Source organism: Nelumbo lutea, chromosome 5, assembly GCF_056320005.1.
Source record: "Nelumbo lutea isolate HS-2025 chromosome 5, American lotus-T2T, whole genome shotgun sequence".
NCBI lineage: Eukaryota > Viridiplantae > Streptophyta > Magnoliopsida > Proteales > Nelumbonaceae > Nelumbo > Nelumbo lutea.
In genome coordinates, this window is record NC_142688.1 from 83452290 (window position 1) to 83512036 (window position 59747).

Below are 59747 nucleotides of genomic sequence, written 5' to 3' on the forward strand. Positions count from 1 at the left end.
TTTGGTTTGGTTTTGGATATATATTATATATATAATATATTTCATATGTATATATATTTGACATATTTCAATTTTACTATATATATTTCAGTTTTAATCCATCAAATCATTTTTAATTTCTAGGCATCCAGCCTTTACTTTCTTAGACTTGAATCCTTTACCGTTCATACCAAGAGAATCATTCACAAAACCGACCCAAACCGATTCAAACCGACTAGGTCGGTTTTACTTAGTACTGGGTCGGTTTCAGTTTCATTTCTAGGTAAACCGACCAGGTTAGGTCGGTTGGAAAAACACCAATAAACCGACCCAACCCAACCCGTGAACAACCCTAATTCTACTCCTAGTATAGTGCGACAAGTGGTTATTGAAAACAGATTACCAATTAGTTCAAATAAGTCGATGATGTTCTGCCCATCCCGTTCCATGGGTAAAAGTCATAAGTTGCCTTTTGTTTCTAGTGGTTCTTCTATATCTTCTCATTTACAGTTAGTATTTGTTGATCTTTGGGGAATACCAAATGGCTTGGATCCGAGCTACGTACGCCATTCCCGCGGAATACCAAATGAGGTGTCCGCTTCCTGGGGAGATGGCCACTAATGCTCAGCTCGGTGAAATATGCATTTATGAGCACAACTTAGAGGCTTGGCTGAGATTCCCGTTGAGCGAGGGGTTCACCGATGTGCTAAACTAGTACAGGGTGTTGCTGGTGCAGCTTATGCCAAACTCCTTTAGGTTCTTGCTCGGCCTTATGTCCTACTGTGTTGCCCACAATGTCGAGCTAACCCTGGGGATGGTGAACTTTATGCTCCTGCTGAAACACCACCAATAGAAGTACTATTACTTCTCCACTCGGCGGAATATTCGGTCATTGGTCGTAGCCCCTTCCTCCATGAAACACTGGAAGGAGTCGTTTTTCTTCGTGCACATTCCTAGGGGTTCCCCTTTTCTTGCAAATTTGCGGGAGCCGAGGAAAACTCCACCGCAGCCCCAATGGTCGGCGGCCACATGGAAGGAGAGGTCAGCCCTGAGCATGATCCATGAAAATGACGTTATCGCGTACACATGCTCGGAGATGCTGATGCTTGTCGAGTTGATAGAGAGGGTGGCTAGTCTATTTCCTTTACCATTCATTCATTGAATTAAATTTATCTTGCTTGCCTTTTACTTACCTTGGGTATCCTGTATTGCAATTATAAGTATAGCCAACGAGGAATAGATTGTTCACCGGATGAAGGCACTTCAACAAAGGCAGGAGCGAGCTGGTGTGCAACCGAAAGCTCGTCCTAAAACAGGAGAGCGGCCACGTTCCGCAGATAGGGCGGCTCATCGACAGAGGAGAGTCCAGCAGCGGGAGGCTGAGGAGGACGACGTTGTCGTGGTCGACCCTAAAGGGGATCATCATCCCGTATGTGCATTGATAACTGAGGCAGGCAACAGCTCGGGTCTATACGTGCCGAGGTGGTCAGTTCGTGTGGATGATAATCTAGAGACGCCTGGGGTTCCCGAGCATTTACTGCAGGGAATCATGATAATGTCAATAGCTCGGGAATCAATCAGGGTCGACAACAGAGCCCTGGAGTGTGCGCTGCTACGGTTTGCAGCACGGGTAAGTCCCCTCTTCTTATTCCTTGTGTTCCGTTCTCTTTCTTAGTATACTTATCAGGTTCATCTGCAGAATGCTTTTGCGGCAGTCGCGTTGATTGATCATCTTTGAAATCTCCGATCGTCGTACGAACGGGAACACTCCAAGTATCTATGGCTAAAGGCCCAATTGGCTGAACTGCAGGCTGTTGAGGAGAGATTGGTCGCTCTTTAGAGGGAGGTGGCCGAGATAAATGTACAACTAGCCGAGTAGGCCAGCCTTGTCTAGGAATGAGAGATTGTCGAGCTTAAGCGAGAGATTGCCGAGGAGGCAGTCAACCAGTACAAGGCGTCGGAGGAGATGCAGTTGCAAATGGACGAATTCGTCGAAGCTTCCTTTGCAGTTGGATTCAACCACTTTCGTCAAAGGGTCCTTCGCCGCCATCTAGAGTTGGCCGATGTGTCATAGGGCTGGGGTGCTTTCAATCTGGATTCTCCGCAAGGATCCGCTGAGGGAGCTGATTTTGAGGTCGAAGTCGTTGCTAGTGCTGTTGACATTGCCGCCGAGGATTGAGCGGTTGCCTTCTCTCTTTTTTTATGTTTTTTTTTTCTCTCTTGGGCTCGGTATGCCAAGCCTTAAGTGATGTAATGGTACAATAAAGCTAACATAAAATTGTACAATAAGATGTCGAGGCATAGCCCAGCCCGACAAAAACAATAGCCCAGCCAGACATGCCTCGGATGGGAAAAGGAAAAGGCACTAGGATAGCAACACATGGGAAGACAAAAGAAACACTAAATATTCAACTCAAAATCATTCATTACATCACTAAAGGCTCGACAACATATGGGAAGACAAATGAAACACTAAATAGTTCCTTGACCGAGGCATAGCCGACCGGGCTACACCTCGGCGTCCCCAGTCTTTTGCTGATCGAGGTGTAGTCGGCCGAGGCATAGCCGATCGGGTTATGCCTTGGCATCCCCGGTCTTGTGCTGACCAAGGTGTAGTTTCCCAAGATCTTTCAATTCCGAGTTCTTAGCCTTTGGGGCCCTTCTACGGCAAGCCGTTTCCTAGCTAGCTCATCCGTTAAGCTGACGGTTGTGCAGAGTTCCTCGACCGGCCTCAAGCCTTGGTGAGCGGGGGTGTTCTTCCTCTACGTTTAGGCTCAGCTGTTGTCTGTTGAGTCAGGTAGCTTAGTCGGCGATATGCTTCCGAGCTGGGCATAAAGGGCTCAGCCGTTCGGGGATCGGTGAAGTCAACTCAGTTGGTAGTGCGGCTCAACATATGTTTGTGCGGTGTGTGCGGTGGGCGTGTGCGCACCTTGGGGTCAGAGCTATAGCTTAAAAGAAAGGAAACTTTTATTGATTGCAAGTCTACTAGTAGTCCATCTTGAGATTTCCCGAGTTCCCAACTCCTCAATATTAGTTGTCCATATAGGTCTTCGAGCCTATAGGTGCCTAGGCCAAGGACCTTGGTGACTCTATACGGCCCTTCCCAGTTCGGTCTGAGCTTTTCTTCTTCCGATGCGGGTACTATGACTTTGCGAAGGACGGGGTTCCCAGTCTTGAATTCACGTCTTCTGACTTTAATATCATAGTACTTCGCCATCCTCTGTTGTTGTTCTACCATCCTAACATATTCTCGGTCCCGAGCTTCCTCGACCAGGTCTAACTCTGCGCGGAGGTCCTCGTCATTCTGATCCTCATCGAAGAGCTCATTCCAAAGGGTTGGGGAGCCAATCTCTACAAGAACCATAGCCTCAACTCCGTAGTTCAAGCTAAAGGGGGTCTCACCAGTGGCTGCTCGTAGAGTAGTTCTGTATGCCCAAAGTATACTCGGAAATTCCTCGGCCCACCTCCCCTTGGCCTAGTCCAGCCAAGTCTTCAAGTCGTGCAACAAGGTTCGGTTGGTCACCTTGGTCTGCCTATTGCCTTGGGGTTGGTGTACCACTATGGTCCGGTGGTCGATCTTTAGGTCGGAGTAGAGGGCTTCGAACCATCATCTAGTGAACCGTGTCCCGTTATTTGTGATGAGGATGCGTGGAATACCGAATTGACAGATAATACTTTGCACAGTAATGTGTGCTAGAGCTTCGACTTCTGCCCATTTGGTGAAGTAATCCACCGCTACCAGGAGAAACTTCTTCTAAGAAACCGCATTGGGAAAGGGGTTGAGGATGTCCATCCCCCATTGCGCGAACAACCATGGGCTAGTGATTGGCTTCAGGGGGACTGCAGGTTGTTGGTGGAGATTGGAGTATCATTATCAACTGTCGTATCTTCGAACCAACTGGGCCGCATCCAGTTTCATCGTCAAACAAAAATAACCTTGCCAGAGTGCCTTGTGTGCCAGCATGCGTGCACCAAGATGGTCTCCGCAAATGCTTCTGTGGATCTCCCTGAGGACGTAGTCTGCCTTGGATGGGGAAAGGCATTTCAGGTAGGGGAGAGTATGTGAATGGCGGTAGAGTTGACCTTGTATAAGGCAATACCGGGCTGATCTATGCAGAATCTTCTTTTTCTGTCCGATCTTCTAGAAGAGTGCCTTTGCAGAGGTACTTTGTTATAGGGTCCATCCAGGATGGGTCGTGTTGTACCAGGAGAACAATGAGAGTTGTTTGTGTGATTCACGGCTGGGCCAAGGTGTCCATCCGTGCTGTTTTGCCAATGTCGGTTCTCGGGGACCGAGGTGAGCCTAAAACTATGGTCAGCTTTTTGGCCGAGGTGACCAAAGCCAAAGCCATTTTCTCCAAGTTAGAGTATCGGGTTTCTACGCCGCCAAGGACTTTACTGGTATAGTAAATCAGCCTTTGTACCCAATCTTCCTCCTTGACTTGTACCAAGCTGACGACCTCATCCCCGGCTGAGAGGTAAAGCAGTAGCTCATCCCCTAGGCTCGACTTGGTGAGTAGAGGCGAAGAACTTAGGTACCGCTTTAGTTCTTGAAAGGACCGTTCACATTCCTCGATCCATTGGAAGTCATTCGGTCGTTTGAGGGCTTTGAAGAAGGGCAGACATCGGTCTGTGGATTTGGACATAAACCTGCTAAGGGCGGTTGTTCTACCGGTGAGTCGTTGTACATTTTTGTGGGTTCAGGGGGATTGCATGTCGAGCATGGCCTGTATTTTCTTTGGGTTTGCCTCAATCCCCATTTATGTCACCATGAACCCTAGGAATTTAACCGAGCCAACCCCGAAAGCACATTTGGTCTGGTTTAGCTTCATCTTATACTTCCTGACGGTATTGAAGACTTCCTTTAGGTCGATAAGGTGTTGCTCAATCTTCCTGCTCTTCACTAGCATGTCATCGATGTATGCATCTACGTTTCGGCCGAGCTGATCTTTGAACACCTCATTACCAGCCGTTGGTAAGTGACACCGGCGTTCTTGAGGCCAAAGGGCATGACCTTGTAACAATACAAGCCGCGGTCGATGATGACGGTTGTTTTCTCCTGGACATCGGGATGCATTCGGATCTGATTGTAACCTGAAATGGCATCCATAAAGCTCAGGAGTTCATGGCCCATTGTTGCATCAAAAGTTGGTTGATCCTTGGTAGAGGAAAGCAGTCTTTGGGGCAGGCCTTATTTAGGTCGGTGAAGTCGATGCATATTCTCCACTTCCTGTTGGCTTTCTTCACCATTACTACATTGGTCAGCCAGTCGGGATACTTGATCTCTCGAATGAAGCCAGCGTCGAGTAGCTTTTGTACTCCGTCTGCAACCTCCTGCCACCGTTCTATTATGAAACTCCACTTCCTCTGCTTGATAGGTTCGTAACGGGGGTCGGAATTCAAACGATGCGTGATGACTTCAGGGTCAATCCTCGGCATATCTATTGCCAACCAGGCAAATACATTAGCGTGGTCTCTCAATAGTTGTACAAGCTCTTCCTGAAGGTGGTCATTTGAGAAAGAGCCGACCTGGACTGTCCTCTTGGGGTCTCCTTCGTTAAGTGGTACCTGAATGAGGTCTTCAACAAGTTAGTTGCGTTGTGTCCTCACCTCATTTCAGAAGTCATAAGCATCTGTCATTAGTGTTTTTGTGGTCAACCGTGGTCCTCAGTAGGAGAGCAGGTAGCACTGCCGCATAGTTCTTTGATCTCCACGTGCTACCCCTATACCATATTCGGTGGGGAACTTCATAGCGAGATGAAATGTGGAGACTACAGCTTGCAGAGCATTAAGGATCGGCCTACCAAGGATGGCATTATACGAAGAGGGGCAACGAACCACAATGAAATCCACCTTGGTCGTCGTAGTAATGTCACCATCTCCAATCAGTAGGGGAAGAGTTATTCTCCTAGTGGGCGGGAGGGACTCTCTAGAGAAGCCCATTAGGGGAGTGTTGACGGGGGTGAGGCGCTCTTTGTCAATGCCGAGCTTTTCAAACGCGTCCTTGAAGAGTGCATCGATGGAGCTACCCGTGTCAACCAGGATCCATCTTATCTCAAGGTTGGACACCTCGGTCGTGATGACCAAGGCGTCGTCTTGCGGGGTTTCAACCCCCTGGAGGTCATTGTCAGTGAATGTGATGGTTTGGTTGCGTTTCTTCTTGTGCCCCTGGTTGTCGATCTCACACAGTTATGCATACTTCTTGCGCACCGAGCTACTCTCCCCTCCTGTAGCGATTTGACCTAATATGATGTGGATCACACCAGCAGGGGGAGCTCGGGGCGGCGGTCAAGCATCCTCCATGCGTTGTTCTTCTTGTGTCGGCTTCTCACTCTTGATGAATCTACTGAGGTATCCGTGCCTAATTAGGTCTTCAATGTAGTTGCGCAAATGGAAGCAGTTCTCCGTGTTGTGGCAATGATCTCTATGAAACTTGCAATATTTGTCGTGATTCCTCTTGTTGCTTTGCGTTTTCATCTTGTCAGGCCAATGAATGTATTATGGTCGTAGGTTTGCATCAGGACTTTAGACCGCAGAATATTGAGCGGCGTGAAGTTCTAATAGGTCGGCGGGGGTGTTCGTGGTCTGTGGTTAGGTCGGCGATTTTGCCTCTTATGGTCTGGGTCTGATCTTTTTGACTTTCGCTCCTCAGTATCTTTCCTCCTCTTGTCGGGCCTCTCTTCCTCATCCCATAGTTGTATTTGTGCTTCTTCTACATTGATATACTTCTGTGCATGGCTCATCAGCGCAGCCAGGGTTTGCGGAGGATTTTCTGTGATGGAAAATTTGAATGGGGATGGGCGGAGGCCATGCTGGATAGCGGTGACAACCACAGATTGGTTCAGGTTCCTGACATGTAGTGCTTCCTTGTTGAATCTGGCCAGGTAGTCCCTGAGGGATTCATTTTTCCTTTGTCGCACCTGCATGAGGCTGGCCGAGTTCTTCCAATGCTTTTGACTCGCTATGAATTGAGCACAAAACTGGGTTTCCAACCACTCCCACGACGCTATTGAGTATGGAGGCAGGAAGGAATACCAGGTTAGGCTGGACCTGCAAGAGTGGCCACTAAGGTTTTGCACATCAGGCCCTCGGAGGATCCATGCAACATTAACTGAGCCTTTAGTGCTTCGATATGGTCGGTGGGATCAATGTTTCCACCGTACTTGTCAAGATGGGGTTCCCGCCATCCTGTGGGAGGTACCTCGTCCACAATTTCTTGGGTGAAGGGTGGCTCCTTGGCCATAGGCATGAGTGGCGGTGCGGGCTGATCTTCTATTGACGTCGTGCTTCTCTAGGTGAGCTCTAACTCCTCTAAGCATTGGCGAAGTTCTCGAATCTCAACATCCCTTTGGTCCAGAGCTGTAGTGTGCGTCACCCTTTCCTTCTTGGGTTGCACTGCACTATCCTTTACAGAGCTGGACTCGACAATGGAGACCACGTGAGGTGGCATCCATCTGTTGAGCCTCTCGTAGGCAATATGGGAAGATTCATCGGCCATTCCCCATATTGCCCTGTTCTCAAGATAGCGATAGTCATCGAGAAACACCAAAAGGGCCAATTGCCCATCCAAACATCATCTTCAAGTTCTTCATCCAAATAACAAAATTGACTACTTCATTCCTCGACTTTAGAGCTGGGGGAGTGGTGTTCCGGTCATGGCTGAGCTGGTCTTGCGAGACATGTGGCCGCCCAACTATCACCCTGCCACATAATCCTAGCTCGGCCAAGCTATACTATTACTGTGCCCCCCCCCCCCCCCGTCTTATCCTTCTAGCCACGCAACAACACGTCATGTGGATGAGCACAACTACAGATAAGGAGGAGTAAGAAAAGATGACTTCGTTGGGGAATATGACTCTATCCCGAGTACCTCGACGGCTAACCTCATCTCAACAACCCCGGAAGCCCAACCCGACTAGGACACGGATCTTTGGCTATAAAAAGGCGCTCCATGCTCGATGTAAGGGATCCAACTTCTGAAAGCAGTACTACTACTTAGCTCGGACCAGCGTCCTCATAGATCGGACGACCACCCACCACCTCTTACTGACTTGAGCGTCAAAGTACTTTCCTAAGGATAATTCATCGGGCCTCTGACCTCTTTCATGATCATAGGTCTTGAAGCGTGGCTTCGTCCTTGTAGCTCGGCCTCACCCTGTTAGCAAGGACTATCCGGTTGCTCTCCTCAGTTCGTGCACCACCTTGGATTAAGCAACATCAGTTTTGTTGATGGCTTCACCGAATATTTATGGATTTTTCCCTTAAAGCAAAAATAAGATGTTCCCAATGTTTTCTTGAATTTCAAGACTAATGTTGAGAATATTCTTGGCACCAAAATAAAAGAATTGCAAACTGATGGTGGTAGTGAATTTCACAAGATTTGGCCCATCTTAGACTAATATGGAATAATACATCGTCTTACTTGTCCTCATGCATCTTAGCAAAATGGTTGTGTTGAACGCCATCATCGTCTTACTTCTATTCCAATGATTCATTGGTGGGATGTTTTCTCTAGTGCTGCTTATCTTTACAATCGGATGCCTACACGAATTCTTGGCTACAAGTCTCCATATCATAAGTTATTTCATGAAAAACCAAATTACAGCTTTCTCAAGGTGTTTGGTTGCCAATGCTTTCCTTATTTAAGGCCCTAAAACAAACATAAATTGGATTTTAGATCTACACCCTGCATCTTCTTGGGCTACAGCATAAATCATCATGGCTACAAGTGTTATGATCCTTCTAGTGGACGTTGGTATGTATCTCGTCATGTGCTATTCAATGAACATCACTTTCCTTTCAAAGATAGGGCTTCACAAAGTACTGAACCCTCTGCTCCTACTATTACCCCTTCCCTTCCCATTCAACCAATCATTTTTCCCAAACCACTTGTACTCGTGTCCTCACCTTCTATAGAACCTTTTTCAACAACTTCCCCAACCCAATCAATCCCCTCTGTTGTCGTTGAACCTGTAACCTCACCACCACATCTAAGCCCGTCTCCTTCTCATTAACCTCTCACTGAAATGTCCACCTCTCATCATCAACCATCTTCCTCTTCAACCATTCATACTGAGACACCACCAACCAATGTTTATCCTATGACCACTAGAGCTAAAAGTGGTATCTTCAAGCCTAAACTATATCTTGCTCCCAAACACCCACCTATTGAACTCATTTTTGAACCGTTCACCATCAAACAAGCCCTCCAAGATGGAAATTGGTGCTTAGCCATGAAATAAGAATTTGAAACTTTACAATGTAACCACACTTGGATTCTTGTACCTCGCCCCACTAATTATAATGTCATTGGATCAAATTGGGTTTTCCATTTGAAACGTGGCCCTGATGGAAGCATACAACAGTACAAAGTTCGTCTGTTGCCAAGGGGTTTTCACAAAAAGGAGTAGATTATCATGAGACATTCAATCCCATTGTTAAGCCCACCACCATCAGACTCTTGCTTTCTATTGTTGTTTCCAAAGGTTGGCCCATCCATCAAGTTGATATGCAAAATAAATTCTTACATGGAGATCTAGTTGAAACTGTCTATATGGAGCAACCTTTAGGCTTTAAAGATGCTACAAAGCCCAACCATGTTTGCCTCTTAAAGCATTCTCTCTATGGATTGAAACAAGCATGTTCTAGAGCTGATCACTCATTATTTTATAAACATGTTGATAGCAACTCTCTTTTCATACTTGTTTACGTTGATGATATTCTCATTATAGAGACTAACATTGATCTTGTCTCATCTTTTATCTCCTCCTTGAGCTCTCAGTTTGCTATCAAAGATCTTGGTGGGATTCATTATTTTCTGGGTGTAGAAGCAATTCATCTTCCAAGTGGTCTTTTTCTTACACAGTATAAGTATATTATTGATTTGCTCACAAGTGTTGGTATGCTTAATGCCAAACCAGCTCATACACTATTCTCATCCACTTCTATGTTGTGTACTAAAACAAATGACTCATTTTCTGATGTCACTCAATACCGACGTATTGTGGGAGTTCTTCAGTATCTCTCATTGACTAGGCCATACATAGCTTACTCTGTCAACAAGGCCTGTCAACATATGCATAACCCCACCATTGCTCACTAGACTGATGTGAAACGCCTCCTTCGCTATCTAAAGGCCACCATGCATTATGGGCTCTGTATAACTCCATCATCCACTGATGCTCTATTCACTTTTTTGGATGTTGATTGGGCAAGAGATTCAATAGATCACAAGTCCCAAAGTGAGTTTTGTATCTACCAAGGTAACAATCTGGTTTCTTGCTCCTCTAAGAAGCAAACAGTTGTTGCTAGGTCCAACACTGAGAGTGAATATAGGAGCCTCGCTTCTGCTGCTGCTAAAACTATATGGATTCACTCTTTGCTACATAAGATTGGATTCCCTTTTCAATCAACTCCAATGTTATTTTGTGACAACATTAGTGCTACCGTTTTGACTACGAATCCAGTCCTTCATACCAAGTCAAAGCACATTGAAGTCGACGTACATTTTGTGCATGATTATGTTGCTGAAAAGCAGCTCCTTGTTCAACACATTCCATCCTCCGATCAGATTGCATATTGCCTTGCCAAGCTCTTACCTTCAATCGCTTCTCCTTACTTCGGTCCATGTTAAACGTGCATGATTTTTTTGAGATTACCATGTTTTACCTTTAAGAGAGTTTCATTTGATTCCCTCCTCTTTTGGAGTGTTGCTTTTCTCACTAGATTGTTTTTGTTTTACCGTCGGATTCAAATCTTTTTTCCTAGGTACTGTACAAGAGACGCAATCTCTGGCCTCTGGCTCTGGGGTCTCCTCTTCGGTCCTCACCATTGCTCATCAGTATTAAACTCCAATAGAAATGCTTTTGGCTTAAGGAGAATGAAATACTCGATTCTCTTCTTATGTGTGGTTGTGTAACTCAATACAAAGATCAACTCTATTTTGATACAGATCAGCATTTGTGGCTTACTTAAATTTGGTTTTCATTTTTTTTCCTAAGAAGGCTCAGGTCATGATCTCGATCCAGCAAAACCTGTAGAATGCAGATCTCGGCCCAATTATATATAGATGTACCAAATGATGTGTGACAGAACCAAATATCAGTTATACATGGGTCAGACCGCTTTTCAATCAGATAACTAGCTTAATTGTTTGGAATTTTTTTCTTTTATTTTTTTGTTCGATATATTTGAATTAGATGAGAGTCTTGATCAAATGAATCTAATTAGGTTATGTTAGTATGATAAACATAAGACAAGAAAGAGAAAGTTCTTATTTCTGTTAAACCGTACCCAACACAGCTTTCTGGTCTTTAAATGCTTTGGATCATATCCAGATTTACCATAACCATAATCCCATAGAATGTGAGTGTACCCTGATCCAATATGGGTTTGACAAAATTACAAGTTACAAGTTAACACTGTTAAGGAAGCTACGTCAGTTATACATGTTGATAACAGATGAAGAAAATTCCTATCACTTTGTTCAATACCTAAGGAGAATCATTATCTTACTGTTGTAAATTGTTTATTCTTTATGTCTTTGTAATCTTTATTAGATCAACATATATACAAAATATACTTTTTCATTCTTGTGTTACTATATTTTGGTATCAAAGCTAACATTGTGATAAACATCCATGGCTTCTGGAAATATTCAGAATACCTCTACGTCTTTAGTACAAACTTAGTTTGATTCCAACAATGGTCGAACTATCAACACCATCTCCTTAACAGGATTCATGAATGTTATCTCCGTAAAGCTCGATGACACAAATTTTTTGCTTTGGATCATGCAAACTACACCAACATTAAAGGGCCATTGACTCTATGGGTATGTGGATGAATCCTTTCCATGCCCATCAGAATATTTGGAGTTCAACCTCTGAAAGAAAGATCAATCTTGACTTCATCGCCTGGCATGAATAGGATGAATTGATTATGAGTTGGCTATTATCCTCTACAATTGAACAGATTGTGTGATACACTGCGTCCAAACTGGTATGGGATACTCTTTTTTTCTTCAACCAAGCAAAGCTCGAGTTTATTTTCTTGGACTTGAACTTGCCAACCTTAAGAAAGGAAATCCATCAACATCTGATTATATTCAAAAAATTAAAGGTCTCTCTGATTCTTTAGCTGCATCCAGTTATCTTACTTCTAAACCAAGATTGATCCATTATCTTCATGGAGGATTCCCAGCAGATGACGATACACTTGTTTTATTTGTTGCTACCATACTTGATAATTTATCCTTTTCAAATATACAAAGTTTATTGCTCACAAGAAGAAAGACCCACAATACATCAGTACCCCCCATCACAAATGACTAAGTCTCGATCAAATCATGGTGGTGATTCTCATCAAAAGACTTTTTACTCCAACACTAGGTGTTGCACCACCTCTCCCAACACCATTATCAACAACAATTCCCTCAGCTACCCTTGAACCAGCCACTTCCCCCCCGGCACCCTATTTCAAAGCCGGTCAAGGCCTCCGCTCAAGGTGGATAACCTCACCAAGGAGAGGCTTCCCGACCGCAGAACCCCCCTAACAGTCAGGCCTCATCCCCGGGCCGAAAACAAAGAAAGATCCCTCCTGCCTCGCAGCCTGCGGGTGGGTCAAGAACCTCGCCAACAAAGTCACCTCGGCGCTCCAAGCCCGAGTTCCCACTCACGGAGAACCGCTTCAGCGCCTTGGCAACACAAAGGCAAGCAGCGCCAGCACCAGGCCCACTCAAAGAAGGCGCCAACGAAGTCGTCGAACTGCTACCCGCGTGCTACCCGAGCTCAGAGGAAAGGAAGAAATGAGCTCGGGCGAGGTAAAAACCGTCCCCATTCTCTCAGTTCCTTCCCCCCTTTCAGCGGAACTGATGGCAGTCCCCTTGCCTAGAGATTTCAAACTCCCTTCTCTGGACAAGTATGATGGGTCCTTTGACCCCAACGACCACGTCGACGCGTTTCAGTCGCAAATGCACCTCGCTAGGGCAAGCGAGTCGTGCATGTGCGTAGCCTTCACCACCACCTTCAGAGGGGTGGTCCGCACCTAGTACCAGAACCTAGCTTCCGGGTCAATAAAAAGCTGGCCCCAATTCGTGCAGATCTTCACTGCGCACTTTGTCACCAACAAAAGGTGTCCCAGAACCGAGGAAAGTATCTTCGGGGTAATCCAAAGAGAGGGAGAACCCATCCGGAGTTACATCAAATGGTTCAATGAGGCATGTCTGCAGATCCCTCGGTTAGACCCCGCGGTACAGCTCGCCACGGCCGAAAGGGGTGTGACGCACAAAGAATTTAAATGGCACATGGTGGCCAACCAGCCAGCAACTGTGGCCGACTTCCTCAAGCTCGCGGACAAGTTTATGAGAACAGAGGAAGAGATCGACCAGAGAAACGAAATCGGTGTTGAAAAAAGAAAAAGAGAAAGCGAGCCCTCCAACCTCGACGACAGAAGAGGCCACAACCGAGATACGAAGTCGAGTCAGTCGTCCCGAGCTCCCCTAGCAGTTCGAACGGATTACACGCCATTGAACACAAGGCGGACCAAGATCCTGATGACGATCAAGGATGCCCCTTATGTAAAGTGGCCACCTCGCCTGAAGAACAACTCCAACGAGCGGAACAAAACTTTATATTGTATTTTCCATAAAGATCACGGTCATAGCACCGAGCAATGTAATAATCTCCGCGACGAGATAGAAGGACTCATCCGTCGCGGGTACTTAAGAAATTTTGTACATTATGACAATAGTAATAAAACAGGTCGGCAAGGGGAACACGGGAAGGATGTCCCCGAGCCGAGCAACAGACTGGCAGAAGCCTTGCAGCGACCTCCCCCAGAAGAAAGGCCAATCCGGGGAACCATCCACGTGATAGTGGGTGGTTCGGTGGTGGCAGGATGCACTTCGGCGGCAGCAAGGACGTCAGTTCGCGAAGCAACCCGAGAGGAGCAGAACCCTCCCAAGAGGCCAAAGAAGGAAGACCCGATCTTTTTTACAGAAGACGACGTGCGAGGTGTTCAATACCCCCACGACGACGCGCTCGTCATAAAGCTAAGGATCAGCGACTTTGAAGTCCGGCGCGTACTGGTAGACTCAGGCAGTTTGGCGGACATACTATTCAAATCGGCGTTCGACCAATTGTAGTTGCAGAAAAGCGATTTGAAATCCGCTCACACTCCTCTGGTAGGCTTCAGCGGAGAGGAAGTCAGGCCCTTGGGAAAAATAACAGTACCTGTGGAAGTTGGCACATGGTCGTGCGCGGTAAGACTCAACCACGATTTCCTGGTGGTCGCGACTCCCTCCCCATACAACGCCATAATAGGGCGACCAATTACGCATATTCTGCGTGCAGTGGTCTCCACCTATTATCTGGCAATGAAGTTACCCACGGACTTCGGTGTGGGGGTAGCGCGGGGCGACCAACTCGAGTCCCGCAAGTGCTATGTTGCCGCCCTAAAGGGAAAAAACAAGGCAACCGATGACCTCGAACTGGAGCGACCGGCGGAGCAGGGAGAGGAACGAGCTTCGCCCACTAAGGAAACAGTCGCAGTCCCGACCTCGGCTACAGATCCGACGTGAACTCTACAGATCGGCGCCTCCATCAAGGAGCCTTTGCAAACTGAACTGGTGAGCTTCTTACTCCAAAATATAGATATTTTTGAATGGTCCGCGGTAGATATGCCCGGTATTGACCCTGGCCTTATAACTCACAAGCTTAACACTAACCCTGTAGTTAGACCCATTAGACAGAAGAAACGCAACTTAGCCCCGGAGCGCTGGAGGGCGGTTGATGAAGAAGTCGAAAAGCTCTTCGCAGCGGGCTTCATAAGGGAAGTTCATTACCCGAGCTAGGTAGCCAACCCAGTGCTGGTGAAAAAAGCCAACGGCAAGTGGCGCATGTGCGATGACTACACCGATCTGAACCGAACTTGCCCAAAAGACAGCTTCCCCAACCCCGAATTGGCCGCCTGGTGGATGCGACCTCGGGACACGAGCTGCTAAGCTTCCTAGACGCCTACTCAGGCTACAACCAAATTAAGATGGACCAATCCGACCAAGAAAAAACCAGCTTCATTACCGAGTTTGGCCTGTACTGTTACAAGGTCATGCCCTTCGGGCTAAAGAATGCTAGCGCGACCTTTCAAAGACTTGTAAATAAACTTTTTCGGCCTTTAATTGGCATGAAAATCGAATGCTATGTAGACGACATGGTCGTCAAAACACAGTTTTCGCGAGAATTAATAAAAGACTTGGATTCTATTTTCCGAATTCTGCGTCAGTATAACATGAGACTAAACCCAAACAAGTGTGTATTCGATGTCACCTTGGGTAAGTTCCTAGGGTACATTATCAACCGGCGCGGCATTGAGGCCAACCCGGACAAAATAAAGGCCATCCTTGATATGAGACCACATCGGAAAGTAAAAGAAGTTCAAAGGCTAAACGGCCGCATAGCCGCTCTGAGCCGCTTCATGTCCAAGTCGGCAGACCGCTACCTGCCTTTCTTCAAGGCAATCAAAGGCAAAGGGTTCGAATGGACCCGAGATTGCCAGCTCGCGTTCAACGAGCTAAAGACTTACCTCGCCACCGTACCAACCTTAGCCAGACCCGAGGAGGGAGAGGTCCTAGAACTGTACCTCTCGGCGAGCGACGAAGTGGTCAGTTCGTTATTAGTAAAACAAGTGGATCGGATCCAGCGGCCCGTCTATTATGTTAGTAAAATTCTGCAGGAAGCAGAAACAAGGTACCCGCAGATTGAAAAAATTGCCTACGCACTGGTGATATCAGCTCGGAAACTCCACCCATATTTCCAAGCTCACATCGTCGTTGTCTTAACCGACAAACCCCTAAGACAAGTTTTGCTGAAGCCCGAGGTCTCCGATAGGCTGACGAAATGGGCCATCGAACTCAGCGAGTACGATCTCCAGTACAAACCCTGGACCGCAATTAAGGCCCAAGCTTTGATAGATTTTATCACCGAGTGCACTTTCAGCCACGAAGCCCTACAGGTCGAGCCCGAGGTCCCCAGTTCATGTGAACCCGGAGCTCCCGAGCCAATAGAGTCTGAACCCCGTGAAGTAGCAGCAAGTGTGGCATCTATCCTAGTCTGGCGAAACACGAACTGGGATGAGGAGCCCTGGATCCTTCACGTGGATGGTTCCTCGAACCAGCAAGGCAGCGGGGCTGGAATAGTCTTATGCGGCCCGGGCGGCACAAAATTAGAGTACGCACTACGCTTTGAGTTCATGGCATCCAACAACGAGGCAGAGTACGAAGCACTGATAGCTGGGCTGGACCTAGCGCGAAAGGTGAAGGCAAAGCACCTAGTCATCTGCAGCGATTCCCAGCTCGTGGTCAACCAAGTTACGGGCAAGTATAAAGCACGCGAGCTCTCCATGATCGCATATTTGGCGAAAGTAAAAGAGGCCCTGCACTTCCAGTCACACTTCATCAGGCAAATCCCGAGGTCAGAGAACACTGAGGCCGACGCTCTGTCCCGGTTAGCCAGCACAAGTCACAACAACATGAGAACCGTGTACATAGAGGACTTACCTCGGCCTAGTATTCTCGGGGGGGGCAGAGGAGGTCTTTCGGGTTACCTCGGGTACTAATTTCCGACAACGGCAAGCAGCTCGAGGATATCAAGTTCCAAGAGTGGTGCTAGAACATGGGGATTCGGCAAAACTTCACATCAGTAGCGCACCCGCAGGCAAATGGTCAAACGAAAGTAATGAACAGAGCCATCCTACGCGGACTGAAAGCACGTCTGGATCGAGCTAAGGGATTGTGGGCCGAAGAGCTACCAAGTGTCTTGTGGGCTCACCGAACTACAGAAAAAACCACCACGGGAGAAACCCCCTTCAACCTCACCTACGGCACTGAAGCAGTGATCTCAACGAAAATCGAAGTACCAACATTGCGACTATAAACATATGACGATCGGACAAACGAAGATGAGTTACGCACCAACCTTGACCTACTTGACGAGGTAAGGGACCTCGCGCACATCCGGACAGCGGCTTACCAGCAGCAGGTAGCTCGCTACTACAATGCCAGAGTAAAGCAACGAAGCTTTCGAGTCGGCGACCTGGTCCTTCGTAAGATTATGGTGTCCGAACCCGGCATGGGCAAATTTGGACCAAACTGGGAAGGGCCCTATAAAGTAAAGAGAGCGCTCGGGGGGGCATACGAACTTGAAACTTTGGAAGGCAAACAAGTACCTCGAGTGTGGAACATCGTGAACCTAAGGCGATACTACCTATAAACCGCCAAGCGAGGTGGACGAAACCAGGTCCTATGGGACACGGTGCAAGCCAAGAACCTCGGCGTAAACAAGCAAAGAAAAGGGTATATTATCAGCTCGGCAAAAAAAAAAACAGCTCGCTGCAAAAGCCTCCACGGCAAAACAGGTTGCGGAAGTATAATAACCCGGACAAGAAAAGTGGCATATTATCATTTGGACAAAGAATCAGTTCGGGACAAAGGAACACTTGGGCAAAAAGATTATCTATTTCGTTGCAAGAAACAGGAGTACATTGGCCATCAGAAGGCACTTGCAAAAAAAAAAAAAAGAGTATCTTTACATGCCTGGAGCTACTTCTTCTCCATCAGAAGGCACTTCAACAACACCCGAAGGCCCTGCCTCTCCTTCAGAGTCCGGCTTGCCATCAGCAGCATTGGCCATCTCCTGAGTTATGCACGAAGTGGATATGGCACTAACATCGAGGTTGGGGTACGTGTTTCGGATCATCCACCGGCTCAGTTTGAACCCCCTTCTGTAAGAATCCACCATCAGATCATCAAAACGCGGAGAGGCAATGTAGTCTTCAATGGCCTTCTTCTTGGCATCTTCAATGCCTTGGGAAAAAATCTGTGTTTTCTCCCTAATGTCCTCTTGAAGATACTCGACTTGATGCTGCAAACCCAACTTCAAGTCTTCCATGTGCTTGACAATGACCCCCATGGCCTCGGCATCCCGCTGAGACATCGCCTGCCTGGCCATTGCGACGCGAGCAGCCTCTTCGGCAGCATAAGCGGCCGCCTCAACAGCTCGGGTATTCGCCTCTACAGCACGAAAAGCCTCTTCAGCAGCATGAGTGGCAGCCTCAGCAGCTCGCGCCTGTCGCGAGCTCCTCTCCACTTGGGCTGCTAAGGCATGAATTGAAGAATTCACCTACCAAAAGAAACAAGTAAGCAATGACAGCAAAAGCGATAGAAAATGAAAAAGGCAAACGAAATCTGACTTACCACCATGGCATGTGTTACGGCACGGCAGGCGACCTGGTTCAAAGGAAGATCGGTCCACGTCGCGATCTCCTTAGAGAAAGTAGCCTCCCTACTCTTCTGAAGAGCGTAGTTCGGCGTCAACACGCTCCTGACCTCCCCTTGAGTTCCCGAACCCGAGGGCCTAGCCCGCGTATAAGCAGACCCAGAGTGAGCAGGAGCGCTTGAGTATGCCAGAGCACCCGTATAGGTGGTCTCAGCGTAAGGCGCCCCAGCAACTTCATGAATCGGGGTCACCTTGGGCTCCCTGGGCAGATCCTCTGGCGTGTTGTTTGAAACTTGAGGCTCCTCTTCCGGGGGCAGCTCGGTACGAGTTCGCTTGGCGACCCGCTTCCTCCTCTTCATACCTTGGAACAGACGCCCCCCACGAGTTCTCTCCGCATCCATCACACCTGCAGAAATGAGTTCGACATCAGAAAAAATAAAGGAACAAAGCAACAAGAAACCGCAGTACTAGAAACCTACCCGAACTCAGGCCGACCGCAATAAGATTGGCCTTCGTTAAGTAGTGATGGCACTTTAAACCTTGTCGTGCCCATTGCCAGAGGCCCTTCACCATCTCTTTGTCGAGAGTAACACCTGAATCAGGAGCGGCCTCACCCCACCCGGTCTGAAAGGGCCATCCTTGTGCACTTTGCACACCGAAGTAGTCTCGCTTCCACGCCGGGACCTTATTAGGAAGATCATGCAGAAGCTTAAAGTCCGGGCGAGGAGAAAGGTAATACGCCCGTCTTCCCCCAGGAAGAGAACCAGCCTGTCTCTTGCGCATCAAGATGGAGGAGAATATCTCTAAATCTAAAGGGAAATTCTGCTCGCAAAAAAGGGAGACTGTTCCCACCAAGAGAAGAAAGTTTTGAAGGCTCTGGAGACGGGAACAAGCCAAAGAAACCTTGGAGGCTATGTAACCAACCTAGGCGCGAGCTGAAAAAACTTGGACGCGAGCTCAATAGGAAAACCGTAGAAGTGACAAATCGACTAGGGTCCCCCACTATTTATAGCTACAGTAACCAAGAACCGATCGTACAGATCAAAGACGATCCGACGGCCCACATTTGCACTGACCGCACGTCTCCTAAGGTCGAGACGTTATTGGTGCACGTCCTTCCGAAAAAAGTGAAACATCGGCGCACGTCTTTTTGAAACCGACGTTGCGCTGACGCACGTCTTTCTGAAACTGACCGCGCCGCACGTCTCCCTAACAAATGCCAGCGCACGTCCAGCAGTGGCGCGCTTTTTTCAAGTTTGAATGACCCGCTGTCACGTCCCAGCGGCATGAATTTTTGAACGTGCGCGGTCAACCTTCAACATTTATTAGGCACGTTTCCCGCCTTCTCGGAAACCGAACCCTCGCAAAAGCAACTCGTGCATTCAAGGTTCAAAGGATGGGACAAATCCACCTACTACCTCGCAAAACTCCTCGCGCCAGGGCAAGACCCTTGCACGAGCAGTGGGGGGCAATTGATGAAGGAAGATTTGGCCCGACCTCACAGTTATGCGACACATGGCAAAAACAACAACTCGGCACAAAAGCGAGCCTAAGGTGCAAACACCAAGAGGAGACACCAGCGGACCAAACTCCCTACTGGGGGCCCGAAGTCACCCTTGGCCCCAAACTAGAAAGTAATCCGATCTGGCCTACCTTGTAACAGTTCGGGATACACTTCACCGAACTAGCCAACCTTGTAACAATTCGGGATACACTTCACCGAGCTGGCCAACCTTGCAACAGTTCGGGATTCACCTTGCCAAACTGGCCAACCTTGTAACAGTTCGGGGTACACCTCGCCAAACTGGCCAACCTTGTAACAGTTCGGGGTACACCTCGCCAAACTGGCCCGCCCTATACATACCTCCGAACTCAAGACTTCGCCTCGCTCACCACTCTGTGTCACCTTCTGAGCACCAAAACCAAACAAGTCGTACCATGCCTGACACTGAGGAAGTCCGTACCTGAGGGCGCCGCACCGGACTGACTTGGGATCTAACGCTTGATGGCTGCACTCTAAACGGCCACCTGCCACCGCCATCTCCAGTTAGAGAGACGGTTAGGCAGTGACGGTTCTGTCCCAGCAGAAAGTACGACGGCCGAATTGATAGACGCAAGGGCGATCATATCCGAACTGACAAGGGCCTCGGAGCGAGTGCACAAAGTGATTATAAGAACCCCCTGCCCCCAACAAACAAGGTATGTGAACTTTGCGCTATCTGGTCTTCAATTTCCCTTTGAGAGATTACTGACTTGAGCTTCGGAGTTATCACACCGGGTTCCCCCCGGAGCTCTCTCATCTTCCCCGTTTCAGGCCCCCCGACGCTCTAGCTCAAAGGCGAGTTCATTGACAGCTAAGACCGGCCGAATTGCGCTCCATCAAAGGGCACATTGCAGCAGCTTGCCTTCAATACTTTGAGCTAGCCGGTACTAAGTCCAACAACAAGCAAGCTCACACTACATCAGCCTTTGAGAATTGGTGTCCTTAACTCCAGGGCTACCAATCACATCTTGCGACATGTACTTGCTAATTTCAGCTTCTGTTAATTGTATTGCAGGATGAGATAAACTCCATGGAATAAGGAAGGTGATAATTAGTGATAACATTGTGTGTATTGTGTAATAGAGCTGATAAATAAAAAATAAAAATGCCAAGATCTGCTTGAAAGAGTTACTACTGTGATGCGAGTGACCCACAATCTCTCTCTGGCATGGTTTTCAAACCAATCAGGGGTCCAATTACCGGGTCGAATGATCGGGGGACCGATCATTTGATGGTCTGTTTTGACAAAAAAAATAAAAATTTTAAAAAAATTAAAAAAAAATTGTCAAAACCGTTCAAACGGTTAACCGCTCGGACCAGCAGTTTGCTTACCAAAATCAGTGATTTTTGAGAAATCTCAATTTTGGGGAAGAACAGAACTGGTCACCTAATTGGTTCCTGGTTTTTACGATCCAACCATTCGGTCCAGTCCGGTTTTGAAAACCATGCTCTCTGGAGTAGAAGCTTTCGGTGCTTCAATCATTCCTCTATACTCAACATCATGTGGATTGGTGGCCATGTATTTGTTTACTGCTGCAAAGAGGAGATCTTGTTATTAGAGCTTATAACATGGCCAAAACGAGCTTTGTTATTTGAAGCATCATAGAAACCATCAGTGAATATCTTGCAGAAACTACTACCATTCCAAATTAGATCTCCTCAAAGCTGTGAACCTGTACCATGCAGTCTTTGCTGAATCGAGTGGCCTATGGCCCTCGATATTTATCATCCTCAACGTGTAGGATTATCTGTTGGCCAACGGGAATAACTACACGATCGATGGAGTATTTGCTTTATGTGGATCAACATGTACACACAATCAACACCTCTTTTCAATTATTATTATTATTTATTATTTTCCTATAAAATAAAATTTATTTTCATTTATCTCTTTTAAACCTGGTCCACTAGAGTAGTTGTTGGATGAGAAAATGTCTCAACAACCAGAGACAAGTGTCTCATCCTAGTGGAGGCTAATCCCAACCGTTTAGAGAGATTTGTGGGTAATTCTTATCTTTTGGAACAAACCCAACAGTCATAAAAGGGTCTATAAATAGAACTCAAAATATTCAGGAGTGCACTTGACCTACTAACACTCTTTCTTAACCTCTCTTGATTATTAGCAATTCTAGTTGTGTAGAAACTTGCTTCCACTTTGGGCTGTTGAAGAAGTTTGGGCCCGTGATTCATTGGACCTTATGCATTTTGCTTACTTGGTTGAACCAAGGTTTTTAAAACCAAACCGTGCAACGGAGCAGTCAGGGGTCTGGTTTCCAGGTTGAACAGTCCAAATGTTCTAACCGAGTAGATGGCCCATTCTGACAAAAAAATAAAAATATTTAAAAATAAAATAAAAAACTGCCAAACGGTTGGACGATTTAAATGATTCAACCGCCCTGATCAATGGTTTGCTGATCAAATCAATAGCTTTTTGAAAAATAACGATTCTAAGGTAAAACAAAACCGATTAAGTAACCAATTCCCGATTTTTCCGATGCGGCCATCCAGTCTGATCCGATTTTAAAAACCATGAGTTGAACAAATAGATGCCTGGGGTGTATAATTTCATTGTTACACAGAGCCCTCCCATTAAAAGGCATATGTGAGGGGAGGGGAGGTTTTCCCACCATTAAAATTCATCTATTAACTGTTCTTTTGCTTCCTCGCTAGATGATTGCTAGCTAGCTTTTCCACAGTAGCATCATATTATGGTCTACGTATGTCTCTATGTATGTAAATAGATGGGTTTGTGTTAATGTATTGTGCGTTGTTTGTTTCAGTTTCAGGTGAGGTGAAGCATTTTTGTAACTTGTGAAAATTCCAAGACCCATCATCGATCTTGTAACAATTATGCTAGCTAATGTGTAAAGGTAGCTCCGTACATGGGCTGATTTCAGGTTTGGCTTGAGGCGGTGTACCCCTGTAATTATTTATATCAACAATCATACTAGACTAAGGAAGCAATGTAATAGTCAGACCGGAAAAACTAAGAATCGGTCACTTCCGTTTTTTTCCCTTTGGTCAATAAACCACTGAATGGGCCGGTTAATCGTTCAAACTGTTTGAACCATTTTGACCATTTTTTTAACTTTTTTTATTTTTTTTTTATTTTATTTTTGTTAGAACGGTCCGAACCATTCGAACCGGTAACCGGACCGCTAACCGGTTTGGTCACCAATACGATTTTAAAAACCAAGATCATACCTTTTACCTTGCAACAACTGTTCACTCATTTAAACCAATCGATTGATGTTGAGCCCCATCAATATATTTTTGCATCAATAAATATTTACACCAAACGTAAAAATGTTCAACCAGCAAAATATTTTACATTTTATTCATTTTAAGAAGCAAGGGAGAGAGGATTGCCCAATAACAAAAAAAAAAATAGGATGGGATAATGGGGGGGGTATCAGAATTCCTTTCAATTGAAGAGCTACGACTAAGAAAATTCTTGCCATCAGCGTTCCTTTCAATGGGCATGAAAACAAATAGATTAGCAAGAATCAAGCCGCAATTGCCGATAATCCTAGTAGTGGAGAGAGATGGTCGCTTAATTGGCGCCAATCCAAATCAAACGGTAGAAGCTTGTAAATGTAGTATTTTATATTTTTTCTTCGTGGGGCGCTACGGACAACCGGCCGAACAACCCTGGTCTTGTCTCGGAGTCACCGATATTCTTAGTCAAGTCAACTATAGCTAGGCCACCGAGATTTCCACTTATGACTTTTACCTAAGGTCGGCCGCCCTGACTTGATTTTTTGTCCACTAATAGACCCATATGGGATATCGCTTTTGCCTATTGATCAGGTCTTTGTCAAAAGTTAAACCAAGTTAGGCCACGCATGAATGCGTGTTCAAATACCATATTGTTTCTTTTTTCTATATTTTCCCTTGTCCGTGATTCCGTGTGTATTCATAACCGTATGTTTAAGAATGGTAATTTTTTTTCATTTTTTCTGTTTTTTTTTTGGGGATTCACTCCGAATAGAGCGGAGATGGGGATGATTTTCCCCTTCAATGGATGGGGATGGGAAAATTTTCATCTACGTTGACGGGATAGAGTAGGAATGGAGAGGGCACTCTCTTTCTCGCGAAAACTCAATCCCCGCTCTATGGCCTCTTCACTAATATATATATATATATTTACAAACATTTATATAAGTATCTATATATTAATATTTTTAAAAATAATATGTTTGAGTCTTTTCTAAAATGATTATAATTTTTAATTATTTATTTTTATTTTTTAAATAAAAAAAAAACTAAAAACAAAAAATAAAATGATTGACATTATAAAAAATCACAGCGAATGAAAATCCTCACAGAAATAAGAATCCCCGTAAAGATAAGGATGGGAATAACCTTATCACCGTTAACAAGGACAGGAACGGCAACGGCAACAGAAATGAAGACTTTCATAAAAACAAAAACAAAAAAAAAAAAAAAGGCTCCCCCATCTCCACCCCACCCGTTGCCATTCCTACTTGTGCCCGAATCAACTTCTTATTTCTTAACGATTGATTCGATATAATTTGGAATTAGGGATGGAAGTGAAACGGGACTGAATCATCAGGTGGGCCATTGTTCTAATCGTAAGTCGTAACAATACATGCATGTCAGTATCACACAGTGGTATATCATGATTGGCCATTCTCATCCAATTATCATTGACTCATAATAGACTTTTCAACAGGATAGATTTTCATTTTTTTTTTCTTTTTCTGTAGAAAAAATTTCTAGATCTCAGTTTAAATGGGATGTCAAAATGTCCATTAAATTACAAAGAAATATAAATAAATAATCAAAATTTCCAATTTGATGATAGTGGAACTTGGGTGGAATGAAGAGCGACCGAGTTTGAACCCTCCCTATTTGATTTTGAATTGCTGGTCAAGCCTTAAGCCTTTATTAGATGCATGCTGCACATGCACATCTCCAATAATAATAATAATAATAATAATAATAATAATAATAATAATTATTATTATTATTATTATTATTATTATTATTATTATTATTATTATTATTATGTGAACATCAGATGGAGCCGCCATGCCTCTTTATCTCTACCCCCACTATATATAAGTGGTGTGAAAATGTAATGCAAATATGCAATGATAACATACGAACACGGTCAAGCAAAGAGCACCGCGTGGTATTGCCGTTCATAATTGTTTAATTTTGGACATTATTTAATTTTTTAATTTTGGAAAATTGTTTAAAATTTACCTGAATTTTCAACATTTTTTCTTAACTTCAGCATAATTATTATTATTTTTTTTTTTGAATAAAACCAACGAGCACTATAACAAATGGGGGTAGTGTGACCCCAAAAGTCAACAAAACAAATAAAAAAAAGAGAAGGGGGAGGGGAGAAACTTCACGAGCCATCCAATCCGTGGCCAGGTTCGCTTCTTCATCCTGAGGCTGCTCTTAACGGTGGTTTTCAGATTCTAAGGCGGTTTCATCTTTTGGTTGAGATACGATATCACCAACTTTGAATCGCTTTCAATAGTGATTGAGAATTGTTGGAATTTCAAGGCTACTTTAATGGTTTCCCAGGCAGCCCACACTTCCGCTTGATTAAGTGTACAATATCTAATCTTGACAGTTTTGGCATTCCAATACACGACCAAGATGATTACGGGCAATACAAGTAGCAGTACAATGACCATCTATGATACGATAAGCATCAAAATTGATTTTTATGCTGTCCTGAGAGGGAGCAAACCATATGGTGGACTTCCAAATCTTGTGAAAAGTATCTATGGCTGCGATGAAAGATTTTTTTGCAGTAACCTGTAGTTTGGACTACATTCAGGTGGCCGATGACTCAAAGGCTGAAGTAGAGGATTTTTGCTAGATGAGGACTTTGATGTCGAGCTGACTAGGCCGAGTTGGGGGTAGATTGGGTGCCAAGCTAGGTTGATTGCCGAGTTGGGTAACTCTTCAGAGAAACCTACAAGGAATCAATGTTAGAGGACCCGAGGTGGCCAACCCAATGAGGTCACTTGGATGATTAAATTAATACTCTCGTAGTAGACCATGGGATAAAAAATCAGAAAGTATGAGAACTAGAATGTGCTTACTCGCTTCCTCCCTGTGTCATTGGGGTTGGTGCCTTTATATAGGCATTGTTCGGTGTGGGTTTCACGCACCGCATCCGATATTTCTGGGAGGTCACCTAACTGGTCCGAGATCCCCGGAGGTAACCACCATGCACGTTGACCACCCTCCGAAACATTTGGTATGTGGGCCAACTTCCGTGAAACGTGGGAGTGTCGGGATATGCATGTCGAATTTATCGGCGAGCATGTCTCACAGGTGGCCATCTAGACCTCAGATAGGCCGGCACGCCCTCGAGGGAGGTCGCTCCTCGCGTCGAGATGACTTCGGCCTGTGACAAGGTTCTACAGGTCAGCCCTGGACGAGGTTTTTCTAGCCGACCTGAGTTGTGGTCGAGGTCGCCAGGTTGGCGGTGAAGGCAGGTCGCTAGGTCCGAGCAAAAAAGAAATTGCGATCTAGGACTCGAAGTCATTGCTCAGGTGGTGTCCATGTGTCATCCAGTTGTTCCAAGATGCCATGTGTCACAATGTCTTTGGAGGGCCAAATCCGCCCTCATCAATTGCCCCCACTACCGAGCTGAAAGTACCTTGGCGAAGGGAGTAGACCGCTCCTTTTGGCCCAAAATGACTGATCTGATAAGCGTCGGTCCAATTTGCTTCTCATGTTAGAAGAGTCCAAGTGTTTGCAACCTTACACAGGACCTCGCAGTCTTGATTATCAGTGCACAAGAGCAAATTCATCCCCTCGATGAGAGGTAAAATAGGTACCATGAGGACATTTACCTTATTAGGGATGCAACCATCAAGGGGTTCTACTATATAACTAAGTACCTCAAAAGCAAAGATCATCATGTCGTCCTCAAGAAGGGGTTTTGTGTGATTGTTTTATCAGGTCGCTCCACCTAGGTAGACTTCGACATATTGTCCCTTGAGCTGGTTCTCCAGAGAGTAGCCAGCGAGTTCAATGCGGAGCCTGAAACCGAGGTGGAGGTCTACTATGAAGAGATCGGCCAAGTTTGCGTCTATCATAATGCTGAAAGCGAACTAGTCTTTCCTTTGTTTTCTCTTTCTTGTGCTGAACTAGTCTTCCTTCCTCTACTTCTTTTTCTCTTTCTTTTTTTCTATCTTCTTCTACACACTCATGAAGCTGAGGTGGAATGGTATATACCCGACCTGTCTACACACCGATGGGTCTGGACATGAATTGCTTTTTTACTCCGTCCATGCCGAAGAGGCAGCTGGGTCTTATGTTGCCCATGCCGAAGAGGCGATTGGGTCTTAAGTTGCCCATGCCGAAGAGGCGACTGGGTCTTTTTCATGTTTAGCACCAAGGTCACTATTTGTTCGGCGTCGTGGCCCTTGGACTCTGAGAGCCACTCATAGTTCACTCCCCATAATATTATTTAGCCGACGTGCAGCCTGACCTCTCTGCCTAAGTGGGTGGTCATTCTGTAGTAACTTCTCATATGGCTACTTCTACGTCATATCGTGGGATTATCTTCTTGGGTGAGTGCTTGCAAGACCACAACGCACATGTTCTACCCCCCTTGTTAGGGCTGTTGATACATAAAGCTGTTGTCAGCGTGACTCGGAAGTTCGGGGCCATGGCTGCACTGCATTAGCCTCACTGTGACGCCGGTCATCCACTCCTACAAGAAGCCACTAGGAGCTCGACCTGCGGAGGAAGCACTACTAAATTTAGGTCGCTATCTCACGCGGGAGCCTTGGAAGGCTCGACCTACAAGGGCGTCCATGCAGTTTGTTGGCTGCCGGCTCCGGCGAGAGCCACGAAGAGCTCGACTTGTAAAGGTGACCTCACAAAATGGGGATGATGAGGCCTCATCCTAGCTTATTGCTATTGAGGATGAGTTGAGGTCGTTCTGCTGTTGTCTACATCAGGCTTCTCCCATGCACAGATCTAGAAATTCATGCTTCATCTCATAGAACTACCACGCTTCAATCCCGACGGGAACCGCCGATGGCTCTACTGTGGGGAGAGGGGTGTTCACATGCAATAGCAATGTATTTATCTGGGGGACTGGGAATACTAGGTTCGGCCTGGACTTGTCTAATTGTCACAGGGGAGTTCTCAAGGTTCATCACAAATGTTCGTGCCCCCTAGTAATTGATATTCATTTTGGATGTTGGTGCTGCTCAAAAATGTTTTTTAGTTCATAAAAGATGGAAATTAGAGAGCGAGAACTTAGATGTTTAAAAGGCAAGATCTTAGCTTTCTAGAAGATGAGGACTTAGCTTTTTAGAAGGTGAGAACTTAGCTTCTTGTAGCATTTCCCACAGACGGCGCCAATTGATGAAGGGTTTTTTTGGTAGCACCCTATTGTTCGGACTACTTCTAGGTGGTCGATGACTCAGAGACCGAAGCGGAGGATTTTTGTTGGATGAGGACTTGGATGCCAAGATGACTAGGCCAAACTACGGGTAGATTGGGTGCCAAGCTAGGTTGATTGCCGAGCTTAATAGCACTTCAGAGAAATCAGCAAGGAATCAATGTTAGAGGACCCAAGGTGGCTAACCCAGTGAGGTCGCTTCGATGATTAAGTTAGTACTCTCGTAGTAGATCGCAGGCTAAAAAATCAGAAAGTATGAGAGATAGAATGTGCTTACTCGCCTTCTCCCTGTGTCATTGGGGTTGGTGCCTTTATATAGGCATTATCTGGTGTGAGTTTCATGCACTGCATCCGAGATTTTCGGAAGGTCGCCTAACCGGTCTGAGATCCCTCAAGGTAACCACCATGCACGTTGACCACCCTCCGGAACGTTTGGTACATGAACCAACTTCCATGAAATGTGAGAGTGTCGGGATATGCATGTCGAATTTGTCGACAAGCATGTCTCACAGGTGGCCATCTGAACCTCAGTTAGGCCGGCACAACTTCGAGGGAGGTTGCTCCTTGTGTCGATGTCACTTCAACCTGTGACAAGGTGCTACAGGTCGGCCCTGGACGAAGTGCTTCTAGCCGACCTGAGTTGTGGTCGAGGTCACCAGGTTGGCGGTGAAGGCAGGTCGTCAGGTCAGGGCGAAGAGAAACTGCGATCTGGAAATCCAAGTCATTGCTTAGGTGGTGTCCATGTGTCATTCAACTGTTCCAAGATGCCATGTGTCATAATGTCATTGGAGGGCCAAATTCCCCCTCATCAAGCTGCTTCTTTTTCTATTTCCAAGTTTTCCATGAAAGCATGAAAAGCTTAATCAAGAATTGTTTGAGGGGGGATCGCAATGTCATTAAAAATTTTCTGATTTCTATTTTTCTAAATAGCCCACAAAATGAATGCGATTTTTTCTTTAATTAGGAGTTTTTTGTTTTCCTTTTTTTTTTTTTTTGGAATGTCTGACCCACCAGTCAAGCAGAGTTTGATCACTATCCTTAGGGCCTTCTAACAGGTCACTAAGGATAGTCCAAATTTGACATGTGTAAGGACAAAATTTGAAAATATGGTCTCTGTCTTCCTCCTCATTGCAAAAGCTACATGATCCATCTATATCAAAACTTCTTTTCCTATGACTCGGTTTAGAAAGAATACAAATACAAATATGTACAGTGCAAATTCATACAAAGTAATACAAAAGATAAGATCTCACACTCTATATGTTTGTATTCGTATTCCTTCCAAACTGAGCTTAAGCTGCATTTTTTAAGGGAATTTATTTTGGAAGAGAAGAAAGAGAAAGGTTTTGATCTTTGGTGGGCTCTTAATGTTCCAAATGATGTTAAGCCAATTTTTAGTGTTATTAGCCCCTAAAATAGATGAACATTTCAGAAAATAAGCTGATTTAATAGTAAATATTCTAGTAGAGGTTCCCTCTCATATAATTCTATCGTCAATCTGGTTAGTAGAGATAAATATGGATTTGATTTTTTCCCATACAAAATTAGGAACAATTGCTCAAATTCTGGGTTCATGCCAGCACTCCCTCTCTAATTCAATCATATCCGAAACCATAATATTGCCAGTTTCTCCTCATTTTCATTAGAAACTATTTCTGATAAAGGTTTGTCGATTACCCATTTGTCATTCAAGAATCTAATAGTTCGGCCATTACCAACTTGCTTCCTAATGCCATTTTTTAGTAAATCTCTGAAATGGAGGATCTCTCCATGGGCAATGAGGTACCCTTTTTTAGATTAATATCCCAAGAAGAATTTTCTTTCATATATTTATTAAATTGACCATAACTTATCAAAACATTCAAGAACCCCAAGTCAGTAATTTGACATTAAATAGACTAAGCGATGTTGGTAGATTATTATTTTACCCTTTGCCTTGTTGTAAATGGAAAATAAAGCAAAATTTTGATTTAGTCCTCACACTCTTTTCACAGCTTCTTCCAGCCGTGTATTGAGAATGTCTCTGCATAAATTAAATATATATACAAGCATGGGATGTTCTTAATGCACTGTAAAGATTGTGTGAAAATGGTTTGGGGAGGATTAAATCTGAATTCATATTGGGTTAGGGATAAGACGGGCAATGTGCGTATATGTATTTGATCTAGTGATTTCATTTTTAGTAAAATTTTTAAACTTTGGGAGCTAAGGGAAATATCCACAGTTCTTAATTTACAGTCAGATTAATTATTTTATTTTCGGATGAATCTACAACAAGAACACACGGCGAGCTCGTTTCTAGTCAAGAATCTCCCTTCAATCTTTCTCATGTGAAGAATAATTCAATGACTCCTTTGATCGATCCTGCAAATACTGTGCTGCTGGAAATTTCTAGACTTGACCCAACTAGCAAACCCATTGACAAGAATGAAGAATCTGTGCTTTTTTGCTTCGTAAAACACTATTTTCCCTTCAGCTCAATTCTCTGTGGTATAAAATGGGGACCACGTCATGTTGTTTCGTGCCGGCTGAGAGGCTGGCTCCTAATCAAATATCTCTCTCCTCCAGTCTCCATCTTCTTTCGTTCGAAGCGGGGACCCGTTTAATTATATATCCTATATTTTACTTTTCACAAACAATAAGACAAAATCAAATGTGAAGAGAATCAAATCAGAATTCACACTAATTTGTATTCCCATGCATTTACAGTTTTACAGCAGGGCAAATGAAATTGGCACGTAGCCCAACTCGAGCCTTAAGGCAGGGCAGCCAGACAGTAGGTGCAGTCCAGTACTTGGGAAGACTTTTCAAAAGTGGCATTCCATCAGTTTTGGCATTGTGCATGATGTAAAGTGGGAAGCTAGTCAGCGGTCACAATGGAATGCACAATTGCACAGTTTGTAATTCGATTCGATGAATCACTGATGAAACATGTCTATATAAAGAAAGAGCAGGCCAGGGAGCTGTCGACTTGTCGAGCCCAGAGAGAGAGAGAGATCTAGTTACTATTCGAAATTTGTAGGAAAGATAAGATAGTCGATCCCCGGTGAATTAGCAGCTATTAACGGCGGGGGGCATGGCTAGCTACGGAGTTATGAAGTTGAGCTTGACAGTGGCGGTGTTGAGCATGATAATCAGTAGTGGTCCTGATGTACATGTGGATGCAGCTATATCATGTGGTCAGTTAGCCAGCCTTCTATCCCCCTGCGTCAACTACTTCGTCAAGGGTGGACCTTTGCCCCCGGCATGTTGCAGCGGTGTAAGAACTTTAAACTCCGCTGCTAAGACAACGGCGGACCGTCAGGCCACATGTCAATGCTTGAAATCTGCGGCAACTAGTATCCCTGGTCTCAATCTCGGTCTTGCTAACTCCATCCCCGGCAAATGTGGAGTAAACTTCCCTTACAAGATCAGTCCCTCTACTGATTGCTCCAGGTTATTAGTTTAATTGCCTTCTTCCTCCGTCTTCGTCTAATCGTCTTGGCCGGCTTGGCCACAGTTTTTAATTGGTTCTAACTACTTTTTAATTATATTGCAGGGTGAGATGAACTTAATTAGATGGAAGCAAAATCAGGAGTAGTCAGGACTGAATAAATAAATGACAAGCAGAAAGACCGAGATTGTCATAAATAAATTACAAGTGACCTAGCTTCTCATGCACGATCGAGTCAATTCCTCTAGCTAGGTTTTTTTTTTTTTCTTTTCATGTGTTGCCTTGTTTCTTTTTGTGTGGAAGCTTTTGGTGGTAGGTCATGGTTATAGCCATGATCGACCATGGAATAATCTTTCTTGTGTGTGAATAATTCTGTTAAGCCTTTCCATGGTGTTGTTTTTATATGAAATTAATTATAAATGCATAAATATAAGGTGAAATAATTGGATCGGTATCCTTATTCCATTCTTAATTCTTCTTTGCTTTTAGCCTAGGCAAATAGTCCATTGAGAACAATCGGCCATAAAATTTGGTTGTCTGGACAAGACACAGAATACATGTACACTTGTAAAAACCTTGGTAACAGAGACAGAGTCTCTCGGTCTATGATAGTCTGTGTATTTGGGGATAAAGCAATAGATATTCCCACTAGCTTCATATCCTGACGCCAAAATAAAAAATAAAGAAACAAGCTAGATTGGATGAAACTTCCCCTTCCAACGCATAATCTAATCTTTACTGCAGTAGTAGCAATGTGAACTTCTTTTATATATCTGTCAAAAAAAAAAAAAAAAACAATAACAGAACAAGGAAAACAATAGAAAATGAGGTAAATTTAGAAACTTCGTCACTTCGGGTCATTTATGAAATTTTGTAACTTCTGTCCTCAGCCTCTTGAAATTATTTAAAACAAAATTTTAATACAGCTGCCATAATGTTTATTGAACACTGACCGAATGTACTCACAATGCATGATATTAGCCAAAAGGAGAGATTAAAACGGGCATTTTCTTCCTTTTCCTATTTTTTCCCTCAAACCAAACACACCCTTAAATTTATTAATGAAACTGAACTACAAGCTACAGCCAACCCATACCAGCCCAAAAGATATTAACGAGGGAAACTAGTACCACTAACTCACACTCCAAGCACCATTGACGGGGTCTAATGTAGAGGGTCAAACATGCTTGTTTTTTTTAATAGGGCTGCTTATGAACTACCAATCTATCATATAATGCATATAAATATAGCATAGTAGTAAAAAATGAGAACTGTCCAAAGATCCTCTTGTAATGAAAAATTTACTTAATCAATGTGGGTCCATTTGATTTCATAGTTGAAACCAGAATCGGAATCCAAATGATCCATTCCCATAGTCTGTTTGGTTCAAATAAGAATAGAAATGGGATCTAAAATCAGCAAGAATAAGATCTCATTCTCAAATGAGAGGCAAGGAATGGCCATTCCTTCAAATGGAATGTCATTCCAGCAGAAATGAGAATGGAATTCTGATTCTGCCCAACCAAACAGCTTGAATCAGAATAGCCCATTTCGATTCCAATTCCAAACCCTTATTTCCATGAACCAAACGGAGTCTAGCTTTCTGAGTTCTTTTGGCAAAAAAAAAACAAAAAACGCAGAGGGTCAAAGTCAGGTCTAAGACCGTTAAGACGTCCGAGTTGTGAATTTGTGATAAAGAAATAAGCACTTTTATAGCCACTAGCCCGTCGTCACTCGTCATAGAGGGACGGAATTATGCAAGGAAAGTGAAATGGTCTCCACAAATTTAAAAAAAAAAGGGCCGGCCAATTTAATTCCGGACAATAAAGATTTAAGACGACGACGACGACTCATTTTCATCTACGAAGGCGGTGTAGCTTTGGTGTGTTTCAACACATTCTCAAACGAGCAATGGCCAAACATTTTGTTTAGGCTCAGTTTGGAAAGAGTACAAATGCAAATATATACATTATAAATACATACAACATAATATAGAATACAAAGTTTAAATTCTACATATTTGTATTTGTACTGCTTTTAAATTAAGCCTTAAGCTTAATCTGAAAGGAGTATAAATACAAATATGTACTGTATAAATACATATAAAATACAAGGTTTTACACTCTATTTGTATTCCTTTTAAATGGAGCTATACATATTTGTATTTGTACTCCTTCCAAACTAAGCCTTAGGGGTGTGGTTTGTTCTAAATTGAACTGCGGTTGGTTCTGAAATACAAAATGTTGTGCCGGTCAAGCTACACCTCTCATTTATGTTATTTTTTATTTACTGTTTCTCACGGCCCGATTATTTATACCATTTTTTATTGATCATTGTAGACTTTTGTAATTTGATTTATTTTTATTAAATGTACTGAACTTATAATTTATATATATAGTTAAAGAAAAAACAAAGAACAATTCTCAACAATGCAAGGAACTTGTATTTCATGTATATGTTGACCAAGGAGATTGGGGTACAATATATACACAAAGGAATGAACTAATAAGGGAAAGAAAGAAAAGAATAGGCAGTTGCATATGTACAATATTTCTTAAAAGGTTCTCTTCCTATTTCAGCTATTTCTAAATTTGACTGAGAATCTCCATTCGTAACTCACACTTTTGTAGAGTTACCATTTATATCCTTTCTGGGCTAGAAGCACATGATGGAGGCCTATCCCAAGGCCCATCTCACCCCTAGGGGCGATAGTTCCTAGGATAAGGTCAAGAGTCCAAGATAAGTCAAAAAATGATAATTCAAGATCCATCAAAACTTAATCCAAGACTCCAAGACTTATCAAGAATCTAAGATTATCAAGACTCTTCCAAGATTATCAAGAAATCTAGATCAGAATTCCAACAAGACTCCAAGAAGCATCAAGATTAGCAAGATAATCCAAGATTCATGCATCAAGGGAGATTAGACGGTGGAAGCTCAAACCAAGAAGAGTTTGATCCTATCAGATTAGATATTTGGATCTATCCTACTTGTTATTTCCTAGTTCTTTTACAATTTCTAAATGTATTATAAATACTGATATTCTCCCAGAATTATTCATCAATTCATACTTCATAATTTCAGAGTTTCTTCAAGTTCCCTTCTTCCAATTTTTGCCACCTTTTCTCTCTCCTAGAGAATTTGGTGTTCTTCGCTAGAAGCTAGAGATCGCTCGGTGCTTGCATAGCCAGTCCGGTTTCCATTGCTTCCACGCTATGTCAGGTGGTATCAAAGCAGGGAATTTGCCCAATCATTCCAACCCAGACGGTAGCAGTCGCAACCCACCCCGTGACGGAGATCAGGGGTTCCCAACTGTTTGGAGAGCAATTGAAGAATAGTGCACGGCCACACGTAACATCGAACAGTAGTTGGCAGAGGTGACTGAGTAACTACGAACCTTGTTACGGGAGATTGTCCCACAGAATCGGAAAAATCCACAGTAGATCGAAGGAGACAACCACGACAAACCACCCATCGCTACTGCGTCTTGATGTCCAGTTCTTGACGATGACAGTGATGATGATTTCGAATTTGGTGGTGCTCCAGTTCTTCCCGGCAATGACAGAAATAGCAGAATTTGGCACAATCAAGGTAATTTCAATCCCCGTAGGAATAATGATGAATTCAAACTTAAAGTAGATATTCCTACCTTCAGTGGAGATCTTGGCATAGAAGGACTTCTAGATTGGATCACAGAAGTCGACAGATTCTTTGATTACATGGAAATACCAGAGGAATGAAGGGTAAAACTGGTAACTTTTCTATTAAAGGGAGGCGCATCTGTTTGGTGGGAACGGATGAGAGAGACCTGGATCAGAGAAGGAAGGGTCTTGTTCAAACCTGGAGGTGCATGAAGCAGTTAATCAGAGGTAAATTTTTACCTCCTGACTCTGAACAATATATGTTTGAATCTTATCAGCGGTGTGCGCAGGGTTCACGTAGTGTTAATGAGTACACATCAGAATTTTTAAGATTAGCAAAAAGAAACCAGTTGTCTGAAAGTAATAACCAACAGGCAGCCCGATATTTGAGCGGGTTAAGACCGTCCATCAGGAACAAAATTGGTATACAAATAGTTCTTAGTGTGTAGGAAGCAAGGAACCTAGCCTTGAAAGCATAATTAATGTTCCAAGACAAGGCACGCAGTGATAATTACCGTCGGTACAGTGGGAGCGACAACAAACCGGCAACTGTCGACAGGAACAAATCAGTCCCGACAATGCAACCCTCTCACCCAGCAAGCACAAGTAACACCGGTAAGCTACTACAAGAGGACATACTCGAGGTAACCCTTCCAAGCCTCCAAAACCCAGTAACCCTTATGCAAGGCCTACTCCTATTAAATGTTTTAAACGTAATGAGGTTGGACATAGATTCAATGACTGTCCCAGGAGGAAGGTAGTTAATATGGTAGAAAAGGAGGAAGAATAAGATATTGAGGAGGAGGTATACTGTGGGCCTGATGGGGAGGATAAAGAGGGTCCATATGAACATGAGGAGTATACTTGTGTGGTTAGAAAATTAATGTTGTCCCAAAAAAATAAGGATACTTCTCAAAGGCACAGATTATTTCGTACCAGATGTACTGTCAAGGGAAAATTATTTAATTTAATTATTGATAGTGGCAGTCAGGAAAATATTATTTGTAGGGATATCATCCAACAATTACAGCTAATCCCTGAAAAACATCCCAACCCATACACAATTGGGTGGATCAAGGAAGGAAGCGGCGTACGAGTGGAAGAAGGCTGCAAGGTACCTTTTTAGATTGGTAAGTACCATGATGAAGTATATTGTAATATTGTTGATATGGATGCTTGCCATATTTTGTTAGGGAGGCATTGGCAGTTTGATAAGATGCAAGGCACATGGGTAGGAAGAATACCTACCAACTTGAAAAAGAAGGTACACGTTATACTTTGTTACCCATAGCTAAAAGAAATATTACAAATGCTCCAAAAACACATGAGAAGAATTTCCTTACCATCACCCATCATCATGCTGAATTTGTTAAAGAATGTAAGGATACTCATGAAATACATTTGCTAGTAGTAAAAGGATAAGATGTTAATGATGAAAATGAAACTCTAGCAGAAGTACAGGGACTATTGGATGAATTCAATGATGTAGTTCCAGAGGAGTTACCAAATGAACTCCCTCCCATGAGAGACATACAGCACCATATTGATTTTGTTCCAAGTGCCAGTCTACCTAACCTCCCACATTACAGGACGAGTCCTAAGGAGAATGAAATCTTACGGGAAAAGGTAGAAGAATTATTGAAAAAGGGACACATTCAAATCAGCATGAGTCCTTGCGCAGTACCTACCTTATTAACACCTAAAAAGGATGGCAATTGGAGAATGTGTGTCGACAGCAGGGCCATTAACAAGATCACCATTGGGTACAAATTTTCTATTCCCAGGCTAGACGACATGCTGGACCAGCTTAATGGAGTTGTAGTTTTCTCAAAGATTGATCTCAGGAGTGGTTATCATCATATCAGGATCCATCCCGGAGATGAATGGAAGACAACCTTCAAGACTAGAGATGGCTTGTTCGAGTGGTTAATCATGCCCTTTGGACTAACCAATGCACCCAACACATTCATGAGGCTAATGAACTAGGTATTGCGCCCCTTCATTGGTAAATTTATGGTAGTCTATTTTGATAATATTTTCATATACAACAAATCTATCACTGAGCATGTGGAACATATTAAGGAGGTCCTGAAAACATTGAGGGAAAATAAATTATATGCTAATTTGAAGAAATGCATCTTCGTGAATGATAATTTATTATTCCTAGGATTTATTATAAGCAAGGATGGTGTGAAAGTAGATGAAGAAAAAGTGTAAGCCATTAAGGAGTGGCCGACCCCATCCACTATCACAGATGACAAGCGCTTTCATGGGTAGGAAACCTTCTATAGAAGTTTTATTAAGAATTTTAGTAGTATCATGGCTCTCGTTACTGAATGTTTGAAAAAGGGTAAATTTCAATGGGGAGAAGAACAAGAGCAAAGTTTTGCTCTCATAAAAGAAAATTTATGTTTTACTTTTATTCTTGCCTTGCCAAATTTTAATAAATTATTTGAAGTTGAATGTGATGCCAGTAGAGTTGGCATAGGGGTTGTATTGTCCCAAGAAAAGAGGCCCATTACTTTCTTCAGTAAGAAATTATGTGAAGCAAAAAGAAAATGGTCCACCTATGACAAGGAGTTTTGTGTTGTGATTAGAGCCCTGAAAACATGGGAACATTATTTAATTGCAAAAGAATTTGTTCTCTACACTGACCACCAGGCCCTAAAATATCTTAGTGGGCAAAAGTAATTAAGAAGTGATTTGCATGCTAGATGGTCTGCCTTCCTAGACAAGTTCCCATATAAAATTGCGTATAAGGCAGGACAGCAAAATAAAGTGGCTAATGCACTTAGCATGCGTGTAGCTCTCACTAAGACCCTCAGTGTTGAGATTGTGGGTTTTGAGTGTCTGAAAGACTTATATGCCCAGGATGAATACTTCCAACAGGTATGGGAGAAATGCATGAATAAGTAGCCAGCAGAGGACTTCTTTATTTATGATGGGTTCCTTATGAAAGGGGAACAATTGTGTATCCCTTGCACCTCCCTCCACGAAAAGATCATCAGGGATTTGCATGGGGATGGATTAGCAGGACACTTGGGAAGGGATAAAACAGTAGAAGTAGTTAAGGGGCGATATTACTGGCTGAAATTAAGAAGGGATGTGTCTACCATTGTAAGCAGGTGCTATGTTTGTCAAACAGCTAAGGGACAAACCCAGAACACAAGTCTCTACATGCCTCTACCCGTTCCTACTGCTATATGGGAAAACTTGTCCATGGATTTTGTGCTAGGCTTGCCAAAGACCCAGAGGAAACAACAGATGCATGAAAACAGCAGATGCATCCGCAAACAGCCAGATTGTTTTTCATGGAGATTGTCTGCTTGCTATATGGGAAGACTTGTCCATGCCCCTACCCGTTCCTCCCATGCAAGAAAACAGCAGATGCATCCGCGACAGGTAGATTGTTTTTCAGGGAGATTGTCTACTTGCATGGGGTGCCCAAGACTATCACATCAAATCGTGACACACGGTTCCTTAGTCACTTTTGGATGACCCTGTGGAGGTTGTTTGATTCATCACTTAATTTCAGCAGTACAACCCATCCGCAAATAGATGGATAGACGGAAGTGGTAAACCGGATTTTAGGGAATTTAATTCGCAGCATATGTCAGGAGAGGCCAAAACAGTGGGACTTTGCCATAGCCCAGGCTGAATTCGCTTATAACAATGCAGTGCACAGTTCTACAGGCAGATCCCCATTCTCCATCGTGTACATGAAGGTCCCTAACCATGCACTGGATTTAGTGAAGCTACCCAGAGTACCCAGCGCCAGTATCTCAGGAAAACAGATGGCAGAACAAATCCAGTCCATCCAAGAGGCCGTGAAGCAGAAGCTTGAGCAATCCAACGCCAAGTACAAGATGGCCGCAGACAAGCACCGACGGCCTCAAGTGTTTAATGTAGGTGATGAGGTTATGGTCTTCTTAAGAAAGGAAAGAATCCCGTAGGTACCTACAACAAGTTGAAGCCTCGGAAGTATGGTCCATACAAGATCGTGAAGAAGATTAATGATAATGCCTATATAATGGACCTACTAGATCATATGAGTATATCCAAGACCTTCAACGCTGCTGACCTTCATCGGTACTTGCCAGATATAACACTTGCCTATCCTATTCACGACTCGATGTCGAGTTCTCTCCAAGTGGGGGAGAATGATGGAGGTCCATCCCAAGGCCCATCTCACCCCTAGGGGCAGCAGCTCCTAGGACAAGGTCAAGAGTCCAAGATAAGTCAAGAAAGGATAATTCAAGATCCATCAAAACTTAATCCAAGACTCCAAGACTTATCAAGAATCCAAGATTATCAAGACTCTTCCAAGATTATCAAGAAATCTATATCAGAATTCCAAAACTCTAAGAAGCATCAAGATTAGCAAGATAATCCAAGAGTCATGCATCAAGGGAGATCGGACAGTGGAAGCTCAAACCAAGAAGAGTTCGACCCTATCAGATTAGATATTTGGATCTATCCTACTTGTTATTTTCCTAGTTCTTTTACAATTTCTAAATGTATTATAAATACTGCTATTCTCCCAGAATTATTCATCAATTCATACTTCATAGTTTCAGAGTTTCTTCAAGTTCTCTTCTTCCAATTTTTGCCACCTTTTCTCTCTCCTAGAGAATTTGGTGTTCTTCGCTAGAAGCTAGTGATCGCCTGGTGCTTTCATAGCCAGCCCAGTTTCCATTGCTTCCACGCTGCGTCAATCTCCATTGGTAACTTACACTTTTGTAGAGTTACTGATGTAACCGTTTTCGGCCACGTACCAATGTTTTGTGATGTAAAATTTTTTGGCAAAGTACCTCGTTATTCAACCCGGTGGTGGCGTGCCTTAGTGACGAGCTACTTGGTGGCGAACTCCCTGGGGGAGAATTGCTTGGTAACTGACTGCTTGGTGGCGAATTGTCTGGTGGCGAACTGCCTTGGTGGCGGACTGCCTGGTGACGAACTCCCTGGTGGCGAACTGCCTGGGGGCGAACTGCCTGGGGGCGAACTGCCTTGGCGGCGAACTGCCTGGTGGCGAACTCCCTGGTGACGAACTGCCTGGGGGCAAACTGCCTTGGTGGCGAACTATCTGGGGGCGAACTGCCTGGGGGCGAACTGCCTTGGTGGCGAACTGCCTGGAGGCGAACTGCCTGGGGGCGAACTCCCTGGTGGCGAACTACTTGGGGGCGAACTGCCTTGGGGCGAACTGCCTGGGGGCGAACTGCCTGGGGGCGAACTGTCTGGTGGCGAACTGCCTTGGGGCGAACTGCCTTGGCGGCGAACTGCCTGGAGGCGAACTACCTGGAGGTGAACTCCCTGGTGGCGAACTCCCTACTAGGCGGTCGATGCCTTAGAGAATGTTGGAGCTCCCTGGTGCGGTGCAATTCGACTGCCCTCAGCATGAGGTGGTCTTCTTTCCTTTGTAGGCTACGGGAGATGAGGGACCTGCGAGAACTTCATCTTTTCCTCCTCTTTGTAGGTGGCGGGAGCTAAGAGACCTGCGAGAACTCCATCTTTTCCTCCTCTTTGTAGGTGGCGGGAGCTAAGGGACATCCGAGAACTCCATCTTTTCCTCCTCCTTGTAGGTGGCGGGAGTTGAGGGACCTCCGAGAACTCCATCTCTTCCTCCTCCTTGTAGGTGGGGGGAGCTGAGGGACTTCCGAGAACTGCATCTTTTCCTCCTCTTCGTAGGTGGCGAGAGCTGAAGGACCTACGAGAACTGAATCAGAGGTCCCAGGGGTACTTTCCCGGTGGGGGCTCTCCAATGCTTAAGTTAGCACTCTTATTGTAGAGAGCTTTGAAGATAATATGAGAGAGCTAGAGAGTAGGGTTACTTCCCTTTCTTTTCCATCCCCTTCCCCTTTGGGGGGTGAGGTCTTTATATACCGGAGTCTTCGCAGGTTAGGTGGGTGAAAAGCCTCCAAACGGTAAGACTCGTCGCATCCTGTCAGAACCGGGGTACGGTGGTGAACTCCTCGAGGTCGTCTGGCTGGCGCTTGTGTCAAGCGGCCAGGTCGGCACCTGGGTCGGGTTGTCAGAGGGGTGCCTGCATCAGTCGGCGGGTCAGTGTTTAGGCCAGGTCGTCAGGTCGGCGCCTGTGTCAGTCGGCGGGACAGTGTCTAGATCAGGTCGTCAAGCTGGCGCCTTGGCCGGATCATGCGCTAGGCTGGTCCAGGTCGGCCAGGTCGCGCAGGCCGCGCGCTAGGCCGCACGCAGTTCGTGCAGGCCGCGCGCAGTTCGCGCAGGCGCGCGCAGGTCGCGCCAGCCCGGCCAGACATGTGCCCGGGTGGGTCGCCAACTTCGTAAGTTTGTTGGCTGGGTGTTTTCCTATTTGTCACGGGGTGCCACGTGTCACAATTTTACTGGAGGGCCAAATTTGCCCTCATCAATAGCCCCCCACTCCCGAGCTGATAGTAACTCAGCGAAGGGAGTAGATTTCTTTTGGCCCGTAAGCCGATGAGCTAGTAAGTGCTGATCCAATTGCTAGTATGGCCCGTAGGCTTTGGGAGTGACTCGTAGTCTATTCTTTTTTTACTTTGCCCGTGCCGAAGAGGCGACCGGGTCTTGAGCAGTAATGTGGCCCGTAGGCTTTTGGGAGCGACTCGTAGTCTACTCTCTTATTTTGACTTTTGCCCGTGCCTGAGAGGCGACCGGGTCTTAAGCAGTAGTGTGGCCCGTAGGCTTTTGGGAGCGACTCGTAGTCTACTCTCTTATTTTGACTTTTGCCCGTGCCGGAGAGGCGACCGGGTCTTAAGCAGTAGTGTGGCCTATAGGCTTTTGGGAGCGACTCATAGTCTACTCTCTTATTTTGACTTTTGCCCGTGCCGGAGAGGCGACCGGGTCTTAAGCAGTAGTGTGGCCCGTAGGCTCTTGGGAGCGACTCGTAGTCTACTCTTTTTTTACTTTTGCCCGTACCGGGGAGGCGACCGGGTCTTAAGTAGTAATGTGGCCCATAGGCTTTTGGGAGTGACTCGTAGTCTACTCTTTTTTTACTTTTGTCCGTACCGGAGAGGCGACCGGGTCTTAAGCAGTAATGTGGCCCGTAGGCTTTTGGGAGTGACTCGTAGTCTACTCTTTTTTTACTTTTGCCCGTGCCGGAGAGGCGACCGGGTCTTAAGCAGTAATGTGGCCCGTAGGCTTGGCCTGTATCAGCTTCGTAATGCCAGTCACCTACTCCTACAAGAAGCTACTAGGGGCTCGACCTTCGGGGGCAACACCACTAACTTTAGGTTGCCAGCTCACACGGGAGCCTTGGAAGGCTCGACCAGTAAGGGTGCCTATGTAGTCAGTTGGCCACCAACTCCCGCGGAAGCCACAAAGAGCTCATCTTTGTAGGGGGGACCTTGCGGAGAGGACCAATGTGGCATTATCTGAATTGAAAGTAATGTTGGTAGAGCTACTTAGTCCGTTAGCTCCCTGCATAGTCTCTGAGTTCATAAAAAATGCAAACTATAAAGCGATAGCTTCAATTTCTAAAAAGTGAGGACTTAGTTTTGGCAAAATGAGAACTTAGCTTTGGTAGGATGAGAACTTAGCTTTTTGTAGCGGGTTCCCACAGACGGCGCCAATTGATGTAACCGTTTTCGGCCACGTACCAATTTTTTGTGATGTAAAATTTTTTGGCAAAGTACCTCGTTATTCGACCCGGTGGTGGCGTGCCTTAGTGACGAGCTACTTGGTGGCGAACTCCCTGGGGGAGAACTGCTTCGTGGCGAACTGCCTGGTGGCGAATTGCCTTGGTGGCGAACTGCCTTTGTGGCGGACTGCCTGGTGACGAACTCCCTGGGGGCGAACTGCCTTGGTGGCGAACTACCTGAGGGCGAACTGCCTTGGCGGCGAACTGCCTGGTGGTGAACTCCCTAGTGACGAACTGCCTGGGGGCAAACTGCCTTGATGGTGAACTGTCTAGGGGCGAACTGCCTGGGGGCGTACTGCCTTGGTGGCGAACCGCCTGGAGGCGAATTGCCTGGAGGCGAACTCCCTGGTGGCGAACTACTTGGGGGCGAACTGCCTTGGGGCGAACTGCCTTGGTGGCGAACTGCCTGGTGGTGAACTGTCTGGTGGCGAACTGCCTTGGGGCGATCTGCCTTGGCGGCGAACTGCCTGGAGGCGAACTGCCTTGGCGGCGAACTGCCTGGAGGCGAACTGCCTGGGGGCAAACTCCCTGGTAGCGAACTCCCTACTAGGCGGTCGATGCCTTAGAGAATGTTGGAGCTCCCTGGTGCGGCGCAATCCGACTGCCCTCAGCATGAGGTGGTCTTCTTTCCTTTGTAGGCTACGGGAGATGAGGGACCTGCAAGAACTTCATCTTTTCCTCCTCTTTGTAGGTGGCGGGAGCTGAGAGACCTGCGAGAACTTCATCTTTTCCTCCTCTTTGTAGGTGGCAGGAGCTGAGAGACCTGCGAGAACTCCATCTTTTCCTCCTCTTTGTAGGTGGCGGGAGCTAAGGGACCTCCGAGAACTCCATCTTTTCCTCCTCCTTGTAGGTGGCGGGAGTTGAGGGACCTCCGAGAACTCCATCTCTTCCTCCTCCTTGTAGGTGGGGGGAGCTGAGGGACTTCCGAGAACTGCATCTTTTCCTCCTTGTTTATGTCGACCAAGAACAATCCTTTCTACCCCATTTCCCTCCAAACCCCACCTCATCTACTCTATATCCCATTTTCTTATTCAACTTGGCCCCCCAAAAGAAAATTCCTAACTCTACCACTGGTTAAAACCTTTGATTACAAGTCATGGTATTGTTAGTCATAAGGAGAAAATGTTCCGTCTCCTAAATGGCTAATTCCATTAATTCTTTTGTTTTTCTTTTTTCTTTTTTCTTTTTTCTTTTTTTGCTTTTTATGTCCTTTTTATCTTTTACCTATATTACAAACCAGCAATAAATTAGTCCATTCAGAATCATCGATAAGTTGGTTGTTTGGAGGATATACTATTTCAGATCATCAAAACTTTAATTGCACAAAAATTTCTAAACAATTTTTAGCCATACCAGAATACTATATCGAAATCACTTAATGAAGCTTTATGGGCTTTTAAATAATGAGTTCTTTTAGTCGGAAATGTTTCATTACACAGAAATCTGTTTGACATCATTTCATTTGTCAATGCGCAAGCTAGTCGGCATTCACGATTAGTTAGTGAACCTTTTAATCATTCTTTTTCTTACAAAAATAAAGGAAGAGTAATTAGATACCTTCCTCAATGAAAAATGAAAAATGTTTCAAAGAAAAAGAATTGAATATTTATTTATAAAATTTTCTGTATCAAGGGTATAGAGGATGTGATTTTATTCAATGAATAAGAAACCTTGTCTTTCGTTAATTCAACGGTTTAAACTAGGGTGTAATTTGGGTGGGGAAATTGTTAAATTTTCAATAGTCACAAACCCTAACCCGAGACCAATGGCAACTTGACGTAAAACCCCAACGTTAAACAAGTAGGGGCAAGTCGGGCGGACTGATCTGGATTTTAGTTCAACTTGGGCCTAAAGCCTGGGCTAAGGTCATGTCTGAACTATCTCAGGCATAGACTACCTAAGAATTAGACTTAAGCCCATTTGAAAAACTAAGGAGGCGTTTGGCAAGTCTTTTCAAGATCTTCCAAAAGCTCAAGACCTCAAAAAACTGACGATCTTCCACAGGTAGAATTCAAAGACCAAAAACCATTTGGTTGCAATTTCTTTTAAAGATCTTTCAAAAGCTAAAAAGATCGAAAGACCGTTTAGCAAACATACTTATCAATTCCTCTTACATACATGTTAAATGTTCATGTGTGGGACCTATAGTAACCAAGGTTTAAAGTATCAGAAACATAAGGTGTATCGGAAAGATAATTTTAAGAGGCATATACTTTGGATATGTATAGATACGAACGAAAAATCAAGATACGTATAAATATGCTAAAAACTCAAATAAATCCTAAAAATATATTAAGAACGATAGTTACAAGTTTTATATGATTGTAAATAAGTTATTTAAAAGTAATAAAAAAAAACTATAATTTAATGGTCTATATAAAATTCAAGATATCAGGACACACTTAGTAACTATTCACAAATGATGGAATAACTAAAATGTGAAAAAACAAAAAAAAAACTAAAATGTATATTGATATTTATTAGTTTTAAAACAATCAATATAATTTATCCTTATTAATACATAAATTTTAATAATTAATTCTAACATTTATTGATAAGCACACATTAAGAAAAAGAGAAAATTTATTTAAAAATAAAAATACATAAACCTATAACAAGCAAATAGGCGTGTCTTAGTGGTAAACCTCTAGTTGTTAAAGCCTAATGTCCAAGGTTCGAATCTTGTTATTGCTAAGTTTATAGTTTTATACTAAAAAAAATGAATTTAATGAGAAAGAGGGTTATTAATTAACGAAATTAATGAAAAGAGAATTCTAATTAGGCGCTAAAATTGAAATTCAAATTAAAAATTATGCATTAATTATAAGAGTAATTAACTAATTAATGAGAGAGAATTGCACTTAACTATAGGAGTAAATATAAAATTAATGAGAGCTAATTCGACCCTAAATATAATTTAATGAAGTTAAAGAGAGAGAAGGGGACTTGTTTTAGGCTATATCTTTCAGAACCGTATCAGCCAATACAGACCTGAAACAATCTGATACAGAGACTGATACAAACCAATACATACGAAAATGAACGCTATAGGTAATTTCTATGTGTTCCGTGTATCGGACTTATACCAGAATGATACGTATTGGCCGATACGGTTCGATTCAAACATGCAAATATTATTTGTGGTTCCCATTTACTCATTTACTTACATAAAATATTAAAATGGGTCTCATTCATGCATTTCCCTATACAAGATAACATATTTACACATTGACATATGTAGTTATCATTTACAAGCTCCACTTATGCATTCACCTATATAAAAGATCATATGGAAGAAAACTATTTAAAAAGGTTTTAGAAATACTTAATAACTAGAATAAGAAAAATAATAACTAGTTAATAACTAGAAGTTAACGGTCAACAAAAGGAAATCAATAAAATAAAATTTTAAAGGGGAAGCAGCCTTTAATGAGGAGCATGAATTTTCAGTCTTGCAATGATCAAAGATAATTAGCAATAGCATTTTATTCATCTTGAGGTCCCTTGCCTTTTACTTTGACGTGTGTGTTTTTTACTTTTTTACTATTATGTACTAACAAGCAAAAATATTACAACTCATGCATTGCATTTTGTAATGCAATATTTTAAATTTGATATATGTATCAAATGAAAAAGGAACCTATGAAAAAATAACTTGATTTAATGAGAATAAAAATTATAATATTTTTACTCCAGTCTTTTATAGTTATTTAGTGCCTAATTGGACTCACTATTCTTGTATTTCGATTTAGGGCACAAAAAAAGGCATTAGGTGAAAAACAAGGCTAATCGGGTAATTTTGTACAGTTTCGGCACCGCATGATAATTTGGGCATAACTCTCCCATCCGGACTTCGATTAAGATGATTCAAGATGCATTGGAAAGATAAAGATAAACTCTACAACTTTCATGTTTTGAGTTTTGATAGATTCGGACTGCATCGAGGTCAAAATCGAGCCCGAAGTCTAAGCCAATTCGTAGAGAAGCCCAGTTCGCAACAGAAGCCCATTCACAAAGAAGCCCAGTTCACAGAGAAGCCTTGCAGTGGCCCAATTTGTTGAGGAAGCCCAATACAAATGCAAGAATAAGAAACATCAAAGAGTCCTATCAGATTCAATTTTCTATTGTATTTCTAGAATGATAAAAGATATTAAGATTACCAATCAAGAGATAGGAGTAGATTAGATCTAATCTAGGCATTATCTATTAGAAAATTGAACTCCTTAGAGGAACAGGAGACAACTCCCTCCTAAGTCTATATAAAGGGGGTGGACTAGCACCCAAGGGCATCATCAAATCCTCCAAGAGAGCTTCAGCCTTCAAGAAGAACAATCAACAACCAATGAGGAAGAAGCAGAGTTCACTCCCTCTCATCTGGAAGCTGTGATTTCATCATGAAGTGTCTGTAAGGTTTTAATTTCTAGTTGAAGAGTTATGAAAACTTTGATTCTATAAACATTGTGAGATCTAATTGATTTTTATTTCAGATCATTGTTTATGGGTATTCATATGTTTTCTGCAATTAAATGTGAAGAATATTGTTATTGATTAAGCAAGAAAGCGCCATTGCTCATTCAATGAGAATAATCTATGGCCGATTGAACCACTAGTTTTGTATATGATTGGTAGGTTTAATCATGGTGACAACTAACATAAATTGATTACAAAAAGGTTTTTGATCTATGTTAGGAAAATATATGATCTGGTTTAAACGGTCTGAGCTTGTGAGATTGTTGACCAGAATTTGGTCTCTCCCCTCTTAATGTTATTAATAGATTAAATCCTAAGAGTTTGTTTAGGACTGTCTATTAATAAGAGAAGCAATCAAAGAACTTGTTTTGGTTGTCGAATAATACGAGTAGAGGCTGGCTGTTAGAGCTTATTAATGGTTATAACCAATTTATTCATATCCTATGAATTCATCCTTGCATCAATGATCAATGATAATAATTAAAGCTGAACTTGTCCCTTCAACCAGAATTTATCTCCCATCGATTTGATCATTGCTTTCTATTATTTTCTTTTATTTCATCTTATTTTCCTTATCTTTATAACCCCCAATTTCGTATACTTGAAAATAAATCCACTCAATCCCTATGGAGACGACCTTACTCATCACTATATACAAATTATTCACTCGAGCAAGACCTTTTATCTTTGGTTGGATTAGACACCCACCTATGTAGCAAATAGTTTTTTCACTATATCCAGAATTCCCAAATTCATAAGCTCCTTGAACCACAAGGTAAATAATGGTAAGAGTTCTTGTCTACACACATAATATGCATCCAACAATGTAACAACATAGGAGGAAAGGTTCAGTATATGGTTCTTTGAAAACAGTATTATCCCATGATGAAGGCCTCTATCTTTCTTGTAAAATAGTTATTTAACACAAGTCTGGAATTTATCAAAAGACAACTACACGTCTTGTCTTACCGTAGAAGCCCAAAACATATCAGCAGTTATGTGTCTGTATTTGTCCCCTTCATATGTAGACAACAATCTAGAACCTTGGACCATTTCTGGTGCAAGGGTAAAACCTAAGGGTTACAAACCTTAGAAGTTTAGAACATAGGTTCAGGTCTGAGAGTGGCCATTCTGCAAAAAAATGCAGTCTTAGATTTCACTCCTCACAACATCTTCAGTGGGAGTTCAATATTTTGGGCAGTTATTTAATTAAGAAAAGTGACGTTGACTTTTTTTGTAGGTATCTTTCAATCTAGTCTATTTAAAAAGAGAGGAAGGGGAAGAGACCCCAATACAAGAGGAAAGTAGGTATCTTTCAATCTAGTCTGAAATCAATACTAAATGTAAACTTAGATATCCTTGAAAAGTAACTAGAAAATAGTAATAAAGATGTACAAATCTCAACTGTAACATTTATTTTGATTGGCAAAGCTTCACTATAGCATTTCAAATGGAGCAACCAATAATCAACCAGGTTGATAGATCTAAACTTGCTTCTCTTGATCATGTAAATCTGAGGCAAGTAAATTCCTCCGAGTGAAATTTGAGCTTGTCTTGTCTTGTGAAAAACTTGTCTCGGTCAATAGTATGATATTTGAGCTTCCCACCAACTACTTTACTCCAACCCTCAATGGAATAGGTCCACCTTTTTAAGAGAACTATAATCGGAACAATTTCATAGAGATTGAGCACCCTACTTTTTAGCTCACCGGTCACTTCCGTTAGAGTTTTCAAGGCCCATTAACCTTAGTTCAGTTCATGCATGCTATGATCTTCTCGCTTTATCTACCTTTCCACTGTACTCCATCTCCTAATGTTCAACTATAGCTAACCAAGTCGAATTTACAGCCCAAATCTTACAGAATTGAAAAAATTATACAAACTTAAACCCAATACCTTAAATACTGAACTTTATCTTAGTATATTCATTTTTTTTTTATGATAGCAATTTCCAAACAAACCCTTTGTTTTGTCCTTTTTTTGTTGCAGTGCAAATCTTCAGAGCAAAATTCGTACTTGGTTCAGTTTTTTATTTGTTTGTTTGTAATTATGATTTTCATTTTACTTGATACAAAATCTATACTCTCTTGTCTTTTTTACATTCAATGAGTGTAAACTTTACATCCCAAAAACTGATGCAAATTTTGCACCAACTTCCCGCTACCTCAGTTCTTTCTCTACTTCTCATATAAAGTGGAGATCATCTTGCATCCTACTTACTCTAACAGATAACCCAGCTCCTATCTCCATTCTCTTTCATAGGCTGTGTTTAGTTTGAAAGAAAGGGCAGGAAATGATAGGGAAGCCTACATAAAGCAAAAGTAAACCAAAATTTACACTCATCCCTTTTACGCTTCCATGAATCTAGACCATGGTGAATGAAGTTTAGACTACAATCAAACATAGCCTTATATTCCATATAAATGTAAATGACGACACACGCATGGACTGACATTTGTATGTGCAGAAACTCTTGCAATTCCATTCTCCTCATTGAGAAGTAGCATCCATCTTTACCATCATATGTAACTACTTGCTAAGTGCTTCCTAGACCACCAGTTACCAAACTCCCCATTACAATCTTAGAACCCTGTGCAGCCTACAGATTCATGAGATTTGCCCTTGAGAAACCAAATGGGCCATGCGAAAACAATTGCTGGTTGAATCTTAAGGGCAGGTTTGAAATTGAAGTCGATGTGCCATTTCCTTGATCCAAAAAGTTAGTGTACAAATAAAGGGTAAACCTTCTAGATAAATCAATAAAATCTAATGAGAAGGGAGCCTAGAATAAACATTGGAATTGGCATCTATTGTTTTATTCGCAATCTGCTCATTCCCATTGTTCCGAAACTTCATTGTGTTCCTATAAGCAAAGCATTGATGTGATTGGGTTGTGATGTTTCCATGAGAAGACTTCACCCATCCAGCCAAAAGAAAAGACCTACTTGTTGTAGTAAGAAAATCTCCATTTGAACCATTGAAGTCCGAAACTAAGGTGATCAGTAGAGGTTGGACATCATATTTAATCAACTTTCCTTTAGTTCTAGCACTTTGTTTATCCGACCTTACGTGCAAATTTGCATCTATGTACCACACACTAAGAGCATTTGTTACACTAAACCCTAACTGGTGCTGCCTTCCATCCAAAACTTTTCCTATGAATGGAATAATATCAATATCATATGAAGAGAGATCAAAAAAAGAACCAATTCCAGAGATGGGTCTCCATAGCAGAGGATTGATCCCTCCAGTGTATATACAGTAGAAGGCCAGACAACCCCAACTACAGTATCATCAATACTAACTATAACCTCCCTAAAAGGTCCATTTCTTGGAGTCTGAGTAAGATTAATGGAAATCAAATCCTTAACTCTCCACGACCACCTTAAATTACAATTTTAACATTAACGTGCAGGGCAAGTCACCTAACATCAAACAGGTTTATATTTCAAAATTCTTCATTCTGTTTAGACGCATATGGGACATGTGCAATGCAAAAATCCACCAACAAAGCGTCTTAGATCCCCCTGTAACTGGTGCAGAAAGCTGGACCCTATGGACAACCACAAGCAATAAACAAATAGTTCACCAAACACCCCGAGAAAAATCCTGAAGCCTACATATATGTTGATGGCTCATACGATCCAATAACAGGAGCAGCTGGAATAGGTTACGTTATTCTAACAAATAGTTCACCAAACCGCATCAAACGAGGGTTTCTAATATGACTGAATCATTTGCTATGCCAACTATTTTTATTTTATCTTTTTCTTTTTTTTTTCTTTTTTGAGATGTATATATGATTTCGATCGCAGAAATTTGAAATGTAAATAGACATCAAAAAATGTTGATGATAGAACACTAACAAATGTTAAGCCCTAACCTGGAGCCTAATGTGTCAATGGAATCCGAAAAAATAATAATAATAATAAGAGCAATGGCAGTTGATTATTCCTGAACACGGTGAAGAACAGCTAGTAATTAGCCTCCTACAAGAAAAGATATCTATTAGTACTTGATGGAAGAAGAAGAAAAAGGGGAAATTCATGGAACGATGAAAAAAATAGAAGATTGAAGGAATTAAAAGGGGAACTACCTGCGTCGATGCTTCTCAGTCGCTTGGGGCAAAGTTCCTCTCAGTCACTTTCGAAAGTGGAGAATGAAGGATGTTTCGTTGAGTTCGAATTTTTGCTAGATGTAGGTGAAAATCCCTAATAGACCAAAAGCTTCAGTTGTAGCTTTTCAAATAAAGACCATTTTGGACTTTTACGGTCTTTTAGGGGTCTTATCTTTTGGTTTAATGAAAACGGTTTTTAGTCTATCGAGCTTTTAAAAGCCCACTAGATCTTTCAAAAAGATTTGTCAAACAGAGCCTAAATTCCGGAACTTTGCACAATCCCAACCAAAATCCAAAAATCTAAGTTCATCTCATGTAAAATTGTGAGATATATCAATCCGGGCTTGTGATAGGCCGGCCCAAACTGAACCCCTACAACAAACCAAGATTTATTTGCCCGGGTTGGGCCTGACGATGTTTGCCAAAAGCTTGCATTGCTTGTCCCGGCACCCGGCTGACTTAAAGCAAGTACATTATGGGCTTTGGGTAACAATGTTTGATTCAAAACCAAATAACAAAATTAAATGCTTGTCACAGTGCCACACCATTAACGTTGTATTTGCATAGGAAAAACGTTCATTGAGCGGATCAAGAATGCACTTGTTGTTTTAACATGGATGGATCCTGTGGCTGACCCGATCATACATGTCTAGGAGTTGCAAATGGATCGGATTTAACAACATCCGAATCCCATCCTTCCAATGGAAACTGATACATGTAGGGGTGAGCAAAAAAATCAAAAAATCGAATCGATCAAAACCGAATTGAAAAATCGGTTAATTGAACTAGTTGGTTTGGTTTCAGTTCGGTGTTTTTAAAAAACCGAAGGTATCGATTTGGTTTTGGTTAATTAATATAGAAAATCAGTAGTTAACCAAACTGACTGGCATATATATTTTTATATTTTTTATATTTTTTATATATTATAAGTTAATAAATATGTATTATATATATAAATGTATTTATATTTATAATATATGATATATGATATATTATTTATTATTTAAAATATAATAGTTTATATATATTTATAATTTTTATTATATTTTTATAATATATATTGTAAAAATTAAAAAACTGAAAAATCGATGAACCAAACTAACTGTTAACTGAACCGGTCAACCGATTAACCAACTAGCTTTAGTTCAGTTTCATTTACCGGTTCAGTTCGGTTCCAAAAAAAAGCCCCACAGTTCAATTAACCGATCCGTGAGCACCCCTAGATACCTGAATTTGTTCCATAATCTGGTGAGGTTTGAAGATCTCATATTGGACTCATATTTAAGTCTGTTTCATTTTTTAAATAAAAAATAATTACTTTTAAAAAAATATAATAAATTAATATAAATATTAAATATTAAATATTTAATTAATATGTAGTATAATATATATAATTAAATTTTATATTTTATATATTAAAATCAAAATATATTATAATATAATTGAATTCTGATGGAATTAAATCTGCATTCGGTCAGATCACAAGCACGAGAAATACAATCAGTAGAGGGTGCAACTTGGACCGGCTCATATTGGACTTTTGTGGATCCGACCCAAAAACCCGAGCTCAAAGTAGCATGGTTTTTAAAACCGACCAGGTCTGAACCGGTCAAAGGTCCAGTTACCAGGTCAAATGGCCTGATTGTTCGAACCAAACGCTTGGCTCATTTTGACAAAATAATAAAAAAAATTTAAAAAGTAAAAAACGGTCAAAACTGTTCGAACGGTTAACCGTCCGGATCAACAGTTCACTGACGAAAATAAACAGTTTTATGAGGAAATCCGATTTTTGGAGAAAACTGACCGGTTTCCAGTTTTTCCAGTCCGACCGTCCGGTCCGGTTTTGAAAACGATGCAAAGTAGTGTAAAATTGTAACTTGGGCCAACATAAATTGCAACCATAACAGTTGGAAAAATCCTCAGCACACGGCGCATCATATCTACCTCCAATAGAGATCAAATTGACAAGCATGGCTCCCTCAAGACAGGGCCACATGGGGTTATAAAGAGAACAGACTGATATGGCAACCCCAAACCATAGCAAAAAGTTTGAAATCCGGGGTTCATTTGGATGCAGCGGGAGAAAGCCCAAAACTTCTTCCTATTTTGATGAATATAAAAATTTATGGTATCGTGTATACTTTCAAGGCAGATACACCTGTGTCCTGTGTTTTAAGGGTTTTAAGAAAATCTTTTATTTAAAATAGAGGCAATGCTCCTTCGATTTCTGACTTTCTGTGTTACGTCACTTACGTTTCCACGAATTCTAAACATGATAAAAATGTGTGATGTGGCACCATTCAAGAATAGTACTGATGCTCTCATATTCCTTTCCGAAATGCGAAAGCTACGTCCTAGGTTTAGCAGAATTAGAAACCTAGCCTCACTGTTGCTTTTACAATATTTTGAACATTACACACACACAAACGGACATCCTTATATTTCGATCCATCTGGATCTGGATCAATCCTGGTCCGTCCGTCCTTTCTTCTACTTGGTATTTGTATGGATTCAGAAGAAAAAAGAGTTCAGCTGGTTTCTCTATTTGTCAATTACTTTCGAGTAGGTAATGCTCGTACACAACCAAACCTAGTAAGATGATGTGTGTGTGAGAGAGAAAGAGAGAGGATTGAAGGAAGAATTATATTAGAGTAGAGAGTAGAGAGAGCATCTGGGCTTCGTCGAAAGTAACTTTCTGTGCGTACCCGATGGAATCGATCCAATATTGGTTGGTGCATGACATGAGATGAAATAATTAAAGCGTCTTCTCCCTTTTGAATCTTGATAACGATTCACATGCATTCGCGCTCGTGGTCATCAGTCATCACATGGTATGTTTGGGCTGGCCTTAATTGATTAAACGACACTGAAAACTCAGAAACCGTTCCATCTCCACATCTTCTCCCTTTCCTTCTCTTTTCTATATAAACAAGCTTAGGAAGGGCGCCAGAGGATATCTATCATTACAAAGAGAAGCAGAAGAAGGGTAAGAGCAAAAGGAGTGAGAAGAGTTTAGAGGGAGGAATTAAAGAAAGACGACATGGCAGGTGGTTATGGGGTTAGCAGAAAGGTTGCGGTAGTGGTAATAAGCATATTAACGGCATCATGGTTGGTGGTAGACGCCGTGCCCCATAGGACGATGGCCACCATTAGTTGCGACCAAGTAATCAATTCAATAGCACCATGCCTCAAATATCTTAGGGGAGATGGGAGCCTACCCAAGGAATGCTGCGACGGAGTCGACCATGTCAACTCCATGGCCACCACCAAAACCGATCGTCAGCAAACCTGCAAATGCATTGTCGACACTATGGCCAGTGTCTCTGGCCTCCATGATGATCTCGTCAAATCGCTTCCCACTAAATGCGGACTCCATCTTTCTTTCGAAATAAGCACTCATATGGACTGTTCCAAGTATGCTACGTACCTGCTCATTCTCTCTCTTTCTCTCTCTCCTTGATTTGTTTGGCCTGATATTTTATTAATTTTTTTACAGGGTGAACTGATGATGGATGAATGGAGCGAGGACAGAATATCAATAAAATTACAAGTAATAACGGCCTCCTTGATAGTTTTATTATATAAAGCTTGCTCCTTTGCAGCATACTGTCCGTCGGTTACGTTGAATAAACATGAAGCTGTAAGTGATATTATATATCTATGAGATGAAATGGTGATCAACTGATCATGTATTATATAAAGTTCATCACTTCGCTTGCCCATGCTTTTTCTTTTTCCTTCATTTTAATTAGATAGAAGGGGATGTTAGACAAAATCATCACAACAGCTCGAATCACTACAGATGGGATTGGGATTTGGGACCCGCAAAAGAACCAGATCTCATTAACTCCTGCTCAAGGGGTATAAGTAGAATAACAATTAAACCATACAATGTGCGGACAGAATACGTACGGTCTGAAGTATCTTCAGTCGGTTTACTACATAAGTAATTATTTAACTTGCTTATGGGATTTCCCAAGTACCGTCTACCTTAATAACTAATTAATTATATTGCAACTTCCTCCAATTCCGAATCACGACCCACAGTTGAAAAATTGAATAGGTCTCATTTGAGACTACAGAGAGGTTGCCCAAAATGTAAAGTTAAACGGATGATAAAACCTTAATTAATTCCACTGGACCACCCATCCAATTGTTTAAAGTTTAATTCCATGGGAAACCTTTGGATTAAAAAAAAAAAAATTTCCTTTCCTTTTAATTTTTTGAAGACAAAGGCCCTTTCATCCTAAGATTCTACATCAGTATTTTTTTATTGCATGGAGAGATATCTATTAGTAAGGTTCAAAGTATTGATATATATTAGCTCGTATCGACTGATAGTATCGTTCCGAGACCCTTCTGATATACCCCTATAGCAGGTGTATCAGAGGTCTGACCGGTTCAGGGGATAGAGATCTAAACCGGCCCCCTTGAACCGATTATAAAATAAAAATAAAAAAATAAAGACCTAAAAAACTGTATCAATTCACCCGATATGGGTCCAGCATATCAAGCATATCCATATTTTAAACCTTGGCTACTAGTGCTAGCCTCTGCAACGTGGTATGTTGGCCATGAATTAAAGCCTCCGAAGACGAAGAGGCACTACTACTGTGGAGGGAGAAGGGGATTTCAACAAACGAGTGAATGAACGAGACATCCATTCCATTCCCCCATCTTTTCAGGTGGCATGCTTCATAATGAGATGTACACTGAGCAAATTAATGGAAGTTTGACCCAAGGTGTTCATTATAGCCTTTTCCTAATGAACACCCCTAATGGAGTTATGGAGGTGGAGGGAGGATAAAGGAAAGAAGAGAGGATCATAGCACATTTCTGGGTTCCATTTGAGGACGGTAGTCGCCACTCCTGATCGTTCGGGTGCCTGCTGAAACCATCACCCCGTGATCGTTTGGGTGCCTGCAACTGAGTGTTTTATCGATCAAAATTGCAATTCACTTCCAGGTAAACCTGCTTTCCAACTGCTTTACATCATTAGCCCCAGGAAAGGTATCTTAAGATGTCAGAATACGTATTTCACCAGGAAAGGTGCCTTAACATGCCAAGAATGAGTAGAATAAACTTTCGAATAGTTTTTGAATCTCACCTAAAAACTGAGAATGGATTGCCTGAACTTGCCAGCTGTTTTACAAGCTGAAGCTGTGCGACCAATCATTTTTCTCCACGAACCCCCCCCCCCAATCTGTCTTGTGTCCTTGGCAACACCTTAACGATTAACAATTGATTAACCAGAGGAAGAGGATCCAACCATCTAATTAATTCATTTGTTATTATTTTTCCTCGTCATTAAACAATCTCATAAAAATGGGAGATGTAAGAATGATGTACAAACCCACCTCCCAAATCCCAAATCCAGTCACTAATATACAAACCAACAGCCTTACCCAATGTAAACCCAACAAAGTAATAGGAACGATGTTGTTGAACATGGACGTTAATTTCTTTTACCCTTTTCAATTTTCATGGAACAGAATTAGTGGATGTCTCTTCCTTCTCCTTGTTCACATCTCCATCAAATAATATTCTTTCTAGACGGTCTGCAAGATTACCTACGGACGAGAGCTGACTTCTTAAGTTCTGATTTTCTTTTCTTAAGAAGTCTACCTCCTTTTTCAATTCCAAGTTCTGCTTTTCTAATATCTGATTTCTTGTTCTTAAGCTATCCTCCTGCATGAACAAAATAAAATATGCTCTAAAGTGAATAAAATAAGTATATAAAAAAAGGAAAGTGATTTGGGCAAATTCCTTTTTTTCATATATATATATATATATATATATATATAGGGAGTATACCCCTATTCATTAGTCAAAAAGTATTACTGAAAAGAAAAATGAAAGACACTACAAATAGTGGTTTCTTAGTCTAGGAACATGCCCAGGTTATCAAAACCAGGAATTGTCCAAATCAGTCCCCTAAAAATAAGAAAAGGGAAGCTTACATTTTCGATTGAAGCAATCGTAGGAGAGAGTTGTGATGTTGGAAGGTTTAAATTGTCTTTTTGAGCCTCCAGTAATTCTCCAACTATATCTTCCGACTCTTCCAATTTTATAACCTGCTTCTCTAACATTTAGTTTTGTTTTCACCAAAAAAAAACATTTAGTTTTGTTCCTTTAGTTTTCAGTTATCACTAACAGAACAAATTGTGTTGTTCTAACGGATACAAAAGTATATAAAATTAATATAATTAAGCAAAAAAGGCAGTACACCCACATCACTGACTGCATCATTTCTTAATAAGTGGTTCGATGTAGAGAGGGCCTCCAAATTGTCTTTTTCCGCTTCTAATAACTCTCTGACAAAATCAATATTCGACTCCTCTGCAGTTGGTTTAAGCTGCCAATTTATCTAAGTTCCAAAAACAGATTATAGTTTATATTAGAACATGATCAATATAAAAGAAAAACGTGTCTTCATTTGGCAGCTCATCGGATAATGCAATAAATGAATTAATAGTTTTTCTATAAGAATAAATGAATTAATAGTTTCCAGCACCATGAATCCTTTAAGCTCCGTTTGGTTTGTGGGAAGATTTGGGTGGGATGGGAAAAGATGGGATGGGATGGGATGGGATGGGTTTCCAGTGTTTGGTTTTATACAAAGGAAAATAAAGGAAAAGTTGTTGGTTCTTCGCTGGAAGAAGAAGAAGAAGAAGAAGAAGAAGAAGAAGAAAAAGAAGAAGGTGAGGGAGGAAGACGGGAAGAACAGGGAACAGGGGAGCATTCACCGCTGGAAAAGTACTGTTGGTTCTTCGCCGCTGCCTGGTTCGCCGCAGATCTGGTGAAGACAGGAAGAACAGGAGTGCCCCTCGCAGATTGCCACAGATCTTGTGAAGAGGGGAAGAAGGTGAGGGAGAAGAGAGATGTGGAAGATGGAGGGAGATTGCCAAAGATCGCCACTGCCCCTCGCAGTCGCCGCTGGTTCCTTGCCAGGTGAAGAAGGCCAGTAACAGTGGTTCTTTCGGTTGTAACAGTGCTTTTCCAAATTTTTCCACCGGGGTCGCACGGTTTTGGTGCGACCCAAAATCCATGATTTTGGGATCTGACATCCCACACTTTTCTCATCCCATCCCTCTCTTTCCTTCAAAACAAATGAGAGAAAAAGGAATATTTTCGGAACATTCCCTTTTTCTCATCCCCATCCTACAAACCAAACGGAGCCTTAATAATTGGCATTGGAGACGCCAAACAGGATTACCAAAAAAAGAGATGCCAAAAAGAAGCAACATGTTCCTCTACTACAGGTATTCTTGTTTGGCAAATTAAAAGATCAATGGTGAGATGGGCACTGATTTTGAAGGATTACCAAGAGCTCAATTGCTATCACTTCAGGCTAAATTGGGAATTATACTTTTTTGATTCCTGCTTCAAGGTATAGAATCAATTACATGTTATTTATTATTTTATCTCACCAACCATACAAAGCTCACTGTATTTTGAGGACCTTGCCCTTTTATCTTACCATACCAATAAATACTTTTACCATCTACCACAAAAGAAAAACAGAATTAACATGCTTTTGATTGGTAATAGAGTTACATGACAAATATTAATTTCTAAATATACTGGCAAGTAATGAAATACCTGCTTTTCCTGCAAGTTTTCAAACTTGGTAGTAAACCATTGCCTTGTATAAGATGTGGAATTTTTCCATTGGCATGCACGTGGAAAGGATAGCTTTGACCCTTGGAAGATAGGTCGTGCAATATCAATATGTTCATAGGACCATATCTGTTGAAAAATCAGAACAAAAATCAATTAGTAATTACATATATTCATTATAACAGAAATTACAGATGCCGAAATATACCTGGAGAAAAATGAGGCAACTTCCCATGTATTCTACAGTTTCTCTTTTTCTTCTATCTAACCAGAAATGTAAATCCCTAAGGACTGCTTCTCCCCATGCAAAGTGTGGCACTTTGTCTAGGTCTTTGAGAAAATAAAGATAACGAGAATCTATTGTCCCGTCAGCATTTGGAAACAGAAGCGCTCCAAAAATAAATAAAATGAAAGTCCTAATAAACTCTTCATTAGTCACCATACTGAGAGACTGTAACCTCCTTTCAAGTGATGCTACAGTGATCTGCCTATTCTGTGAAGAAGCACCATACACTTTCTCCAATTCTGAAAAGGGTTCATCTGTTAAAACTACAGGCTCACCAGTAACACGTATTCCAAGAATTAAGGCAATATCCATTAATGTGGCTTTTATCTCGCCAGGAGGAAGT

The 59747-nt window shown here is 42.5% G+C and overlaps 1 long non-coding RNA gene and 1 pseudogene across 2 annotated transcripts; one reads left to right on the plus strand and one right to left on the minus strand.

Moving 5' to 3' along the window:
* The first annotated feature begins 31283 nt into the window (after window positions 1–31283).
* LOC148853162 (non-specific lipid-transfer protein 1 pseudogene) lies at window positions 31284–31755 on the plus strand (annotated as a pseudogene).
* A 317-nt stretch (window positions 31756–32072) lies between these two features.
* LOC148853163 (uncharacterized) lies at window positions 32073–53473 on the minus strand. 2 transcript variants are annotated; one of them, XR_016099453.1, is made up of 4 exons: window positions 53303–53438; window positions 51478–51592; window positions 51265–51370; window positions 32073–32413 (listed from the first exon to the last, which is right to left on the minus strand). It is a non-coding gene; the product is annotated as an uncharacterized LOC148853163 (long non-coding RNA). The 2 variants fall into 2 exon arrangements; XR_016099452.1 differs by lacking the exon at window positions 32073–32413 and having other exon boundaries at window positions 51118–51370; window positions 53303–53473.
* Window positions 53474–59747: the final 6274 nt, after the last annotated feature.